This window comes from Balaenoptera physalus (assembly GCF_965194825.1).
Source record: "Balaenoptera physalus genome assembly, chromosome: 2".
Taxonomy (NCBI): domain Eukaryota; kingdom Metazoa; phylum Chordata; class Mammalia; order Artiodactyla; family Balaenopteridae; genus Balaenoptera; species Balaenoptera physalus.
Window position 1 is genome coordinate 58480517 of NC_138883.1, and position 72089 is coordinate 58552605.

Here is a 72089-nt window from a genome sequence, read left to right on the forward strand (position 1 = left end):
CTTTGATTCTGATGGGCTAAGACACAGATATTTTTTAAGTGGATTCTGAGGTATCTGCTACAACAATAAAACAATGAAAAAATAAATTATAAAAAGCCAATAGCAGAGACTTCCCTGGCGGTCCAGTGGTTAAGACTCCATGCTTCCAATGCAGGGGGCGTGGATTCTATCCCTGGTCTGGGAACTAAGATCCTGCCTGCCACATGACGCATGGTGTGGCCAAAAAAAAAGAAAAAAAAAAAGCCCACAGCTGAAGTATTTAAGTTAATGACTCCTTAAAACATGTTTTTTAAGAAGGAGTGTTCATTCTAGGTTATTTAAGTATACCTCAAAAAAGGAGGGTTAAAGATAGGTAAACAGGGAACAAAAGAGTATGAGTTTTATTAAGCATTAGAAAATAGAACACTGAAAATAGTAATAAGAATATTCTCAGATAAACAAATACAAATCAAATTTCCTTTAGGGTTTCACCCATTCCAATGTATTGGGTTGGCCAAAAAGTTCGTTTGGGTTTTTCCATAAGATGTGATGGAAAAATTGGAAGTTTTGCTCTACTGGCCTAGGGAAAGCAAAGCAATCTTTCTCAAGTCATAGGTTTCTAACTAAACTATCTCAAGACATCCTAGGTCTTTCAGTTGTCTGTTTCATTTTGCTGTCAGCTTACTCTGGAAGCACTTGCCCCCAGATTATCCTTTGCAATTTTAACAACTGAGTATTCCTCATACAGTTGTTTCAGGAGGCCAACCTTTGGCCTCGAGCTCATAGAAGGAGATTTCATGTAGATGAAGAGAACTGAATATCTCAGATTAATTTATGTCAGCATTTAAAAATCCAAACTGAGAACAGGGGAATCCCTTTGGAGTGTACTATGTAAATCCATATGCTTACGTGTAGGAAGTTTGTAAGAGTTAGTTAGATGATGATTACGGTGAGGAGTAGAATGAATTACAAATAATGACAGAGATTTTTCTGTAATTTTCAAGCTTCACCAACACCATACCTCAGATATTCTAGGAATGATCTGATATTTTGAGATGTAAAATCATTTTGACTTAAACCAAGGTTATTTATAAGACTGTTACACAGTTGTGTCCCATAAGCACAGGAAATTTGATAATTCTACTTTTGTATGATGCCCATCAAAAATATATATTACATACTACATGAGTGAGGGTATTTCAGTAGTAGCAAAGGGCTAAATCCTCAAATTTCACATGTATGATAATTAAAAGAATTTTCTATATACTAAATACTGATTTTGTATGCACATGGGGTGTTTTTTTTTTGTTTTTTTGTTACTTTTGTATTTTGTTTTTTGTTTTTTGCCAGGCACAATAAAACACACATCATGATACAATCACTGGACTTGTTATAATTTCATGAGCTGGGATCCATTCACCACACCTTATTCTACTCCCTAGAAATTAGCTATGGCTATTTGAATTTTTGAAGTAAATTAAAGAAAATAAAACTGTATCTTACATATAAAAACTCCAGCTGGATGTCATAGTAGCCAAGTCAATGGTTATCTCCCGCCAGACTCCAATAAGACCAAATCAGGATGAGAAAAACGAAAACATATTCCTCCATGAGAATACGTCAAGGCAATCTTGGACTTTCATTCTCCTCCAGCAATACACAACCAGCATCAATTTACACTGGTCACTCTGCCTTGGCAAAGGTATTTGTTTTGGAAGGACCCTTCTAGCTTCTTTCTGTGAGCTCTTCAATTCAGGTCACAGCATAAATTACTACTCAATGGTTCAGGCTTTACTGGTTATTTGGAGACTAAATGTAATAGTTGGGTCCCCAGCACATGTCCAGGAATATGTTTCAACTATGTATGCAAGAGGGAGGAGATATGGGGATATATGTATATGTATAGTTGATTCACTTTGTTATAAAGCAGAAACTAACACACCATTGTAAAGCAATTATACTCCAATAAAGATATTAAAAAAGAAAAAACTATGTAAAAGTTGAAGCATTATATCCCAAGACTAAGAGTGGCTCTGTTCAATATATTTGGAAATGAAAACTCCAGAGAATTAAGTAGGATGACCTTGGCCCTTGACCAGTATAATATAAGCAGAGAGTTGAGACTATCATATCAATTTCAATCATAGCCCTTCTAAAAAATGCATACAATGCTCACCACCCCTATGCTTATTGCAAGGAATATTTAATAAATAATTGTTTAATAAATTGTTATTTTACAGTTAATGACTGCTAATATTAATAAATGCCATTTATTTAGCATTTACTATGTGCCAGACACTGTTCAAGGCTGTACAGCTACATTATTTCTTATTAACTCTACTGTGATGGTTAATTTTATGTGTCAACTTGACTGAGCCATGAGGTGTCCAGATATTTGGTCAAACATTATTCCAGATGTTACTGTGAAATGTCTGGATGAAATTAACATTTAAAGTCTAAAGCTGATTAGGCTCCACAATGTGTGGGCCTCCTGCAATCAGCTGAATACCTGAATAGAGCAAATAAGCTGACCCTCCTATGAGTTAAGAAGGAATTCCTCCCGTCTGACTGCCTTCTGGCTGGGGCATCATTTTTTTCTTTTTCTCTGGCTTCTGACTCACACTGAAAAATTGGCTTTTCCTGGGTCTCAGGCAGCCAGCCTTCAGACTGGACCTACACCATCACCTCTCTGGGGCCTCCAGTTTGCCAACTGCATATTTTGGTACCTGTCAGCCTCCATAATAACATAAGCCAATTTCTTATATTAATCTCTTTATATATGTGCGTGTATACATATCCTCTTGGCTCTGTTTTACTGGAAAACCCAGACTAATACACCTACAAATCTTTAAATACTTTTGTTATTGTTGTTATGTTCTTTCTTTCTTTTAAATTTTTTTGTATTGTTTGTTTTCCACAAACAAAGGTACTGAGAATGAGAAGTTAAGTTACTTGCCCAAGTCCACACAATTAGTAAGTGAAGAAGCACAGCTACACAGCCAACTTTGTCAAACTCCACAAACCTAGTCTATCCATTACACAATACATCTGTATTCTCAAGAAGATTTTCTGCAGGCATTCCATTTGCATTAAAGCCCTTAGATATTCATAACTTGAAATAATAACCTGTAATAACTTTATAGATTTTTAAAATAATTTGTGGACTTTATCTAATTAAGTTTCAATTGTAGCTAATGTTTTCTCAGAAACTCATCATTAAAAAATAAGTTGAATTCTTACATTTCCTGGTGACTATAAAGTATTTAAGATTGCCTCAATGTCATATAAATCATATTAATGAATAATATAAAACAAAATTAATCCTGGGCATATAAATGTGAGTCAAAGTTGTGAATTTATTCATCTCTTTTCGCATTCAGTATGAAAAACTTTTCTGAAATATAAATGTCTTGTTTAAACACTTCCATGCTTTCATAGACATTGTCAAAGTGACACTGACAGATATTGAAAGTTATCATTTCATTTGTTCAGTAACCATTGACAGAAAAATTGCATATTGGGTTAAGTTAAAAATAATAATACAACAGGGTTCATCTTCCAGACTGTGAAATATTCATCTTAAATTAAAATTACCAAAATCTCAACATATCTACTGAATATAATTGGTTATTTCATAAATATTTTTCTCTATTGTTACAAATGTATCTCTTAATCAATATATTTTGTTTTACTAATCCCTGTTAATAGTCTTAATTGTTAATGTGCATTTTTTAAATATTAGAGCTAACATTTCCTCCCTTTATGAATCTAAAAATAATCTAAAATATGTTTTTTTGTTTACATTTGCTTTTATTATATAGTAGGCATCTGCCACTTTGGGGGAAGTTTTTATGAACATTACATCCTAATTTTAAAGACATATGTAATTCAATGAGCATTGAAGTGAATTTACTTTAATCTTATATAGTTAATTCTCCACCTAGCAGTCATAGACATCCTTTTAAAAACATGTTATCCTATCATTCACTTGTTAAATTCCTTTAGTGGCTTAAACAAGTGTGAATAAAATCCAAATTCCTAGCATGGTTTTCAAAGATAAAGATTATGTGTCCTCACTCAATCTCGATGACCACTTCTCTTACCATTCTGACTTCCCTCCAGCCACGTCAACCCGTATGCTGTTCTTCAATCAAAGGAGCCTATGCCACCCAGGAGCCTTAACATGCTTGACTTTTTGTTGTTTTCTATTGGCTATTTCTCCCATTTAGACATTAGTTCCATGAGGACATGAATCTTTGTGTCTAGAAACTAAATATTTGTTTAATACATGAATGAACAAATTTATTGAGTGTTTAACTCTGGGTCAGACACTCTATCAGAAGCTGAGGATACTGATATGAATAAAGCATATCCCTACTCTCAAGGCGTATGAGCAAATGATTTGCAGACAAAACAAGTGGTATAAAAATTCTTTAGGGCTGATACCATAGAATTGTGACATCGTGTTAAATTGAAGTGCTGCAGCTCCATCATATGCCATCTGCATGCTTTGGGGCAAGTTATTTCCCTCTTAATACTTTAGTGACACCTCTACAAATTGGAATTAATAATATCACCTACCATATGTTTATTTTGAGGACTAAATAAACCTAGAAAGCATTCAATAAATGTCTGTTATTTTATTATAATTATTACTTTTATATTTCTTTTCTACTTTTTCCAACTAAACCTCAATTTAAGCCCTTAGTCAAGGTGATTAAAAGAACTGTAATCTCCTCTGTCACACATGTAAGTCATCTGGTTCCTATCTCTAAAGATGATTTTCCCTGGTGACTCAAAAAATGCAGAAAAAACATAGAAAAAAATAAAAGTTTGATAAAAGGAGAATAAGGACGTAAAAGTAAATTGAAAAAGATGTTAACAGACACCTCACTAAAGAAGATATACAGATGAGAAATAAACATATGAAGATATGCTCCACATCACATGTCATCAGGGTAATGCAACTTAAAACAACCATAATATAATACTAGACACCTATTAGAATGAACAAAATCTCAGACACTGACAACATCAAATGTCTGTAAAGACATGGAGCAACGGGAATTCTCATACATTCCTGGTGGGAATGTGAAATGGTACAACCACTTTGGAAGATAGTTTGGTGGTTTCTTACAAAACCAAATATGCTCTTAACATGTGATCAGCAACTGCACTCCACGGTATTAACCCAAAGGACTTGAAAACTTATGTATAAATAAAAACTTGCATATAGATTTTACAGCTTTTTTATTAATAATTTCCAAAACTTGGAAGCAACCAAGATGTTTTTCAGAAGGTGAATAGATAAATAAACTGTGGTTCTATTTATTGTTGTGCATGAACAAACATCCAGTCTTGAACTATCAAGACATGAAAAGACATGAGGAAACTTAAATGCATATTACTAAGTGAAAGAAACCAATCTGAAAAGGCAACATACTGTATGATTCCAGTTATTTGACGTTCTGGAAAAGTCAAATCTATAGAGATAGTAAAAAAGATCAGTGGTTGTTGATGGGGGAGGGATTAACAGGCAGAGCACCGAGGATTTTTAGAGCAGTGAAAATACTCTGTATGAAATTTTAATTATAGATATATGTCATTATACATTTGTCCAAACTCACAGAATGTGCAACACCAAAGTGAAATCTAGGTAAACTGTGAACTTTGGGTGATTATGGTGTGTCAGTATGGATTCTAACCTGGTTAAAAAAAAAAAATGTACCATTCTGGTGAGGGATGTTGATAATGAAGGAGGCTCTGCATGTGTGGGGGCAAGGGGTATACGGGAAATCTCTGTACCTCCCTCTCAATTCTGTTGTAAACATAAAACCTCTCTAAAAAAAATAATCTTTAAAAAGAAAAACAAGTGGATCCATATATCATCTCTATAGAACAGATTAATTAGTTACATAGACCTTCTGGTGCATTGGAATTACTACCTCCACCTTACTGCCCACCTGTATTAAACACCATTGCATTGCATTGTGTTCTGTTACAGTAAAAGGTAAATAATGCATGTTTGCACAACATGGGATCCTGCACTATAAGCAAACTATTCTGATAACAGTACTGAAAATCTCCTGTGAACTTTATCCAATTGCCTGAGTAGAGAATAAAGATATTCTGCCAAGAGTTTAAAAGGCCTAAATAAAAGAGCATTTTTTATTAGAGAAGACCATTGTGAAATTAGAAACATATTTAGCCAAAAGAAAAAGATAGGAAAATGTGAATAATGCAAAAAAAGAGGAACTCTGAACTGGACAAGGAAAACTACATTCTATTTATGTCTTTGCCCAAGAATTTTCATCAGATACATGATGAAGAGAGTAGAAATCTATATCAAACCTATATATTATTTCTTTATAATTTATTGAAAATATTTACACACAATTGGCGGCAAATCATACATTTACTAATGTATACATGGTTTGCTCATTATTATTTGTAAAAATCCAGACAGACATTATTACAGTTAGGTTATCTGTAATCACTATTCCCTGCCCCTGCAAAATAGTTAAGTTTCTAGGGCCTACTTCGGCCACAACAATTAAAGAAGTACCCTATAGAAACTATTGCTTAAACAAGAATTATTTCTGCCTGGGTCTACCATATATTAAATAGTAAAGGTTATATGTATAAAAATTAGAGACAGTACCAAGGAGTTGATTACCATAATTGAATATTGGTCAGAAATGGATTCTAGCAGGAGGTGATATCTAACCTGGGTTTGGAAAAATAAAAAGAGGAAAAAAATTAACAATTTTAATTCCAGTCTCTGTTATATCAGCTGTGTGTTTTGGACTGGTTATTTAATCATTATGAGTTCTTAGATACAACATTCTCTAGATAAATGGAAATAATAAAGCATACTTCACAAAGCTATGGAAGGGCTAAATGAGGTAATTTGGAAATTATAACTGGTCAGCACATATCATAGATTTGCAAAAAAAAAAAAAGTTGAATTAAATTTCTATTTTCTCATAATAGTATTATCAATTAGGAATAGTTCATTATATCAAGGATTGAGCCTGCTTGAAATTAATTTTTTTTATAACTTGCAGAATGTTTTATAAATAATGAGCAATTTAAATGGAGAAATATTTTATGTTGTTTATTTATTTAACAAATATTTACTGAATGCCCACTACATGCCAGGCAATACTCTAGGCACTTGGGATACATCAGTCAAGATCCTTGTTCCTCTGGGGGGATATAAAACTAAAGACAGCAATGAAAACTTTAATGAGCCAAATTAAAGGAAGGACAGGGCAAGTGGGATGCTTGTAGTCATGATTTCCTGGGATTGTGTAGTTAAAATAGATGTGTTGCTTTTCCCATTTTTCTACCACTGTTCTAGGTCCAATCCCTGCTTTACTCTGCATCCTGGAAGGTTTACTTCTACAATGTGGCATTGCTCAGGCTTCCTTTCTAATTGTTTTATGAGTCAGTTAAGCCACTGGGAGTTAGTGACAAAAATCAGAAAAGAAAGAATGAGAATGATTCTTCACACACCAGCACTTTTGTTCTAGAAATCACTGCCTCCTTCCACTACTATGGGTATCAAGGAAAGATTAACCACCACACTCTTGAGGCAGCTGCAACTTTAAGGAGCTCAAAAAACACTATTTCCTCACCATTTCCCTTTACCCTCTTGGGAGTCTTAGATCTTAGCCATCGCTCTGTCATGTGTGTCATGCTGAAAATCATGAACGTCACTGAGCCTGAAATTTTTGCTCTATAAAAACAAATACATCTATCATATTGTGGTTTTGATTTGCATTTCTCTGATTAGAGATGCTGAACACCTTTCATGTACCTGTTGGCTGTTTGTATATATTCTTTAGCAAAATGTCTCATCAAGTCGTTTGCCCATTTTCTAATCAGGTTCTTTTTTTGCTACTGAGTTGCAGTTCCTACAGTTAACAATATGGTGTTGTGCCCTTAAAAACTTAAGAGGATAGCTCTCATACTCCACACAGAAGAAAAGAAAAAAAAGAAAGAAAAGACAAAATAGCAAAGGGACTCTTGTGGAGGTGATGTATATGTTTATTATCTTTTTTGTTGTGATGGTGTCACAGGTGTACACATATGTACAACCTCATAAAAATGTATATATTAAATATGTGTAACTTTTTGTATATTAAGTATACCTTAGTAAAGTTGGCTCATTCTTCCTTGACCCAAAGCTCTGTGTGAAATCCAGCAGATATCAAAACAAAGGTCCATATATATCTCAGCTCTACTTTTGTTTTTTTTTTTACATTTCAGTGGACTGAACCCCCACTAAAAGAAAAAATAGTATTACAACATCTTATTTACAATGTCTTTATAATAATGTTTCATAACGGGTAGGATAATTCCACCCTTCATATTCTTCTTTTTCTGAAAATAGTATGTGAACTTCTTTAGCCCTTTAATCTTCCATGTAAATTTGAAAATCAACCTAACAATTTTCATGTAAAACTTTGTTGGAATTTTTATTGGAATTACATTGAATGTATAGGTGAGTTAGTGGTGAATTCACATCTTAGAGAAATGATTGCATGACATAATTTTTCTGGTATTATGGTAATTATATTTACATATTTTCTAATATTCAGGCAGTCTTTAATAAAACCACTTTGTCATGGTGTAGTACATTGTTCAGTAGATGCTGCATTTGAATTGGCAATATTTGCTTTTAAATGGTCACATCTAGATCTATGAGAAAAATGCTCTTCTAGTTGCCTTCTCATCATGTATTTTGTCTTTTTTGATACCAATTCCTTTCTATTTTTGGTAGCTGGAATCATAAACAAGCTGGAAATATTTGCTGCTTTTGTTCTCTAGAAGACTTTGAAAAATATTTCAAAGATGTATTATTTGAAAGCCATTTTTAATTCATGTCATAGAAAAAAAGAAAAATAAAGCCTTAGACTTCTAATCCAGAATTTCCACTTTACTTTTCAAAAAACTCAATGCTGTATAAATCCTTTAAATTTTAATTCAAAGTATGTATTTGCATGTCAAATAATTTAGTCCTCTAGTGTAACAAGAGATTAAATCCCCTATTTGAGCTCTACCAAATCTATCAAAATAAATTAAGCTTGAATATTTATTCATTATCACAAATTGCCTTTGAGATTAACTATTTTATTTAGAATGCTATTCTAAGAGAACACTAAGTGTGGTTTGAAACTACAAATACGTATAGAATAAATCATTGAGACTTGATACTCAGGACTTCCTTTGAGGAATAACTTGCAATTTCAATTCCACACAGTACATTTTTGATCATCTTCAAGTAGTGCTCTTTGATCTAATCTAACAAAATGCAAAATTGTTCTTCAATTTGCTCAGATTAACTCATATATAGGATATAGGTTAAAGAAGAAAGGAGGGGACTTTCAATTAAAATGTAACAAGACTATGTCTTCATTTCTTACCACAGTTAGATTAGACTGTGATCAGTGACCCATTATTTGTTACAGAATAATCATAGAGATTGTTGTTCTGTTAACTGACTTCTAGGTTTTAAGACTGAATTTTAAATGGAAATTTTATTTATAAAAAATGGAGACAGCACTGAAATAAAGTCATTGACAGATGCTGAGATCACAAACTGTAATTAATATATTTTATTTTTATTTTGTTATTTAAGAAAACTTATAGTTTAAGAGCTTTTCTATGGCTACTCCTCCCAGATAGAGAATAAGGAGAGAAAATATATCTAAATTAATTCACATAAAATCTGGTGGTGCAGAACATTCATTTCTCTCGGCAGCTCCCTCAAACTAATGAGCTGTCATACTAAGGGACAGCCTTCTAAAGTTGTTCGACTCCCACAAAAAGAATTGAAGGGTGTTAGCAATATCTATTGATACATATTAGAAGACAAGTTTATATAAGTATTGATATTAGCTATCACTCTTTTAATATTTTATTGAACTGTTAGTAGAAAAACCAGTCTATTTTCCTCACCTTTTCTCAAAAGTATTATATCTGGCATTATTCTACTCCTAGCTTACCTTTTGTTTTTGTTGATTATATTGTTGGTTAATATACAATCATCTTAATGAGTTGATTAAATAGGGAGAAAAATTAATCATTTCTAATATCTTCAGAAGACCAAAGCAAATATTACTTTAAAGCTGTTAATTACTCAACTAGGACAAGTGTTAAAAATAAATGAAAAAACAAATCTTCACCATATTGGATACATTGATATACCAAAATGAGACAAACTCCAACAGATATTCTGAGATTAAGCAAAAATATCTAAGTACATTTATTAATTCAATTATTTATTCATTAATATATTCACAATTTAAATAGATATATTTAACAACTGTTTGATATTTAGTCCATACCACAGTAATAGTGACTATAGTTCATGGTCTCTGTCCTCAAACACTAATCATACCAATGGATAAGATATTTTTGTCCTCACATCAGTAAAAGATGCATAAGGTAAGTAAATTGCTAGGAACATACGTTCTGCCTTCAGCTTTTCTGCATCCCAAATTGCTGCTTATTTTTATCTAACTAAAACACAAGTCGCATCAGTCTAAACCTCAGTATACTTGTTCATAAGATCAGGCTAATAATAACTGCCACCTAGAGACCTTTTAAGCAAATGAATGATTTTATATAAACTTCTGTTTTAATTATCATGACTGTTAATAGAATTCACAAATCTGTTGTCTTAGCACAAATGCAGGTGTTTTAAGGGCTCCTATGCTCCATCAGTCTTATTTTGAAACATTTTGAAACATTTCAAAATATTAACTTGCCATACACAGTGAGAAGACTCCTTCAGTCCTTAAATAAGTCAGAAAAAAGTCAAAATAATTATGTAAATGTTTAGATCAGTTATGAATTATAAAATAAAGTCTAAGATCTGTAAAATCATAGGTTTCCATGTTGTCAGGAATACTGAAGTGACCTAGAAACTAATTAATTTTCACTCAATTCTCTTTCTCAGCCTTATTCTGAGTATATTTTCAGCCTTTGTTTTCTAGCCTTTGTTTTCCAATAGCTTTGAAAATAATCGCCAAGATTTTATGCGACATTTTCTCCTGCTCTCCTTTTAAAGACAAAACTAAGAGGTCACAGTGAAAATCTTACAAAACACAAACTAATTACGCTGTTATCTTATAGAGAGAGACTGATTATCATTAACCACAAAGATTCATCTGCCAGAGGAAAGAAAAAAGGTAATGTATTTTTCCCAAAAGGGAGTAGAAAGCATGGTGTTAAGAATGCAAATTTTAGAGTCAGAAAGACCTGCCTTAGAATGCATCCACAATTGGTTAGCTGTATGAGCCTAGAGAAGTTAGTTAATTTCTCTGTGCCTCAGTTTCTTCTCCCATGAAACAAACAGGTATAACAATTTTACTTATTTCATAGTGCATTTTTAATGGTTAAATGAAGGAATGCTAGTAAAGTGTTTAAAACATGCACTGAACTTTGTTAACTTAAGCATTTGTAACATACTACTAGATTCAGTTAATCACTTGGCCTCTTCTCCAGCTGATAAGTAAGCATACAGATTCTGTTTAGGTTACTTAAACCCAGTTATAACTACCAGGAAGTTGAATTCTGCAGACACTTGTAGGACATTTAGTTGGCTCAGACAGCAAGTAAAAAAAAAAAAAAAATCACTGTACTTTCCATAAGTCAAACCCTTTCTTGTTTTTCAAAATAAGCAATTTTCAGAGGTGTCACTCAGGAAGGTGACACCTGTATTGTGAACATGCACAGGGAGGTGGTATCAGGGACATGCTGTCAATTCTTATGACATTGAAAGAAAAGGTGACAAGGACAAAGGGCCTTGATGACTTGCACCTGACACAACTCCACTCATAGAGCAAAGGAGACAAGATCAAGTTGAGACTGCCAGGGACAAGGGGATAAATACATTAAAGAAATCTGTAAATAGAAAAAGACATTAAACATGAAGGTAAGAAATAAAAATTTAGGGACTTCCCTGGAGGCGCAGTGGTTAAGAATCCACCTGCCAATGCAGGGGACACGGGTTCGATCCCTGATCCAGGAAGATCCCACATGCTGCGGAGCAACTAAGCCCATGCACCACAACTACTGAGCCTGTGTGCCACAGCTACTGAAGCTCACACACCTAGAGCCCGTGCTCTGCAACAAGAGAAGCCACCGCAACTAGAAGCCCGCACACCACATCGAAGAGTATCTACCGCTCGCTGCAACTAGAGAAAGCCTGCTCACAGCAACAAAGACCTAATGCAGCCAAAAATAAGAAATTAATTAATTAATTAAAAAATAAAAATAAAAATTTAAGTATAGAACCTTTCCTTCACTAACAAGCATACGTTATCTAATAGTAGAAGTGAAACTAAAAGATTTTTCTTCTTTTTCATTAATCTCTTTATGTCTTTCCTGAAAACAAGAACTATGAATGACAGACAAGGAAAAAGACACTAATTACCTCAATATAAAGTGATTGGAAAGGGAAAACATAGGAAGAGAATGTGTTTGAATGTAATAAGCAATGTATGTGATGTACCTTAAACATATCAGGCATTTGATAAAGGGCAATAGCTTTCACCAGCATCATAAAAACCTATACAGAATCCCCAAATCATCATATTTTCCACTTTTCTTTAATCCTAACTCATTTCATTTCACTTAGCTTTGAGGAGGAGAAATCAGTATCTTCTGCGACTTCTTTATAATAAGTAGAGCATTACTGTATGCAAGAAATATACAGTGTAAGGGAATTAGCTATCACTTTTCAAAAATATAATATTTACTTCCCATCCCTTCTTTCCCCTTCCTCCCTCCCTCCTTTCTTCCTGAACAAGAATATGAATATTCTTAATATGTACATTTTGCATTCAGGTGAACCTGGAAATCTATATAAGGGTAAATTCACAATTATATCATTATATTTTCTTGGCCATAAGTAGAAGATGTAAGTCAATGGTGGTTGTTATTCAAAAAGAACCTCCACAATTTTATTTCAAAATGGCCACTGCCATCATAGTTGATTTACCATCACACTTCAGAGGAACAAGGTTCACACATCTGATGTTGGTGGAATCTTTTTATGAAAATGCAGTATGACTTTGTCAAATATCAGCTAATATCAATCATGTATACCTAAAACTTCATGAAAAGGAAATGATTCACATAACTAGAATCAAACAAAGAAATTCACAAAAGTAGAACTACCTAGATATAAAACATTGTTAATAGGCTTCCACATTTATTTTTTGAGAAACTGATGAATTATAAATGAAGTCAATGTTATTCCATTTGGATGCAGTTATTGAGCAATTTCATTTAAGAATATGTAATATTCTTTTGCTAAAAGGGAAAAAGCTCTTGAACATTAAAATTGTGGGTTCATATCTCAATATTACATAACAAAAAGAATATAAAACTGAAACCAAGAAACTTAGTTATGCCAAAAATCTATAGTCTGACTTTGCCTCTATCATATTCCTGCACTATAATTTTCATTATATATAATTAAAAGATTGTGTTTAGTCATACTTTGTTTCCTTCCTACTCTAGCATTTTGTATTTGTAAACACATAAAAGATAGTATAATGTTATTACAAATCACAAATGTAATGATAATATTGTAGCTAACGGAGGTTAGCAGGAAGTCCATTGTAAAGTATCACAAAGACTCTCTTTCTGACCGAACTTCAGCCAGTCTCCTCTACGCCATGTTCTCAACTAGGCTTCCACATTTGAACTTCCATGTCAATCTTTGCATTCCCAAGAGTCCTACTAAGTCGGTTTAGCCAGAACCCTCATCTTTGATATCTGACTACTCTCCATATCTGATCAAATTCCTCACCTCACCAACCCCAGGTAATATCTGAAAATCCTGACCTGCCTTCAGCAAGAAATCTGTTAGGTCTGTTTAGCCAGAATCTGGCTAGAAACATCTTCATGTTTCCCATTAGTTAGTGTCTATCCACTCATCCCCCCCTTGCTTTTGGCTCTAAATCCCCACTTTTTTTTTGCTGTGGTCAGAGTGGAGCCCAAATGCCTCTCCTCTACTGCAAAGCCTCAGTGGGGTAGTCCCTTCTTGAATGAAGTCTTCCTTACCATCTTTAACAACTATTGGACTCCTAATCATAACTTATTTTCAAATGTCAATCAGATGTTGTTTTAGAAATCTGTTAGTCACTTAAATAATCCAAGCCAGTTTCTTACCACTTACATTTGAATTACAGTAGTTATGTTTAGATACAAATTATAAGATTACACCTAATTAATCATTAGGTCATTTCCCATTGAGATCAGAGTGACCTGCCATTTTTTGGGGTGTCCAGGATGTCTGTTGACAGGTTTTTATTTCTTTTTAGTTTCTTGAATAAAGAGGTTTTTTAAAAAAAAAAAAACCCTCAATTTTTAGTTGTTTTAAATCCATTTGCTAAGATTCTGGCAGATTTTTTTTTTCTTTTTAAAGGTTCATTTCAGTTTTTCTCCTCAAAGATTTATCAACAAACCCATTTGCATGTATTCTCATAATTACAGCTTTATATGATCTTCTCTCAGTGAACTAAGCTGGTGAAGAGGAGAACAGAATCAGCCCATTACAACAAACATCTCATGCGGAGAGGAAGTGGGTGGTTGCACTAAACAGCTTCAAGGAGCTGAACACCAAAGGCTCTCCTGAGATGCAAAAGTGATGATATTCAACTTGTCAACACTGAGGTTTCAAACCTACTGAGTAGTGCACAGATATGGAAAATACAGAAGAGTGGAGAGTCACAGCTGGAGTTATTGGTTATAGGAGAAAAAATAAAACCTAAATAAATCCCTAGGTAAATGGAGGAGAACATTACTACCAGTAAATGAGCTGAGAAATCTTCAGTCCTGAAAGAGACCTGGACCACAGGGAATGGAAGCCAAGGTTGCAATACAGATACAGAGGTTTATTTGTAAGACCATGCATAGCTGAAAGAGTGTACAGTTTGAGACTGTGAGAACAGTGACAAACTCATGGCTTTGCCACTTGCCAGGAAAATTACTGAATGTCTTTGAGGCCATTATATCACCTATAAGATGGGAATAATACCTATTTGGGAACGTTGCAGCAAAGGTTGGGGAAAATCACCTACACAATATTCTATATGGTGGCTTATTGATATGAATTTAAACATAGATTTTTTTTTTCTGGTATAAAATTACCAAGTTAGGTGGACACTTTACTGATGATCTTAGGATTCTAGTTTTAAAGATTTGTAAATCATATTGTGTTATCCATATACATGTAGCCACAATATTCTTTTTGGTGCACTCATTTAATTACAATCACGTTTGTTACCTCATAAGAAAAATTTGTCCTTCAAAAGGTAGCTTTATAAGTAGTTCAGTTTCAAAGAATGTTGTTATATCAAAGCTAGCAGTGTTAGGTATTTTCCACTTGTGTGCAGAGAGGGTCTTTGTTGAACTAGCACTTCCTGAAGTTAAGGGTATGCTGTGTATTTTGCAGCATTTCTTCAAGAGCAAAAGAAAGATCTACAGATTCTAGTATTGACTTATCTTAGGTTTCTACAAATGCAAAACGTGTGCCAAGGACTTATAGAGTTGTAGTTTATTTGAAGATGCAGAAGAGGAAAAGCCAATTTAGGTTTACATTACCAAAATTGTTGCTCTGGGCAACAGTGCTTGATTCCATTAGGAATACCGGACAAGAGTCCAAATGCCTGCCATCATTCTCAACCTAAAGGATAGGAGGTGGGAGCATTTTACTCAGCTGTTCAGTCCACCACTCTTCCCAAAACTTGAGGGTTTTCCCTGGGGTGTTAAATACTCACACTTCTGAGTTGCATCTGTGTGCATCCTGAGGAACTCTGAGAGATGCAGAAGTGTCCCGAGGGAAAAAAACAAGAGTAGTTGAAGTGAGATGTTGTCAGCTCAAACATGTCTCTCTCATAGCTTCTAGTGGTTTGCTGGCAATCTTTGGTGCTCCTTGGTTTCTGCTGCATCACCCCAATCTGTGCCTTCATCTTCACATGACATTCTAATTATAAGGACACTAGTCATATTAGATTATGGGCCCATCTAACTCCAGTATAACCTCATCTTTATTAAATGCGTCCACAGCAATCCTATTTACAAATAAGGTCACTCCTGAGGAACTGGGGGTTAGGACTTCAATGCATGAATTTTGAGAGGACATAATTCAACTATATAAGTAGTAGCATGTGTTTGTATATCTACCAAAATAATGATTTTATAATTATAAATATTACTATATTGTTACATAAAATCATTATGTTACACATTTAAATTTAAATTAATGTAGGGATTTACTCACATACTTGAAATTGTTCTTGCTTTTAAATATCAATACTTCCTGTATCTCTGATCCTCTAGCGTAAATTATTCTTCTTCTGTCTGGCATATCGACAGAATTTCTTTTTGCTGCAGGTGTGCTGGTAGCAATTCCCTTATTTTTAATAAGTCTGAAAATGACAATTTAAATTTGATTCTTAATACATTTACTTACTATTGCTAGGTTTTGGTTCATTTTTTATAGTTATTTGAATTGTTTCTGTTGAGAAACAAAATGATCATTTCTAATCATGACTTCTTTGAATGTAAACTTTCTTTTTTCTTGTAGCTGTTTTGAGATTTTTTCTCTGTCTTTTTGTTAAACTATGATCTCCTATAATGTAGATGACTTTTTATTATTCCATCTTTCAATGTAAAGAGCTTTAAATCTGTAGCTTGATATATTTTATCAGATTTGGAGATTTTTTATTCATCAGCATTTCTAATATTACTTCTGCTCCATTATTCCTTACTAGTTTCTCGAGTGTTCCAGTTAAAGATATGTGAGGATTTCTTACTCATATTCTTTACTTCCTATTTGCACATCTGTCTTTTCTATCCTGTGATTTCTCCAAGTGTCACTTTGGCTATTTTACTCAACCTCTTACTAATTCTCTCATCATCTCTGTCTGTTATGTTGTTAAACCTATCAACTTACTTGTTAATATTACTTATTGTTTTTTTTTCAGGTCTACAATTTCTATTTTTTAAATCTGTCATGTTTCAGTTTCCATTTCTCCACTGAAATTCTAAACCTGACTTTTATTTTGTTGAGTATAGTGAGCAAAATTATTATTTTTAACAATTTTTATTTGAGATAATTATAGATTCACAAGAAATTGCAAGAAGTAGTACAGAGACACCCTGTGTACACTTTACCTAATATCCTTCTGGTAATCTCTTGCAAAATTATAGTATATCACAACCAGAATATGTGCATTGATATAGTCAAGATATAGAACAATTCTATTACTGCAAGAATCTCTCATGTCCTTTTATAACTACACCTACTGCTTGTATCCTTGTTCTTGTCCCCTGACAACCACTAATCTTCTCCATCTGTTACATAATAATAAAGTTGTGATAATGTAACATAAAAGGAGTCATAAAGCATGTAACATTTGGGGATTGGGTTTTTTTCACGCAACATGATATTCTGGAGATTCATTCAAGGTGTTATTATCATTGTTACTCCTTTTTATCATTGAGTAGTATTCCATGATAGGTATATACCACAGTTTGTTTAACCATTCACCCCTAAGTGACATTTGGGTTGTTTCCTGGTTTGGCTATTACAAACAAAGCTGCCTTGAACAAACATCCATCCCCAGGTGTTAGTGTGAACATAAATTTTCATTTCTCTGGGATAAATGCCCAGGAGTGCAATAGCTGGTTCAGATGGTAATTGCTTGTTTAGGTTTTTAAGAAATTGTCAATCTGCTTTACAGAGCCACTGAACCATTTTATATTCCTTCCAGCAACGTGTGAGCAATCCAGTTTCTCCACATCCTTGCCAGCCTTTAGTGTTGTAATTACTTTTGATTATAGGTATTCTAATAAACATGTATTTATAACTCATAACAGTTTAATTTGCATTTCCCTAATGGCTGAATATATTGAATGGTTTTTCATATGCTTATTTTCCTACTAGATTAGATTTTCCTACCTAACTAGCCTTTTCAGTGAAATGTCAGTTTATGTCTTTTGTCCTTTTTCTTATAAGATTGAGAGTTCTTTTATATATTTATATATTTTGGGTACTACTACTTTGTCTGATAAGTGGCTTGCAAATGTTCTTTCCCAGTCAGAACTTGTCTTTTCATCCTCTTAACTAAATCTTTCACAGGGCAAAATTTTTAATTTTTATTAAGTATGATTTATATATATATAGTTTCTTTTATGGATCCTGTTCTATTGTTAGGTCTAAGAATGCTTAACGTACCCTTCTTAGGTACTGACGATTATCACCTATTTTTTTCCCAAAAGCTTTATAGTTTTTGTTTTTATCGTATTGTATTTTGCATAGTACTGTGTTATGAGCTAATTTTTGTATCAAATGTGACATTTAGGTTAAGACTTTTGGAGGGCAGGGGGGACTATGGGAATCTTATTGCTCCAGCACAATTTGTTGAAGTCTATCCTTCCATCATTGAGTTGATTTTGCTCCTTCTCTATTCATTTGCAGATATTTGTGGGGGGTTATTTCTAGAGTCTCTATTCTGTTCCATTGATCGATTCTGGCAATATTCTGCCAATGGCAACTGATAACCGCAGTTATATAGTAAACCTTAATTCTAGGTATGCTGATCCATTCATTTTCTTCTTTTTAAACATTGTTTCAGCTATTTTAAGTTTCCATTTCCTTTGCCTTTCCACATAAATTTTAGGACATCATGCCTATCTCTATAATGAATCTTCTAGGATTTTTTATAGGAATTGAATTAAATCTATATATCAATTTGGATAGAATTGTATCTTTACTTTGTTGAATCTTTCAATCCATGAACACTGTATGTTCTATTTAAACACAGCATAATTTACTTAAATCTTTTATTTCTTTAGTTATGATTTTGTAGTTTTAAGCATACTAGTCCTTTACATGTTTTGTTAGATTTACATCTAAGTATTTTATTTTTAGAACAACTGTAAATGGTGTTGTAACCTTTTTATTTTTTGTCCAAAAGTTTACTGCTCCTATGTAGAAATACAATAGATTTTGTTTGTTTATTTTGTATCTTGTGACCATACTGAACTCACTTAGTTCTAGAAGTTCTTTTTGCTGTTGTTGTTGTTGTTGTTGTTCTTGTTTCTTAGTTTTCTTGGTATTTTCTCCATGGAAAATTATGTTGTCTGTAAATAAGTTTCTTTTCTTCCTTTCTAATCTGCTTACCTTTTATTTCATTCACTCAGTCATTCCTTTTTGCCTTATTCCATTGGCTAGAAATTGCAGTACTATGCTGAAAAGGAATGTGGAGAACAGAAATTCTTTTGCCATGTTCCCAACCTCAAGGGGAAAACTAGTAATTTTTAGGTATGATACTTGCTGTACTGTTTTAATACAGGCATAGCTTGGAGATATTTGATAACATTTTACCCATAGTTGAACTTCTTTCAAAATCAGTCAATCCTCTCAAATTCTGCTGCTGCTTTATCAACTAAGTTTATGTAATATTCTAAATCCTTTGTTGTCATTTCAACAATCTGCACAGCATCTTCACCACGAGTAGATTCCTGCTCAAGAAACCACTTTCTTTGTTCATCCCTAAGAAGAAACTCCTTATCCGTTAAAGTTTTATCATGAGATTGCAGCAATTCAGTCACAACTTCAGGCTCCACGTCTAATTCTTCAAGAATTACCAAAATGTGACACAGAGACATGAAAATGTTGGGGAAATGGCACCAATAACTTGCTGGATGCAAGGTTGCCACAAACCTTCAGTTTGTAAAAAATGCAATATCGTGAAGCACAATAAAATGAGGTTTGCTTGTATAAGCCTTTTATCAAATCAGAATCCTCCCTCTAAATCTGCTCAGTTATTATCATGAGTGGGTATTGAATTTTCTGAATAAAATTATATGCTCTTGTGACTTTTCTTTTTTAGCCTAGTAATATGGTGGAGTTTAGTGACTGATCGTCAAATAACGAACCAGCCTAGTATCCATGGAATAAATAAATTTGGTCATGGTATATATTTCTTTTAATATATTGCTGAATTATATTTGCAAATATTTTGCTAATTTTTGCATCTATATTCATGAGGGATATTGGTCTATAGTTTCCTTTTTTTTGTAATATCTCTTATTTTGGTATCAGGGTAATGATGGCCTCATAAAATGAGTTGAAATGTTTCCCTCCTATTTTGTGGAAGAAATTGTCTAGAATCAATATTCATTCTTCTTTATAAATTTGGTAGAATTCTTCAGTGAAAACACATGGGCCTAGAGATTTATTTGGGAGAGTTTTAAATGAATGAATTCAATTTCCGTAATAGTTATAAAGCTACAAAAATTATTATTTCATATTAGATGAGTTGTGGAAGATTGTGCTTTCCAAGGAATTGGTCTACTACACCAAAAGCTAAAGTTATGAGTATCAAGTTGTTTCTAGTGTTCCCTTATTATCCTTTTGACATCTACAAGCTCTTTAGTGATATCCCATTTGGTTCCATTCCTGACACTGGTAATTTGTGTCTTTTCTCTACTTCTTTGTCAATATTTGAGGTTTATTAATTTTATTGATCTTTTCAAAAAGTAGCTTTTTAATTTTCCTTGTTGTTTTTCTGCATCTGTTTCATTTATTTCTGCACTTACATTTTTATTGCCATCTTGCTGCTTGTTTTGGTTTATTTTGCTTTATAATATAATTTTTTTTTTTTTAAGAAAGAGGTAAAAGTACCTGTAATTTTGATAATTTCTAGACATGGTAAAATAATTTTACGTTACAATCCAAAGGTGGTAGGGTGAGGAGGAGGGGCAGTGGAACAATCCAACAAACAAAAAAGAAATTGAGAGACACATGGTAGGAGGAGGGAAGGGTTTTAGCTGGAAGGGGTCTGGAGAGTGGGTAGGGGCACAACTAAAATGCAATTGCTTTGTTACTGAGTACTCTTCATGGGAAAACAGCATCCTAACTCTTTATCTACATCATACTGGGAGTAAAAAAATGATGCATCCAGGTGGAAATATAATTGGGGGTTGGAAGACGAGACAAGGAAAGAATAAAAGTCAGAAATAGACACTGAGATAGTCACCAGCAGATTAACAGCAGATATTGACTCTCCAGTAGTGGTAGAATAAAAAACTGGGGGTGTTATGGGTTAGTACAAAAGCTGTAACAAGGGATATCTCCGGAAGATTTGAGATATAGAGGCAACTTTTCTATGGTTTTGACTTGCCTGACAGATTTCTATATACACACAATATGTACATGCCCGTGTGGGCATTTACACATATGCACACAAGTGACTGCTTTCCCTAGAAGTAAAATTCCAAAAAGAAAGCCCAGAAGGAGCAGCAACAATGGCAGCAGCTGACCTTCACAGCTGCAGACACCCCCGACTCCAATTTACCAGGGCAGGGGGGTGCAGGTGACAGGTAACAGAGTAGGAAGGCATGTGCGTGCATGACTATGTGTAGGTGTATTACGGATATATGTGTATGTAAAAATCCTAGTTATAAAAACATCTGCAGGAGCTAGGGATTTGGCTGAAGGTCCAAGGTGATTTTTGTCATGATCAGGTTCAGGTTCAAAGTGGAATGTATGTAGATGCGAAACCCTAAGTCATCATCAGGGCAACTGTGGCAGGCAGGATCCAACGTCCCACAGCGGCAAGAGACGCTAATCTTTCCTCAGGAAGAGAGGAGTTGATCCATTTGACTCCAATTCCTAAAAAATACCTAGCCTTTTCTTCTAGTTCCCTCAGTTCCTAACCAACTAACCATCGAAAGGAAGAAAACACGAAGCCCAAGATATTAGCTTGTCTCCCCCAAAGGAAGGAAAAGTGGAAGAGAGAAAGCATATGTATTCTTGTTCTAACATATTGGGCACACAAACCTGGAGTTCTCCAGAAATTAGGACAGGTTTATTGATTTTACTTTATTATGAGGTATTAGGGAAGGAAATAAAAGACCTGTAAAAAAGAGGTAAATCTGTCACAGAACTACGTGACAGTTTCATTAAACTCTAACTAAAAACACAGAGAAGTGTGATTACTATTTCCAGCCAGTTTCCCCATCACCGTAGTCATGTAACAAACTAAGGTGATGTGGGTCTTGAGCCAGACTCACAGAGTCCCCTGGCCTTGGCCTCTGTACAGCGTTTCTGCATTTGATCTTTTTGATATTTTTCAGGATCATGTCATGTAGAATGACATTTTGATTCTTTAGCTCTGATATGATGACCTAAAAGCTGTTATGTTCTTTCTCATCAATACCTGTCAGGGTGCAGGACAGTCCTTCACATGGGGATATTTAGCTACTTTAGAAATCGATTTGGCTCTTGTAACATAATATCTAGAAATCTGATCCAGATGAGATGCAGCTCTCAACATTCTTAGTTCTGCAATTGTCTTCTCCTACATGCACACCCCAAAGTTGTTCCCATCTTCTAACATAGGAATTAGGAGTTGTACCCACATTTTTATGGTGCTTCATTTCAGGATCAGCAGCCAGATCTCAGGTTTCACTGTCTCAAAACTCTCCACTAACTCCTGGTTGCTTTTTAGCATCACATTGGGCATCACAAATACCGTGGTTCCTTGGAAGGCCTCTTCACACTCACCCAATCTTCGCTTCTTGGAAGTGGGATCTTGCAGTCCATTGTGGCTATTGGTGAGAAGAATAGTCAGGGGCCAGCAGACTCATGTCTGAGTGGATCTGAGTTAGGTTATATATGTTTAGGATTGGTCCTTTCAAAAAACTGTCAAGTTCTGGGCTTCCCTGGTGGCGCAGTGGTTGGGAGTCTGCCTGCCAATGCAGGGGACACGGGTTCGAGCCCTGGTCTGGGAAGATCCCACGTGCCACGGAGCAACTGGGCCCGTGAGCCACAACTACTGAGCCTGTGCGTCTGGAGCTTGTGCTCCGCAACAAGAGAGGCCACGATAGTGAGAGGCCCGTGCACCATGATGAAGAGTGGCCTCCGCTCTCCGCAACTAGAGAAAGCCCTAGCACAGAAACGAAGACCCAACACAGCCAAAAAGAAAGAAAGAAAGAAAGAAAGAAAATTAAAAAAAAAAAAAACTGTCAAGTTCTAACAACTTTTTGAGAAAATGTTTTCCACCAAGTCTTCTGCCTCAGTTGTGATCTGCTCTCCGAAAGAATCAACCTTTGAATGGTGGGTAGCGTCAGAGGAACTAGAGGAATCTCAGCGCTCCCTGGAGGTGGCTGCCCTTGTTGGCTCACACACAGCTTGCTGATTCCCACCCCCAGTTCCTTCCTCCCACTTGCTCTCCTGCTGCCTGCTGCCTGATCACACTCTATAATTATCTTAATTACTCCCTTTACATGTATCAGTGTTCCAATTTTTACTTCAACCATCAAATAGAAAACTTGAGAAGGAAATTGAATTTGCCCACATATTTGCCATTTCCATGTTCTTTCTTCCTTCCTGATGTTCCAAGTTTCCTTCTTTTAGAGAACCTCTTTTAGCTATTCATTTAGGGCAGGTGTGCTGACAATAAATTCTCTCTTTTCCATCATTTCAGAATGTCATTATACTCCCTGTCACTCTTAACATTTTTAAGCAATGGCTTTTTTTCTTCATTTCTGATGTTCCAAATTTCTGTTATCATTTCCCCTTTGTATTAGTTTCCTAGGACTGCCATAACAAAGTACCATAAACTTGGTGGTTGGCCTACAAAAACAGAAATTTACTGTTTCACAGTTCTAGTTGCTAGATGTCCAAGATCAAGTTGTTGGTAGGGTTTGTTCCTTCTGAGGTCTATAAGGAAACATCTGTTCCATGCCTCTCTGGGTCTTCACATTGTCTTCCCTCTATCCTTGTCTTTGGGTCCAAAATTCTTCTTTGTATAAGGACACCAGTCACATTGGATTACAGCCCACCCCAATGACCACATTTTCACTTGATTCTCTCTGTAAGAAATCTGGGGGCTTCTATATACCGCTTTTTGGGAGGGGGGGACACATCAACCCATAACATCCTCTTTTTGAAGAAATTCCTTTAAGTAATTTTTTTAGAGCAGTTCTGCTGCAATGAGTTATTTTAGTTTTGCTTCAGCTGAGAAAGCTCTTATTTTACCTTTCCTTAAATAATATTTGCCCTGAATACTGAAACTGTGTTTAAAGCTTTTTTCTTTCGGCACTTAGCACTGTGGTACCCTTACTCTCTGGAGTCCATGGTATCTAGTGAGAAATCTGCAGTCATTGAAATTATTGTTCCCTACAGTGTTGTTGTTTTCTGTTTGTTTGTTTTCTTTAAGAATTTTTTAAAGACTTTTTTCTTTATCTTTCATTTTCAGTAGTGTCTTGTCATGGAGTCCTTTGTATTTACCCTATTTGGGATTCACTAAGTTTCTTCAACTGGTAAGTTTATATCTTGGCACCAAGTTTGGGAAGTTTCTGTTTGTGATTTTTTTCAAAAATTTTTCCACACTTTGCTCTATCTCCTCTCCTGATACTCCAAATACACAAATAATATAAATATTTTGTTACATGACATAAGGCTCCTGTCATTAATTTTTTTTCCCCTCTTTTGTTCAGATTAGATAATGTATCTTTATCTTCAATTTCACTGACTATTTCCTCTGTTATCTCTATTCTACCAATTATAGTCCCTGTATATAGTGAGGTTTTTTTTTTTTTTTTTCCCAAGTAATGTGTATCTTATATTTCTTTGCTGAAACAAATTTTCCTTTTGGTTTCAAATATCTTTTAAATTGTTTTCTGGAGCTTTGTGAAATTAATAGTTTCTTTCAAGTCTTTGACAAATAATTCCAATATATGTGTCATCTCATCACGGGTGTGTCTTGATTTTTTTTCCATATGAAATGAGATTTTCCTGGTTTTTCAAATTCCAAGGATTTCTGAATTTTACCCTAGACATATTAAATGTTATACAATGAGACTCTGGGTCTTGATTAAATCCTGTGGCGAACGTTGATAGCCTTCCATGGGCTACTGTTTTAAAGTCAATTCTGATTCCAACCCTTTTTGCACTATTCAGAACTGTTCCATGTGTGCACCAGTCAACATCCAGACCTGGGTGATGGTCTCTCTGTTCAATTCTCAAAGTGTTTGGTGCACTGAATGGGATCAGATGCACACATGTGGAGTTTGAGGATGAGCTCAGAAAGTCATAAATAGCTTAGTGTATCTCCTTCCTCAGCACTTTCCTCTCCACAATGTCCCTTGTACTTCCTGGTTTCTTTGGGTTCGTCTCTGGAACTCTATTCAGAAATCTGGTGTGTTATATACTCTGCCTTGCTGGGCACTCCCAAAGCTGCTCCTGCATGCAGAGCCAAGCAAAACAAGGACAGAGAAAAAAACCAACCAAACAAACAAACAAATGGATTTCCACCCATTCTTTTGGAAATACAGTCCCATAGAAGGAAAAAGAAGGCTCCTCTCCATTAGAATTTTGGCTCCTTCAGGCTTTTATTGCTGCCAGCTGCTGCTCTCACAATGGGATTGCTTAAGGGCTAGAGCGAAGGAGAATGGAAGAAAGAAAACAAAAGAGATAAAATTATATACTCTCTCTGAGTGTTAGGGGTTCCTTTTCACACTCCTTGAGCCAAACTAGAGGCTTTCTCTTTGAGCTCTCTCTGTTTGTGCCCCAGTGGCATATTCTGGTGCTTAAGTTTCAAACCATGAGATATCAGAAGAGAAAAAAATAGTAGATTCACTGCAGCTTTGATAGTATTTTGGATTCTAATCTTCTCCTCTATACTGCCTGTTCTATTTGCTTATGAGGGTTCTCAGTATTCATTAGGACACATAGTGTGTATATACATCTTATCCAGAACCTGAACCCCAAATATATATTTTTAGTGTAGTTTTATTTTACTAACACCAAAAAGGGAAATACATGGACAGAATAGTACTGACCAATTTCACTTCTTCAACACTGATATATAAAATCCTACATAAGATAGCTTCTTGAGTCCATTGCTTTGTAACATTTCAAGAAGAAAAGCAAAGCAAAGCAATTCTGTATGTCATGTGTATATTATATATTAAACATACACAATAAAAGAATAGTAAGAAATATGGAAATGATATTCACCAGTTTCAGGAATTTGATTAACTCTGGGGAATGAGAAAGAGGAAAAGAATAGTATGTGGACTTATAGTCTATGTCTGCAAGTTTTTTTTTTCTAAAAGAAAAATAAAATCATCTACAGGTAATATAATGTGTGTTTAATCATAATAATGAACTGATAGGTATATGTAATATCTATTTCTGCTGTTTTTTCTATGTTTGAAACATCACAATGAAAAATTAAAATATTAGAAAGCTTATAAAAACAATTATTTTAATCAGCACACAAAGTGACGCTTATGAGCAGAAGCATTTTGGAAATAATATTCTTATACTGTTAACTGTAGTAACAATAATTCTGCAGGGGGATAATAGCAATATGGACAAAGTGATTAAAATTAAACCCTTGCTAACAGTTTTAAGTCATATTTGTAATATTATGTGATGATAGAATTTCGTATAAAAGACATCATTTGTAACACAAAAGTGACAACAACATATATCTCCAAATACAAATGAAAAACCATTTGGGGCACATATATTTGAGCTGAAACTAGTGGGCTGGTGGATTAGATAAGAGAAGCAACACAGTGAATTAATACATTTCAAATCTAAGTGTATGTGTACTTATTAAAGGAAAATGTACATTTGCTATTAGCATAGCAACAAGTTTGAGTACATCTAATTGATTTAGGAATTATTATTCTTATAAGACTCAAGATACTTCAGGGGGGCCTCGGGAAGATGGCGGAAGAGTAAGACACGGAGATCACCTTCCTTCCCACAGATACAGTAGAAATACATCTACACGTGGAACTGCTCCTACAGAACACCCACTGAACGCTGGCAGAAAACGTCCGACCTCCAAAAAGGCAAGAAACTCCCCCCGTACTTGGGTAGGGCAAAAGAAAAAAGAAATAACAGAGACAAAAGAATAGGGACGGCACCTGCACCAGTGGGAGGGAGCCGTGAAGGAGGAAAGATTTCCACGCACTAGGAAGCCCCTTCCCGGGCAGAGACTGCGGGTGGCAGAGGGGGGAAGCTTCGGAGCCACGGAGGAGAGCGCAGCCACAGGGGTGCGGAGGGCAAAGCGGAGAGGTTCCCGCACGGAGGCTCGGCGCCGAGCAGCACTCTCCAGCCCGAGAGGCTTGTCTGCTCCCCCGCCGGGGCGGGCGGGGCTGGGAGCTGAGGCTCGGCTTCGGTCGGATCGCAGGGAGAGGACTGAGGCTGGCAGCGTGAACACAGCCTGAAGGGATTAGTGCACAACAGCTGGCTGGGAGGGAGACCGGGAAAAAGTCTGCAGCTGCCGAAGAGGCAAGAGACTTTTTCTTGCCTCTTTGTTTCGCGGCGGCGCAAGGAGAGGGGATTCAGAGCGCCGCCTAAACGAACTCCAGAGAAGGGCGCGAGCCGCGGCGATCAGCGCAAACCCCACAGCAACAGGGGCACAGAGGGAAAAACGGAGAGACTCCCGCACAGAGGCTCGGCGCCGAGCAGCGCTCACCAGCCCGAGAGGCTTGTCTGCTCACCCGCCGGGGCGGGCGGGGCTGGGAGCTGAGGCTCCAGCTTCGGTCGGATCGCAGGGAGAGGACTGGGGCTGGCGGCGTGAACACAGCCTGAAGGGGTTAGCGCACCACAGCTGGCTGGTAGGGAGTCCGGGAAAAGGTCTGCAGCTGCCGAAGAGGCAAGAGACTTTTTCTTGCCTCTTTGTTTCGCTGCGCGCAAGGAGAGGGGATTCAGAGTGCCGCCTAAACGAACTCCAGAGAAAGGCGCGAGCCGCGGCGATCAGCACGGACCCCAGAGACGGGCATGAGACGCTGGGGCTGCTGCTGCCGCCTCCAAAAAGCCTGTGTGTGAGCACAGGTCACTCTCCACATCGCCCCTCCCGGGAGCCTGTGCAGCCCGCCACTGCCAGGGTCCCGTGATCCGGGGACAAGTTCCCCGGGAGAACGCACTGCCCGCCTCAGGCTGGTGCAACGTCACGCCGGCCTCGGCCGCCGCAGGCTCACCCCGCCTCCTCTGTACACCTCCCTCCCCGCGGCCTGAGGGAGCCAGAGCCCCCGAAGCAGCTGCTCCTTTAACCCCGTCCTGTCTGGGCGGGGAATAGATGCCCTCAGGCGACCTACACGCAGAGGCGGGTCCAAATCCAAAGCTGAACCCCAGGAGCTGTTCGAACAGGGAAGATAAGGGGAAATCTCTCCCAGCAGCCTTAGAAGCAGCGGATTAAAACTCCACAAACAACTTGATGTGCCTGCATCTGTTGAATACCTGAATAGACAACGAATCATCCCAAATTCAGGAGGTGGACTTTGGGAGCAGGATATATTAATTTTTCCCCTTTTCCTTTTATTTGTGAGTGTATATGTATATGCTTCTGGGTGCGATTTTGTCTGTATAGCTTTGCTTTACAATAGCTTTATTTTACTTCACTATATTATAGCCTCTTTCTTTCTTTCTTTCTATTTTTTCTCCCTTTTACTCTGAGCCGTGTGGACGAAAGGCTCTTGGTGCTCCAGCCAGGCATCAGGGCCGTGCCTCTGAGGTGGGAGAGCCAACTTCAGGACACTGGTCCACAAGAGACCTCCCAGCTCCACGTAATACCAAACGGCAAAAATCTCTCAGAGATCTCCATCTCAACATCAAGACCCAGCTTCACTCAACGACCAGCAAGCTACAGTGCTGGACACCCTATGCCAAACAACTAGCAAGACAGGAACACAGCCCCATCCATTAGAAGAGAGGTTGCCTAAAATCATAATAAGGCCACAGACACCCTAAAATACACCACCAGACGTGGACGTGCCCACCAGAAAGACAAGATCCAACCTCATCCACCAGAGTTCAGGCACTAGTTCCCTCCACCAGGAAGCCTACACAACCCACTGAACCAACCTTAGCCACTGGGGACAGATGCCAAAAACAACAGGAACTACGAACCTGCAGCCTGTGAAAAGGAGACCCCAAACACAGTAAGATAAGCAAAATGAGACGACAGAAAAACACACAGCAGATGAAGGAGCAGCGTCAGAACATACCAGACTTAACAAATGAAGAGGAAATAGGTAGTCTACCTGAAAAAGAATTCAGAATAATGATAGTAAGTATGATCCAAAATCTTGGAAATAGAATAGACAAAATGCAAGAAACATTTAACAAGGACGTAGAAGAACTAAAGAGGAACCAAGCAATGATGAAAACCACAATAAATGAAATTAAAAATACTCTAGATGGAATCAATAGCAGAATAACTGAGGCAGAAGAAAGGATAAGTGACCTGGAAGATAAAATGGTGGAAATAACTACTGCAGAGCAGGATAAAGAAAAAAGAATGAAAAGAACTGAGGACAGTCTCAGAGACCTCTGGGACAACATTAAACGCACCAACATTCGAATTATAGGGGTCCCAGAAGAAGAAGAGAAAAAGAAAGGGACTGAGAAGATATTTGAAGAGATTATAGTTGAAAACTTCCCTAATATGGGAAAGGAAATAGTTAATCAAGTCCTGGAAGCACAGAGAGTCCCATACAGGATAAACCCAAGGAGAAACACACCAAGACACATATTAATCAAACTGTCAAAAATTAAATATAAGGAAAACATATTAAAGGCAGCAAGAGAAAAAAAACAAATAACACACAAGGGAATCCCCATAAGGTTAACATCTGATCTTTCAGCAGAAACTCTGCAAGCCAGAAGGGAGTGGCAGGATATACTTAAAGTGATGAAGGAGAAAAACCTACAACCAAGATTACACTACCCAGCAAGGATCTCATTCAGATTCGATGGAGAAATTAAAACCTTTACAGACAAGCAAAAGCTGAGAGAGTTCAGCACCACCAAACCAGCTTTACAACAAATGCTAAAGGAACTTCTCTAGGCAAGAAACACAAGAGAAGGAAAACACCTACAATAACAAACCCAAAACATTTAAGAAAATGGGAATAGGAACATACATATTGATAACTACCTTGAATGTAAATGGATTAAATGCTCCCTCCAAAAGACACAGGCTGGCTGAATGGATACAAAAACAAGACCCATATATATGCTGTCTACAAGAGACCCACTTCAGACCTAGGGACACATACAGACTGAAAGTGAGGGGATGGAAAAAGATATTCCACGCAAATGGAAATCAAAAGAAAGCTGGAGTAGCAATTCTCATATCAGACAAAATAGACTTTAAAATAAAGACTATTACAAGAGACAAAGAAGGACACTATATAATGATCAAGGGATCGATCCAAGAGGAAGGTATAACAATTGTAAATATTTATGCACCCAACATAGGAGCACCTCAATACATAAGGCAAATACTAACAGCCATAAAAGGGGAAATCGACAGCAACACAATCATAGTAGGGGACTTTAACACCCCACTTTCACCAATGGACAGATCATCCAAAATGAAAATAAATAAGGAAACACAAGCTTTAAATGATACATTAAACAAGATGGACTTAATTGACATTTATAGGACATTCCACCCAAAAACAACAGAATACACATTTTTCTCAAGTGCTCATGGAACATTCTCCAGGATAGATCATATCTTGGGTCACAAATCAAGCCTTGGTAAATTTAAGAAAATTGAAATCGTATCAAGTATCTTTTCCGACCACAACGCTATGAGACTAGATATCAATTACAGGAAAAGATCTGTCAAAAATACAAACACATGGAGGCTACACAATACATTACTTAATAACGAAGTGATCACTGAAGAAATCAAAGGGGAAATCAAAAAATACCTAGAAACAAATGACAATGGAGATACGACGACCCAAAACCTATGGGACGCAGCAAAAGCAGTGCTAAGAGGGAAGTTTATAGCAATACAAGCCTACCTCAAGAAACAGGAAACATCTCGAATAAACAACCTAACCTTGCACCTAAAGCAATTAGAGAAAGAAGAACAAAAAAACCCCAAAGCCAGCAGAAGGAAAGAAATTATAAAGATCAGGTCAGAAATAAATGAAAAAGAAATGAAGGAAACAATAGCAAAAATCAATGAAACTAAAAGCTGGCTCTTTGAGAAGATAAACAAAATTGATAAACCATTAGCCAGACTCATCAAGAGAAAAAGGGAAAAGACTCAAATCAATAGAATTAGAAATGAAAAAGGAGAAGTAACCACTGACACTGCAGAAATACAAAAGATCATGAGAGATTACTACAAGCAACTCTATGCCAATAAAATGGACAACCTGGAAGAAATGGACAGATTCTTAGAAATGCACAAACTGCCGAGACTGAACCAGGAAGAAATAGAAAATATGAACAGACCAATCACAAGCACTGAAATTGAAACTGTGATTAAAAACCTTCCAACAAACAAAAGCCCAGGACCAGATGGCTTCACAGGTGAATTCTATCAAACATTTAGAGAAGAGCTAACACCTATCCTTCTCAAACTCTTCCAAAATATTGCAGAGGGAGGAACACTCCCAAACTCATTCTACGAGGCCACCATCACCCTGATACCAAAACCAGACAAAGATGTCACAAAGAAAGAAAACTACAGGCCAATATCACTGATGAACATAGATGCAAAAATCCTCAACAAAATACTAGCAAAGAGAATCCAACAGCACATTAAAAGGATCATACACCATGATCAAGTGGGGTTTATCCCAGGAATGCAAGGATTCTTCAATATACGCAAATCAATCAATGTGATACATCATATTAACAAATTGAAGGAGAAAAACCATATGATCATCTCAATAGATGCAGAGAAAGCTTTCGACAAAATTCAACACCCATTTATGATAAAAGCCCTGCAGAAAGTAGGCATAGAGGGAACTTTCCTCAACATAATAAAGGCCATAGATGACAAACCCACAGCCAACATTGTCCTCAATGGTGAAAAACTGAAACCATTTCCACTAAGATCAGGAACAAGACAAGGTTGCCCACTCTCACCACTATTATTCAACATAGTTTTGGAAGTGTTAGCCACAGCAATCAGAGAAGACAAAGAAATAAAAGGAATCCAAATCGGAAAAGAAGAAGTAAAGCTGTCACTATTTGCAGATGACATGATACTATACATAGAGAATCCTAAAGATGCTACCAGAAAACTCCTAGAGCTAATCAATGAATTTGGTAAAGTAGCAGGATACAAAATTAATGCACAGAAATCTCTTGCATTTCTATACACTAATGACGAAAAATCTGAAAGTGAAATTAAGAAAACACTCCCATTTACCATTGCAACAAAAAGAATAAAATATCTAGGAATAAACCCACATAAGGAGACAAAAGACCTGTATGCAGAAAATTATAAGACACTGATGAAAGAAATGAAAGATGATACAAATAGATGGAGAGATATACCATGTTCCTGGATTGGAAGAATCAACATTGTGAAAATGACTCTACTACCCAAAGCAATCTACAGATTCAATGCAATCCCTATCAAACTACCACTGGCATTTTTCACAGAACTAGAACAAAAAATTTCACAATTTGTATGGAAACACAAAAGACCCCGAATAGCCAAAGCAATCTTGAGAACGAAAAATGGAGCTGGGGGAATCAGGCTCCCTGACTTCAGACTATATTACAAAGCTTCAGTAATCAAGACAGTTTGGTACTGGCACAAAAATAGAAATATAGATCAATGGAACAGGATAGAAAGCCCAGAGATAAACCCACACACATATGGGCACCTTATTTTTGATAAAGGAGGCAAGCATATACAGTGGAGAAAAGACAGCCTCTTCAATAAGTGGTGCTGGATAAATTGGACAGGTACATGTAAAAGTATGAAATTAGAACACTCCCTGACACCATGCACAAAAATAAACTCAAAATGGATTAAAGACCTAAGTGTAAGGGCAGACACTATCAAACTCTTAGAGGAAAACATAGGCAGAACACTCTATGACATACATCACAGCAAGATTCTTTTTGACCCAGCTCCCAGAGAAATGGAAATAAGAACACAAATAAACAAATGGGACCTAATGAAACTTAAAAGCTTTTGCACAGCAAAGGAAACCATAAACAAGACCAAAAGACAACCCTCAGAATGGGAGAAAATATTTGCAAATGAAGCAACTGACAAAGGATTAATCTCCAAAATTTACAAGCAGCTCATGCAGCTCAATATCAAAAAAACGAACAACCCAATCCAAAAATGGGCCGAAGACCTAAATAGACATTTCTCCAAAGAAGATATACAGATGGCCTACAGACACATGAAAGAATGCTCAACATCATTAATCATTAGAGAAATGCAAATCAAAACTACAATGAGATATCATCTCACACCGGTCAGGATGGCCATCATCAAAAAATCTAGAAACAATAAATGCTGGAGAGGGTGTGGAGGAAAGGGAACACTCTTGCACTGTTGGTGGGAATGTAAATTGATACAGCCACTATGGAGAACAGTATGGAGGTTCCTTAAAAAACTACAAATAGAACTACCATACGACCCAGCAATCCCACTACTGGGCATATACCCTGAGAAAACCATAGTTCAAAAAGAGTCATGTACCAAAATGTTCATTGCAGCTCTATTTACAATAGCCAGGACATGGAAGCAACCTAAATGTCCATCGACAGATGAATGGATAAAGAAGATGTGGCACATATATACAATGGAATATTACTCAGCCATAAAAAGAAATGAAATGGAGGTATTTTAATGAGGTGGATGGAGTTAGAGTCTGTCATACAGAGTGAAGTAAGTCAGAAAGAGAAAAACAAATACCGTATGCTAACACATATATACGGAATCTAAGGGAAAAAAAAAAAAAAAAAAGGCCATGAAGAACCTAGTGGCAAGACGGGAATAAAGACACAGACCTACTAGAGAATGGACTTGAGGATATGGGGAGGGGGTGGGGTGAGATGTGACAGGATAAGAGAGTGTCATGGACATATATACACTACCAAATGTAAAATAGATAACTAGTGGGAAGCAGCCGCATAGCACAGGGAGATCAGCTCAGTGCTTTGTGACCACCTAGAGGGATGGGATGGGGAGGGTGGGAGGGAAGGAGATGCAAGAGGGAAGAGAAATGGGAACATATTGTATATGTATAACTGATTCACTTTGTTATAAAGCAGAAGCTATCACACCATTGTAAGGCAATTATACTTCAATAAAGATGTTAAAAAAAAAAAAAAAAAGACTCAAAAAGTCAAGTTATTTGGTAAAGTGGAAGTGATATTGTCATTTGAAAAGTGATATTGTCATTTAAAATTTCAATAATAAACATATATTATAAAAGGAATATAGATTCTACAAAATACACTCCAGTGTGGTATATTTATTTGCCAATTATTTTCATTTGTTTGATTTTGTCCTACTCTAAACTTACACATCCAAAACTGAAAAAGAGAGTTAATCATTCCCATTGTTATGACGTTTTGCAACCTTGTTTTACTGAGGACAGCACAGTAATTTCTTAAGGCCTGACTTATCTGGTATACACTGAATCATCTAAATCCTTTTCAATCTTTCCTTTTAAGAAACAAAAAAGTAAGGAAAAAAAGCTATTACTAATTTGGTCCTTTATTTATCTAAACTATGTTATTATTATTTCGCTAATATTATTTTTCTCCTATTTCACAGCATTCGGGTAGCAGAGTCATCTGAACATAATTAATACACAATACGATGTGTAGACTAAATAAATTAATAAAGAATTATAAATACTTGGAAATTATTATTATTCTCATACTTTTTAGACTAATTTATATAAATCAGTAATCGTATAAAACTACTTTAGTTTAAAATAATTGAGACTATTTCAAAGTACAGTATATGAGTTGTCTCCCTCATTTTCCAAAATGGACATTTGTAAAGTGAGTCTATGCCCTGGATTTAATTTTTCTTTTTTTAGTTATCAACAATCTAGCTGAGATTAAAAGTTATCAGCATACTGAAAACCATGTAATTGAAGGAATATTATCTCTTGGCTTTACTCTGAGTCTGAGAGAAGAACATAGCTACTAGAATAATGCGATAGTAAAGAGTCTTGATAAGGTCTAGTAACCCAACCATTGAAATGCACCATGGACAGGTATTGTGTGCTTTACTTCCCTCTAGTGGATAAGTAAATGAATAAATACAAGGAAAAAAGTCAGTTGTGCTTTGATGTGCTTGCTTAAAAGCCATTTATAATATTGAGATGTCTCACGTAGAGTACTTAGAGAACTGCACTGTAAAATTTGCAAACAGAAAATACATATGTGCTTATTATCAAATAAGTGTGCTGAATCAGTAAAATGAATCGCTAGAAAATCTGCAATCATTATCATTTTTCTGTATTAAAGTCAGTGCTCTTGAGGCAGAAACAATGAGATAAAGTGATGCTTTTCCTCTTTCAAGTTAATATAGGAAAGTTACAGAACAAACATTAAGAAAAGGAAAATTTAAATGTCATTTTTATTTGCTTTTGAGAGAATTAATTTTTGTAGATAATTAGTGTTTACATCGCTAGCAATTATTTTTGATAAGACCAACTCTAAAATCATTTGCATCACCTGAACAGATGGTCCTAATGGTCCTGGGCAGAAAAATCATTTAAAAAGTAACATATATACTTTTTAAAAGACAGATCATATGCTAAACATTTAGATAAAATATTTAATTCCCAGGCCAATATCATAAGTGATGTACCATTTTCACTTTCACCATTTTACGGATAGTACCTGAAGGAGACTGGTAAAATGTTGCTCCTAAGGTGACAGGAAATGGTAGAGCAAGGATTTAAACCCAAGTAGGCTGGCTCCAGAATTTATAGTCTGTTAAGAAAGCCTCAAGGCATGTTATCTGGTAGAAGAATCTGGTATAATTTTAAATACTTACCATACCAAATGGATACTTGAATAATCTGGATTTATTTTTAGCATAAAATGCTAACAGAAATTGTTATTGAATTAGGGTTTCATAGTACACTATTTTATTCAACTGTATAATAAGATACAAAATAGAAGAAAAATGTGTTTTTAAAATTTATAATAAAATAATTGCTTAATATACATTTTCTCAGCAATTTTAGGATATCAGTGATATAATTTGTAAAGAGTACTTTCATAAATTTTAGGCTAAGTTACATGCTTTATTGTTTGAAACATTCTGGAGAAAGTTGACACAAAACGATGAAATAGAGAAGAAAAGTGAGAGCTATTCTCAAAGATAAAATTACTTTTAACATTTGAATTAAGTATAGAAAATCAAGAGAACTAAATATCCTAATTTTTCAATAGTCAGTATAAAATACCTTGTAAAATCAACTGGTGAAAACATATATTGAAATTGTTTTTTAGGATATTTTTCTATAAATGGGTTAAATATGAATCAATTACTTTAATTTTAACAGTCCCATTATCTCAAGGACAATGTTTTCCATTTATTGAAGATACATTTAATTTTTTAGAAAATTAAATTAACAATGAGGAAAAATAATTTTCTCCACAAGAGATATGAAAATACCAGTAAGTTCCCGTGCTTTATTCATATATTTGGGTAACATTTTTTGAGGAGAGATTACCAAAAATATTTAAGCAATTGAAGCTTCATTGGATAAAAATTTATTATTTGTGGAAGACAACAAATGGTGGTCAATTTAATCGGTTTCCTATAATTTGTAATTTCAAAGAACACTTTCATAGGTTAAATATTTCTATTATAATCACTTCTCTGCACACTGGAAACCAACCCTCATCCAGAAATTCCATAAAATGAAATTCAACAGAAGATAAATTTGTTTTGGCTGACAACCACAAACTTTTAGTTGCTGAAATGAAAGCAGTAAAAGGCAAAACTGAAGCAAACCAAGTAAAAAGTCTTCACCTGATCACAAGTTTTATCTGATACATTTAGAAAAACAATTGCACCTTTCCTTTTGGCTTGCACTGTCATCATACATTATCCTATTAGTTTTAATTGGAAAATGAAAGGAATTAAGACAATTATTTTAGGCTTTCTTTCTAATCACTGCTTATATTCATGACTTGCTTCATTACTAATGTTGAGGTAAACATAGAAATGACTAGAAAAATAGTGTTTGTGCCAGAAAAATAGACTTTATATATGAAAAGGATTGCTTTTGTTATCAATATAATTCTTAATACTTGTATTTATTGATATATGACCTTACTTTTGAGGACCATGTATATCTTATACAGTAGACTAGAATTCAGGTGCCTCATTTAGTTGTCTCAGCCAAAAGGTAGCCCTAAACCAACAATTTATCTGTCAATTGATAGTGATGGCCAACATCTGTGCTGAGATAGATTTCTAATGTCTGTACATATTGGAAGATTTGTGTATGTTTCATTTTACTATATTCACAATATTCATTGGAATTTTTCTGACTATGGTTAGGAATAATTATCAAAATATATTTATGTATCTGGAAAACTATCAGAAACTGCCACTAACTTAATATAAATAGACAAAGAAAAACACTTTTATAAACAATTCCATATTTTCCTCATTTATTTTCAAAGAAAAGTCCAAGAAATGCCTAAGAAAGAGATATTATGTTGTAACAAACTGATATTCTCTATCTCTTTAAAATATAACCAAAAAATGAACTTCTAAAAATATTCTAATTTAAATATAATTTAGAATAGAGCAATTTGAAATTAAAAGGTATAGAAGTAAAAAAATAAAGTCAAAAGGAAGAGAAGTAAAAAATCATTGTCAATAGTTTGGTTAATTATGCTGTAGTTTGATAAAGATTTTTATAATTTTTAGGAGTAATTAAATACATTGTTTATTCAGCATAATAAAAATTATCATACTTGCATGAAGACATGTCCTAGATTTATGTAAAGTGGTAAATATAAGCCAGCAATTATAAATATTTGTGAATAAATTTAGCAGAACAACTGAAACATTAAAACTTACTTCATCAATGTTGAACTTAAGCATCTAAAATTGCTCGAATAATATAAGTGTGGAAACATGAGCTTTTAACATTTTTCACTGAAGGCTAAAGAGCTTATTTTGTCAGAAATATTGTGGGTAGATCATAAAGGGGCCAAGTGTGGAAGTTTGGATTTTCCAAAGATGGCAACCACCACATTTCCAGAATTTTACCACTCCTGAGTCATTAGGGGTTGATAACATCTTCTTCCCTTGAAACTGGGCAGAATTTTCTAACTAGGTCAACCAAGAAAGTGCAGCAGAAATGATTCCATGTGATTCTGAAGCAATGTCACAAAAATGATATGTCCTTCAGCCTTCCTGTGATTGTAACCAAGCCACCCGATTTTGCAGAAACCCAAGTAGCCTGCAGAGACACCCTGGAGAACAGTGGAAGTGCCCTGCTGAACATCGTGCCCATAGCAGGCAGCACATGGCGGCCATGCCAATGATCAATCCTGAAAGTGAGTTCTCTGGTACCCAGGTGAGGCATACAGTTGAACTTTTGAGAGAGATGAGCAGTTTCCACCAGACCCATGTTTAAATTAATGAATAAGTTTTTCAGAACTAACTTATTAAAGTAGTTTATTTTTTTAAGGAATATTTCTGACTTGTGTAATGAAACCTCCCAAGTGGCCCTGTTAATGTTTCTTTACTAAATGAATGGTTGTCTCTTATTTTTTAATGTAAAAATTTTCATTTGAGTTTCTTAAGACTTAGGCCATGTGTGATAGACTTTTATTGTTTTGTTTCTGTCCCCTGGACCCCCCACAAAGGTTTTGGTAAAGATCCAGTGAGATGGTTGAGCTCCCATGATGTTTCCTCCATTTCTTAACTTATTAAAATTTGTCTTACATAAAAGTGAAAACTAGGGCTTCCCTGGTGGCACAGTGGTTGAGAATCTGACTGCCAGTGCAGGGAACACGGGTTCAAGCCCTGGTCTGGGGAGATCCCACGTGCCGCGGAGCAGCTAAGCCTGTGCGCCACAACTACTGAGCCTGAGCTCTAGAGCCCATGAGCCACAACTACTGAAGCCTGCGCGCCTATAGCCCGTGCTCCGCAACAAGAGAGGCCACTGCAAGGAGAAGCCTGCACACCGCAATGAAGAGTAGCCCTCGCTCACTGCAACTAGAGAAAGCCCACCCACAGCAATGAAGACCCAACACAGCCAAAAATAAATAAATTAATTAATTTTTTAAAAAAGTGAAAACTAGTCATTTCAGGGAACTGCTTAATATATGATTGGTTGTAGGAATAATCCATTTCTCTTGGGTCATTCTCATTCTCTTATCTATTCTAATTTTTCCAGATACCCAGAAGCTACAGCTGGTGGCTTGACTGCACACCTTGTAATAGTTTAGTCATAAGTGTTCTTGCACTGTGGTAATCTGTTGGAACATGGAAATAAATATTGGAAACCATTTTCACTCAAACTCTCTGTCTCTGTCTCTGTGTCTCTCTGTCTCTCTCTCTGACTTCTCTCTCTCTCTCCAATCAAGACCTTAGCAAACCCAGAGGTAATCTTAAGGCTTGCTTGTCCACATAAACAGATAAGGCTAGTCTGAAGTAATTAAAGCACTGTTTTAACTTCATCTAGTACTATCTATCTACTTATATTTTAAGACAAATAACGTGACAGATACCTTGAAAAGTACTTTATATACTTATACTATTTAATGTAAAACATATGCATCAATTCCAAATATCAGAATAATAAAACCAGTAATTATGAATATGCACAAAATCACTAACTTCAAGTAACCCTCCTACCCAACTTCTTAAGATACTCCTGCAATTGAATTTTTGCTTCTGGGACCACATGTTAGAATATCAAAATGTTATAACAAGGGTCCCTCAAGAACTGTGTAGCTCAATTGAATAAGCTTAAGAAATTAATACAGCATTTGTACCAGCATAAAGCATCTGGAACCCTTGCTAATCCGAGTTCTACCAGACTCCACTGAGGGTCACTCAACTCTACTCAGGCTTTTCTTGATAAGATTTAAAATGATAACTTGAGCTGCCAACCATCCAGAAATCATATTACAATTCAAAAATTAAGAATATATGATTATAATAATAGGAAGCTTCAGAAAACATGCAATTGAATTTAGCACTCAGGTGAAGAATATAAATGATTGTCCTTTATTATCTTAAATGGGTATATTTGGCTCACATTAGATTATTAATTCTACCTTAATAGATAAAAATTACATTAAATCTGGAACTTATTCATTTATCCAACCAATAGTTGTTAAGAAGCTAATGTGTGTCAGGTATTCAGGGAATCTAAGATTGAAATTAGTTTAAAAATGTATAAATAAATACATTAAAACAGAAAAAGATCCTTGCTTTCACATGTTACATTCCAGTGGAGGGTTAGAATAGCGATAAAATTTAAAGTAAAAACTGTAGAATGTATGTTGGATGGTGTGAAATGACATTTTTGGTTTCTGCATTCTCCCCCTTTTTTTTTTTCTTCTCTTTCTATGTTTTAAGTTTTTTAGAATTTTTTTTAAAATTTAGAAGTCACTTTGCAGTTATATTTTGGTGGTCACCCTAGTGGTTGTTCAGCATGTATATCTCCATTTTCCCAGCCAGATATTTTTAAATTTAAATATTATAATTTTCAGTTCTAAAATTTGCATTCAGGTCTCTTTTGTTTTTTGTATTCCTCTGCTGAAATTTCTTGTCTTTTCATTCTTCATTGTGTATTTTCTTTTTTTACCTCATTAAGCATAAGTATAGTAGCTGCTTTCTGATAATTTCAACATCAAATCATCTTGCATTGGCCTCTGTTGATATTATTTTTCCTTCAGAATGGGTCATTTTTTTTTTCTTGTATGTCTATTGATTTTAGGTTGTAACACTGACATTGTCAATATTATGTCATGGAGAATCAACATTCTGATATATTCTTGTGAAGATTGTCGCATTTTTATTTAAGCAAGCCATTAACCTGGTTATATTCAAACTGTTTTCAAGGCAAAATCTGTTTTACGTTGGTGGTGATGGTGCAGGGGCAACTCATTAATCCTTTTATACTCAGTGCTTTGAGTCTGTCTGCACATGCTTGGCTTGTGGTCAGCCAGAGACAGGTAAAGTTAATATACAGAATTTGGGATTACCATAGTTTAGGTTTTTTGTTTGTTGTTTGTTTTTGATCAGTAACCCCTCTCACTCTGCACGGGCCAAGGAGTCCCCAAAATTTTCTCCCACTCTTTTCAGGCCAGAAAGATGATGGACTTTTTCCCTCTTGGGTCATTAGCCACCATTAGTCACTCAGCAAACCTTTCCCCTGAGATTCAACTGCCGTCCAAAATGTGTCTACTTTGTTTTGTTCTCCAAATCCCTCCAGTAGTTTTTGCTTGTGTGTGTCCAGGGTTTATATTTATGAGAAAATAATTTTGTTAAAATTTTACAAAGCCATCCTAGCAGCAGAAACAGTACTTGACATTTGGCAGACTTTTTCTTTTAAGAAAGAGTAAAATGAAAAGCCCTGGAATAATCCTGGTCATTTCCATGTTACTGCAGTATCACTGAACCTCTGACAGTACATGGAAAATTATTTTGTGCACAAAGAGAAAAAACATCTCTCGAGCAGACATAATTCTACAACTTGTTCTTTTGAAGTTTTAATGAGGAAATTATCCTGCACTTATAAGAGAAAGTGACTTTCCGATCCAGGTATACATAGAGACCTGTTTTGGGGCTTTTAGTTAATCCTGGAGAGTAAATCAATGTGAATACAGTCTTGATCTCATTATGTAGAGGGGAGTCAGAAAATTGATTTAACTTTTTTCTTTGCCTACTTTGACTATCATAGCCATTTCAATGATTACTAACTATGCTAATAAAAAAAACATACTATAAAAATCACTCCTCAATTTCTTCCCCCCAAAGGAAAATACGTATTGCATGTTCTAAGACAAATTATTCCCTATTTCAACAAAACTCAGTAAACATTATTACAATAGTGTCATTTCAACTGTGAATTCTTAGTCCTACTTCCCTGCTAGCTATTGTATCTGCTCAGTAAGAATTCTGTTATGAAACAAAACTGTTGCGTACTGTGCAAGATGGAAATATGCAAAGGGTAAATGAAAATTACTGTTCTGTTTAATGCATTTTTAATACTCTGTTACTAATTCCAGTGTTCTAACTAGAAAAGCAAATTGCAACAAATCCTTAACAACTACAATCTGGGGTGCAGTTAGTAGGGAGGAAAAACTGACTGGTGAAAAACTCTGATGAAAAGAAATAATCGATTTATACCTGAAACCATCAGACAGGTTTCATAATTGAGCTGCCACTGTAATTTGTTTTGCAACACCAGATAACTAATGCATATAGCATCTCGCCCATACAGATGCAATAGACACAAATAACCTTAAGAACATAGAAGATAATTATGTGGAAAAATTAACATAATTAAGAAGTGATGAATTTTGAGTGTTTATTGCCTTTGTTCATTGTATAATATATTTAATTGCAGGTTTATATAATTTTTTTGTAAATAATGACTGTATTTAAGAAGCAACTCATAAAATTTCTTTGATTTAACAATTGGCTCTTGCAAGGTGGTATGAGCTGGCTCCAGCAAACCACTCCATCCCTCTCAAACCACGCCATTCCCTACTCAGCAGTGCTTCCTCCCTTTCTGGCTGGCCATCTCGGTAGTTCCTTGTGAAGGTGACATTGTGTTTTCATGAACCTTCTGCATCAGAATCACCTGGTGAGCATAGCCACATTCAACCAATACTGGTTGAACAGACTGGTTTTGACATTTGACAGAATAGTTTCCTAATTCCAGATCTACATGTTTCTGGAAAATGCTCAATGACTTCATCTGAAAATGAGGGACACAATGACCATTCTATGAAATAATGCCTGTAAAGGGGTGGGCACAAGAGAAGTGCTTAATAAACAGAACTTTTCTGTGCCCCTTCACTCCTTGCTGGGACAAACTCTCTGATCATGGTACCCTTTTACTGGCCACGGCAGTACCTCATCCAGGCATTCCTGCTTCAGAATCTTTCCTCCTACCTTCTGAAGTCCAAATGCCAATGCCTGTCATTCCTTGTTAGGACAGAGAAATTATCTTAGCCAGCGTCCACTTAACCATCTCTTCGCCAGCACTCGGAAGAGTACTGATGCCTATGGACCTGGCCTATTCCTGTTCAGTGCTGTGGCTCACATTTATCTCCTCACTGGGTTGTGGGCACACCAAGAGTTAATCAGGTGTGTCACCAAAACATTCATGCCACTGTTACTCGTAGCTGTGTGATTCATTAAAAACTAGGTTAACTGATAGTTCAAGAGAAGAAAAAAAGGCCAAATGCTTTGGAAACACTTGAGTTTTAAAAGTGGAATTAGGTATGGATGAGAAAACAGGGAAGAACTGAGGAAAACATACAAATCTCTAAAGATCCTGCTCTCGGATTTGTTCAAAAACCTGTCACTTCACTTTAAAGAAACTGAAATTAGTAGTGGTAGAAAGTGCATTATGGTGAAAAGGCCTAGTTCCTACAAACAACAACCAACAACCAACCAATGGACGAGTATATGTTTATGTTTTAAGTTTAAATAAATTATTAAAATTGTGCTTGTATACTTCATTTTTTATAATTCTCTTCTTTAACTGATTTTTTTCCATTAACCAACCCACTACATGTTCCAGTTGAATAGTTAAGAGAGTAGATATGTACCAGAGCAGACAATTAACAAACAATAATAACAATAAATGAATAAATAAATAAACAAATAAATAAAATTAAAAAATTAACTTGCCTAGTTGAAGTAGCCACATATTAAGTGCTTAATATTCACATGTGGCCACTGGTGGAAATGTCTTTGACAGTGCAGGTTTCAGTCCTAAGAGAGGCCTATATGTATAACTTGTGAGTTTTTTCTTATTGAACTTGGGAAAAACATGTTTTCACTAAAGGCATATGAATTAACTTATTTTTACTGTGGCAAAACACATATAACATTCACCAGTAAAGAGTGAAAATTCACCATTTTAGCCAATTTAAAAATGCCATTCAGTGGCATTTGGTACATTCTTTTTTTTTTTTTTTTTTTTAATGCTAGAAAAGTAACCAAAATTTTTCATGATAGAGAATTATAAGAATAAATTATTAAACATCTGTTCCCTGCTTCCCTCTTTAGATGCTGGGTATTCAGTAACTGTTTGTGCAGCTAACTCTTAATCAAAAAAGTAATGAAAAATATATATCAACAAAAAAATTCCTTCAAACATACTCTGCTCTATCAGCAAATTGCTCAGGTCAGAAAAATATTTTATTTTTACTTCAGAGGGTAAAATGCAATGTATAATATCATTTTTGATACTACTTGATATTTAGGGTTTTTTAGACATGTCAATTTTAGTTTCAGCGTTGTTGGCTGACATCCTCACTACCTGCTGCTGGTTCTGTTCTTGAATTGGTATCTCTGGGAGTTGTCTGTGTGTTCCCTCTGGATGGAAAATATGTCCATGCTTTGCAAAAAAATCAATTACCTCTTTTTTTTTTTTTTTATTCTCTCATTTATGTTGGCAGCTAGAATCTTATTTAAAAGTCTACAGTAAAATAGCTTAAAACTATCTTAACAAATAGTTATTGAGAACTTCTAAAATATATTTTATGGTTTTGGGAATGTAATCATTTTGCTTTGACCTGACATTAGACTGAGACTATTTTAAAATTCATATAGCACTATTTGTTTTATTTATAATCACTGTCTTGATGAAATAGATATCCTACAAATTGGAGTGAAGCCTGAAGGTATAGTATACCATAAAATATATTCCAGAATAGAAGTGTCAACTGCACTAATCAACAAGATAAATGAGCAAGCCTACAGGGGATGATTAAAATAAATTGTATTGAAATCCACTTGGGAAAAAGAGACTACACTTGTGTTCTATCTCTTCAGTTTTTGTCAGCTATGGGGAAGCCAAATCTTGAGAGCATTTTCCAGAAATTACATTTTAGAGACAAAGATGTTTTACTTATTGGACGATAAAACATTCCATAGAGCAGTGAATGATTGATGGAAAATGTAATCAACAAATGCTATTGAAGAAGCAAAGAAAACTGATCTTTTCAAAGGGGTTTTCTCCATCTATCCTCTGAGCAAAAGAGAATAACACTTGGGATTGAAAATTCAGCCATATTGCCATGTAAGAGTGGCAAAGTCATAAAGTGTGTATAAGTGCCTTAGTTTTTACTATTTATTTTCAAATCAAATAATTTCTATGGGAAGTAATATTTTTATTACTTAAAATTCTTTCCTTAAAGGGCTAGTTCTTGTGCATATGAAGTCTTTCATTGTATCAAGATTATGTTTTAACCACCTGTTTTACAATACAATTGTATCCACTCATTCTGTTTATACTTATGGAAACATTAGGACAATGAAAGTTATTAAACTGACAAATACCAGTTATCAGAGTGAATATTAAGAATATCAAAGAAACACATTTTTATTATCAGTGCTGAACCAATGAAGAATAAATTTTGAAGAGCTACTTTTAAAAAATTCCCTAGAAATGTGAACCTGTGGGACCCAACTGTCCAGAGTGCAGCAGGTTTTCCTTTTGCTTTTACCAGGCAAAACCAAGTTTCATCATAAGGCACAGGTTCAGCTTTCCCTTTAGTTTATCTTACCATTAGGTAGTTTTAGTGACTATACTGCTAGAGGGTTATAAGTAAATTGAACAAGAAAGTATAGAAAATTTCACATTTTTCATATCTCTTGAGTCATTCCCCCTTTTTACCCAGTTTTAATTGATCAGTTTTATCCTACTTTTCAAGACAAGACTTATGATGAATTTGTAGGCTGAGCAATAACATTACTGACATTTTATTTACCTCATCACTTATAAGAATTTTTCCTACATTAAAAAATATTCTGCAATACTGTAGCCACCTGACATTAAGAAACTGTTAAAAAGTCTATCATGACATTTTGGAAATAATTTTAAATTAGTAGTTAAGAGTCAAAAAAGCAACCGCATAATTCAGTTTAATGAATTAAGGATATTCATAAAGAATATCCTGGGATAATACATGAAATACTTTATTGCCTTGCTCAATATTGGGATTAACAGGCAAATCTATTTGATTAACCATATGAAACTGCCATTTCTGTAAGTAAAAGCTGATTTATTATCAGTGTATTAGTTTTCTTTGCTGCATAAAAAATTACCACAAACTAATCAACTTAAAACCATACCCAATTATTATTCCATTATATATTCATTATTTATTATTCTGTTGATCAGCAGTTTGAGTTGGCTGAGCTGGATTCTGTGCTGAGGATCTTACAAGGTCAAATTCAAGGTTTCAGCCAGGCTAACTTCTCATCTTTTCAATATCATGCTGAAACTCCCAGCTAATGCTATATGACAAGAAAAAGCAATAAAAGATACACAGATTGGAAAAGAAGAGATAAAACTGTCTTTTTTTGCAGATAACATGATCATATATGCAGAAAATATGAGAAACAAAAATAATCCTGGAACTAATAAGAGATTAAAGCAAGGTTTCAGAATAAAAAATTAATATACAAAAGTCAATTGCTTTTCTATAGACCAAAAATGAATGAGGAATTTGAAATTAAAAACACAAAACCATTTACCTTAGCACCCCAAAAAAGAAATACTTATGCATAAATCTAACAAAATATACACAAAATCTTTATGAAGAAAACTACAAAACTCTGATGAATGAAATTAAAGAAGTAATAAATATAGTGATATTCTATATTCATGGATAGGAAGACTCAATATTGTTAAGACGTCAGTTCTTCCCAACTCTGTAAATTATATGTGATCCTAATCAAAATCCCAGTAATTACTTTACGGGTATCAGGAAACTGATTCTAATGCTTATATGGCAGGACAAAAGATGCAGAATAGCCAACACAGTATTGAAAGAGAAGAACAAAGCGGGAGGTCCGACTTTGCCCAATTTCTAGGCTCACTACAAAGCTACAGTAATCAAAACAGTGTAGTATTGGCAAAAGAATAGATAAATAGATCAGTGTAATAGAATAAAGAGCCCATAAATATCCCCCTATAAATACCAGTCAACTAATCTTTGACAAAGGATCAAAGGCAATACAATAGAGCAAAGATAGTCCTTTCAACAAATGCTGCTAGAACAACTAGACATCCACATGCAAAAAAATGAGTGTAGACACACACTTCCTCAAAAGTAACTCAAAATGGATCAAAGCTCTAAATGTAAAATGCAAAACTATAAAAATCCTAGAATATAGCATAAGAGAAAAACTATATGACCTTGGATATGGTGATGCCTTTTTAGATACAACATCAAAGGTATGATCCATGAAAGGAATAAGTGATGATCTAGACTTAATCAAAATTAAAAACTTCTGCTTTGTGAAAGGTAATGTCAAAAGAAGGAGAAGATAAGCCATAGACTGGAAGAAAATATTTGAAAAAGACACATCTGATAAAGGACTCTTACCCAAAATATACCAAAAAACTCTTAAAACTGAAGAATAAGAAAACAAATGCCTAGATGATAAATGGGCCAAAGACCTTCACAAACACCTCACCAAAGAAGATATATAGATGGCAAATAAGCATATGCAAAGATGCTCCACATTATATGTATCAGGGAAATAAAAATTAAACCAACTACCACTACACACTTATTGGATACCACTACAGATCTATTAGAATGGCCGAAATCCAAAGCACTGAAAACACCAAATGCTGGTAAGAATGTGGAGCAACAGAAACTCTCATTCATTTCTGGTAGGAGTGCTGAACAACATAGCAACTTTGGAAGACCATTTGGCAGTTTCTTACAAAACTAAACATACTTTTACCATACTGTCCAGCAATCACCCTTCTTGGTATTTACCCAAAGGAGCTGGAAACATATGTCCACACAAAAACCTGCACAAAGATATTCACAGCAGCCTTATTCAAAATTGCCAAAACTGAAAACACCAAGATGTCCTTCAGTAGGTGAATGGAGAAACTATGGTATGTCCAGAAAATGGCATATTTTTCAGTGTTAAAAAGAAATGAGCTATCAAGCCATGAAAAGACATAGTAGAACCTTAGATGCATATTACTAAGTGATAGACGCCAGTGTGAAAAGACTATATATTGTATGATTCCAACTGTTTTGACATGATCAAAAGACAAAACTATGGAGACAATAAAAGATCAGTTGTTGCCAGGGTTGTAGTGGGAGAGAGATGAACAGGCAGAACACAACTGATTTTTAGGGAATTCAAAATACTCTCTGTGGTAGTCTAATGATGTATATGCTATTATTCAATTGTCCAAATCTATAAAATGTACAACACCAAGAGTGAATTGTTAGGTAAACTATAGACTTTGGGTGATTATGATGTGTCAGTGTAGGTTCATCCTTGTTAAAAAATGTACCACTCTGATAAGTGATGTTGCTAATGGAGGGGGCTATGCATGTGTGGGGGCAAGAGGTATATGGGAAATCTTTGTAACTTCCTCTCAATTTTGTTGTAAACCTAAAACCACTCTAAAAAAATAAAGTCTTTTAAAAATCAATTTACTTAAATCATCTTTTCATATTGGATGGGTTGTGATATTTTCCTATTTATAAGAAAATAGTTAATTTTATCTAAGTTGCCAAATTCATGTGTGTAGAGTTGTATATAGTATCCCGTCACTTCTTCTGTCACAAGGCTGCTTTCAAGGAGGATGTAACACTTCACATTTCTTCCAGTAATGTGAAAATTTTATCTGGGTTGGCCGAAAAGTTCATTCGGGTTTTTCTGTAAGAGCTTACCGAAAAATCTAAAAGAACTTTTTGGCCAACCCAATATAATTCAACACAATTCTCCTTCTAAATTTTTCTCACTTTGATGAATTTATATTTCAATTCCTTTCTGTTCTTGTTTGGAGTCATTGTTTGATGAGCATTCTGTCTTGGAAAACTTGTGGTGTACTCTAAATTCTTGCATATTCAGAAATATCTATCTTGCACACTAACAATGAAAAGATGTCTTCATTGGGTGTAGGATTGTTGAGTTATACTCATCAAATTTCTCTTAATAGGGTGTAGATAATATTCTAATGTCTTCTGCTTCAAGTGTTTCAGAATGTCTGGTGATGATACTTTAATATCTTCTTCCTTCTTATTTACCTATTTCAGTTTTGGAAACATGATGTTTTCTTTTTACCTTAGAATTGCTTTTTTTCCAGGAACTCCATGAAACTTTTAAGCTTAGACATGAATCTTTCTCCAGATGAAAAGAATATTTTTCTATTAACTAAATTCCTTTTCTCATATATTACATTTTCATTTCTTAAACTTTTTCATTTCCATGTTAGTTCTCTTGTATTTTTCAGATAAGTTGCTAAGATTTTCTCACATATATTCCTTCTCTTTCAATTTTTTTTCTTATTTCAGCAAAATTCTCCCATTTGATATTCTAGTCTACTACTTCAGATCATTAACTGTAGTACAGTATTTAATGTACTAAATATTACTACTATTAAGTACTACTTAAAGGTAGCATCAATTTACTCATTAAATTGTTTTCCTAAGAAATCATGTTACCATCTGCTTCTGTACTGTAGCTCTACTTTACAGATTTTTGTGGCTGTTTTTGTCCATCTGATATCCCTTTATTGTGCTGCAAGTCCCTGTGAGAGGGCAGTTATTTATTTGTATGTTTGTTTAATTATTCATGTATTTATTTATACATTAAGGCTCGGGTCTTTATTATGGATCACTCTAGGTATCTTCAGTCCCTCAAGTGGAGAAAGGAAATCAGTCTCTCCCCACCGTGAGCCAACTGTGTAGAGTAAAAAGGCCTCCAGTCTCTGGCTGAAGTCTCTTGCAGTAAACTTCATTCTTCTCTAATCACTGTGCTCTCCAACACTCAGGTACAAGAGTGATTTAGCACATCCAATCTGCAAGTCTTGTCATGTGTGGTTCCAAGGGGAGCAAAGACAGTTATTTGTGATGGTCAAAGCAAAAATCATACCAGATATTGTCAGGAAGACCTTATTCAAGGCTACGGAAATAAGGATGAGAAACTAGAACACAGGATGAACTCAACTTCCCTGAAACAAAAGGTAGGGGAGTCTATAAGAGCTGGGGTGGAGATACTAAGCCATCTGTTTTCTCATTGGCTTTACCCAAAGGAAAAGTAAACTTTCTCATCTCTTCATGACAGGATGTAGTTTTACAAGTTTGAGAGAGGTGCCCACCTAAGACAGGTTCCTACCTTTCTACTGAGAACAGGAGATACAGACACTTTCTTATTTGATGATTACATTTCAAAGGGATGGTTCTGAGGTCCTTGAGAAAGTCCCAGGTCCTGGGTTGTAAAATGACAAGAAGATTTTAAAAATGATTTAGTTATATATTTAAATATATATAATATAATATATATTATATATATATATGGAGAGAGAGAGAGAGAAAATTTACAAGTTTTCTAAGTAAATACTCTAAGAAAAGGGAGGGGAGGGGCCCCTGTGGTTAGGCCATCTGAATTTTGTAAAGCCCTGGCAAGCGGAAGGTCAGGGGTCTAAAGGCAAGAAGAAGTCTGTCTAAAGTTCAGTCAAGCTGTGGGAAATGTTAAGGCTGTCTTTATCAGCACTGAATTCCCATCTAATATCAAACAAGCATCTGAGAAGAGGATAACGTTTGGAGCTAGTAAAAGAAGAGGTGGAAGACAGACTCACAGTGCCATTTGCTAAAACTCTTGAGCATTAACCCTCATTATCTTTGTTTTTTTTTTTTTAAGAAACCAAAGGAAATCTTTAGATTTTTATTAGGTGCTAAATATAAAAGATTCTTGAACTAAGACAAACATTTGTATTACCAGAGGACATAGATCTAAACTTAATGAAAGAGTAATCTTGCATGGTAAATTATTATACTAATTTACAATACTAACTATAAAATGTCACTATAGTCAACAAAGTATTTTAAATAATATATGCTATTCACCTGTATGCTTAGATGATAGAATTCTCACTTCCTATGACTGATTTAACATTTTGATTACAAACCAGTGGCTTAATTAAGGCCATATTTCAGTCCTGTTAATTTTCTAATAAAACAAATTGATTATATATGCTTACTAATATCCTGTTCTTTATTCTCTTATAAGTGACCACCCTACTATGCACATAATTTTAATATTTAATCCAAGAAAAATGACATTCTTAGATCTATGCTATACTGTGCAATGATTAAATTATGCAAATATAACAAGACAGGAATCTTGTTACATGAAAAATGCTGACTCATTCAAAAATGCTAATGTCCAACTGTTAAGAACTTCCTCGGAGAAAAACTTTCATGTAAAATTAACTGTTCTAACAAGATTTGACATAAATGAAATCTGCAAATGAATGAATAATTTATAGGTACTATATTAATGTCAGAAGTTTCCTGGTTAGATTTGCTTATTCTAAATTGCCAAGATACGATCTTAAAGGAAAATTAATCTTCAATCCCCAAAGTTTCTGTTACCTCATCTATTTAATGATTGAATTTAACATATTTATTTGTTCACCCCCTTTTCACTTTATACTCTTAGTCAGACAATTTAATGAGGACACAATTCATTATTTTTGAAATCACTGGATTATTATTCTGTTGGACTAACTGAAATATTGGATAAAAATAGATGAAGAGTCATGAATGAGCAGGCTTGCTGAAAGTCAAATGGCTTTAACAGTGTATGAAGGGGTTACCTTTTATGATAAAATCTTTAGTGATTCCACTAAAGAAGAAAATATGCATCCGTCTGTCACTTTGCTCTCTTAACATCTGTACCAAGAGAACAGACAATAGATGTCAATTAATAAAACATCCCATTCTTAAATCGTTTTAAATTGAAAGTTAATTTGCTCATTAAAGAACTTTTAGAACATATAGAAATGAAAAGGTAAATGATGACAATGTAACATTTTAGCAGTAAACTTGATAAAAATCAAGATGTAAAAAGGAGAGGGGGTAAATGTGAATTATAAGTTTATAGTTAATGTGAGGTCTTATTTTATGTAGTCTAGTTCTAAGTTGAAAAATGTGTATTATGTGTTTCTAAATGAAGACCAATCAACTGTCTTCGTGAAGAGAAATTTTTTAAATTGACGTAAAGAAATGTAATTGACAGAGAGTTGGTACAACTTGCCACATTCCATGGGTATTTCTTTTTTTTTTTTCCCATGGGTATTTCTAATGGGGTATGGTTGTAGCCATTTCACAGGAGTGGAAAGTCTGGCAGCACCTCCTCATCAACTATGGTGGTAAAGGAGAGCAGTTCTATTAGGAGTGATGCATCAAAGTCGTTGGCAATTTTCATCCACATTATGAAATATAATTTCTAGTATTTTCCTAGTATTTACTTTTCAAGGAAAGTTCTATTCAAATAAACTTTGGATTTCTTTTCAAAATATATTCTTGGGAGATAAAATATTTTATGTATAAGATGGCCATCGGAGACAACAATACTTATTTCAAAATTACCTGGTACTGCACATTAATTAATGGCATTACATATTTATGAACCAATTACAATATTTACACAGGCCAAGCAGATCCCTGTTCATTTAATTATAATTTGATAACTCTTTTGAATAAACTTAGCAACAGTGGCAAAACCCAATAGATTATATTAACATTTTACAAATGAATTACACGTTATGAGATAGAAAATTATTTTTGTGACTTTAGGGGTCATAATCAAAATCCAATGTGCCTGAAGACAGGAACAATTGGGATGTCTTACCGGTTGTCATGTACATGGGTACAGGAAATTATTTTACAAGCCATGTCTCATATTATTATTATGCTATGACACAATTATGTTACCATCACATTGTTTATTTATATGTATTTTAAATATCTAGTGCATAGGAAAGCATTAATTCATTTGAGACTTGGTAAATTTGAATATTTATTTACATTATGATCTTCAAGTAATTACCTTTTCTGAAAATTTATAGGAGTTAATAGTCCATTAAAGTCAAGTAATTATGGAGTAAGCAAACACAGGATATGATCACATAGTAATTTAAACATATCATTTTATATTCTGCAGATTTAAATAAAACTATTAAGGCCTTATAAGAAAGTTCTGACTGGAGAAAATCTTGGGATGTAGTTATTTTGTCCTGTTTGACTTTTGTCTAATTTATCCCTGCAACAACATTTTTTTTTTTTACTATTTATTGCCTTAAAAAAAAAAAGTTAACATTCTCATCTTTCTGTATTCCTTTGCTTTTAACCTGTGTCTTTATATATAAAGTGGTTCTTATAGACAATAGATCATATCTGGAAAATAGTTACTTCCCCCACCCTCTCCTGCCAGAAACAATAGGGTATTTTCACTCTTCACTGGGAGAACCCCCAAATGTGTTAGGGACCCCTAAGACCGCACTCCCCTGAGAGTTTCTCAAGATTAAGACAGTCCACATTCAGCATCCAGAAATTTGTCATTATCACTTCAGTGTTCTACCGGATTATGACTCCAGCAGCTTCTCTTCCAGGTAAGCTGATCTCGGCCGTGACTCCCTGGATGTACCTATCTCCCCAGATTTCAAGGTGACAGTTTGCTCTATGTTCTCAATGGTTTGATGGGTCCAATAAAAGTCATTACCTTTGAGTTTGTTCAGGTTTTTCTTATTGTAAGGAAGAAAAATGTTACTGACTGGAATGACCACTTCCAAGCTCTTGACATGTCAGAGATGAAACCAGAATTCTTAAGTACATTTAAGAGTAAATAAAAGTACATTTTTAAGAACATTGGTTTGTATCAGAAAGGTACCCAATCTATTCAAGCCTTGAAATAGATAAGAATTTTGCTTTCTGAACAAAGAAAACATATAATTAATCATTTGAAAGAGTAAATAGACATGTCAAATTTAGTGCTTAAATATTTTCAACTCAAAGCGTGAATGGTAAATATATAAATGATAAAGAATAGGAGATGTGTGTGTGTGTTATGCACTGACCACACAAAGAAAACTTCCAGGTAATCTCTAAAAGGATATGTTATATTGTGATTTATAGTAAGAAATATATATTTTGTTTTCATCCTGTTTCTGGCACAGAGCTCCTAAAACCCTTGGAATTCCCCGTGAGGAGAGCAATGAAGGTGTGTTTTCTTCTGTTGATGAGATTTAGTTTAGAAAGCCCCTAGGTCACCTAAGCATGGAGGCTAGTCACCAGAAGAGACAACCACGTGACTAGAGCCTTGGAACTTTCTTTCCCCAGCCCTCCAACCCACCTACTGAGTGGGGAGAGGGAGAAGAAATTGAGTTCAGTCACCTATGGCCTATGATTTAAACAATAGTGCTTATGTAATGAAGCCTCATAAAATCCCCAAAGGAGAGGGTTCAGAGAACTTCTGGGTGGGTGAACATGTGGAGATTCAGGGAGAGTGGTGCACTGGGAGAGGGCATGGACACTCTGAGCTCCTTCCCACATGTCTCGCCTATGCGTCTCTTCCATCTGGCTGTATCTGAGTTATATCCTTTTATAATACACCAGTCATCTGGTAAGTAAAATATTTCTCTGAGTTCTGTGAACTGCTCTAGCGGGGGTCATTGGAAACCCTTATTTATAGCCAGTTAGTCAGAAGCACAGGTGATAACCTGGACTTGCAACTGGCTGGCTGAAGGGGGGTGGGGGGGCATTCTTTTAGGACCGAGTTCTTAACCTGTGGGATCTGATGCTACCTCCAGGTAAATAATACCAGAATTGCATTAAATTTTAGGACACCCAGATGCTGTCAAAAATTACTTGTTGTGGGAACTCCCCTCCCCCTGGAAATGGGTGTAGAATCAGAGAATACAAAGAGGAATGATAAATTATCCATAATCTCAGTAGCTGGAGATGATGATTGTTAAGAGTTTACATAATTTCATGCTGTTGTCTCTTTCTTTTAATCAGAAACTACACTTATTTGCACAACTATATCATATACACATTTTCTGTTTCAAAAACCTCTACATTTCAGGTAATGCAACAACACCTCCCCAAATACATGACTCATTCGATAGCTTCAGAGAATACAACTATTAACATTATGCTCTGTATGCGTCCATTCTTTTTCTATACATAGACACATAAACATACATATTCATAAATCATTGTGCTGTATGATTTTATTAAAATTGTATGATATTGTGCTTAATGAAGCATAATAAACTCCTTCAACTTAGCAGTGTTTTTTTATGCTTTTGTCATATTGGTTCAAATGAATCCTTTCCTTATGGTTGGCCTCTGAGTAGGATTTTATACCATGAGTCTTCTTTATTCTGTTTAACCACATTGCTATTGATGACAGTTAAGACTGCTCCAGTATTTTTTTTTCTGATGGTATAGACAATCAAAAAGTTTATCCATGCTATAGATTCTATTTTTTTCCACTTAAAAATTAACCTGTTATTCAATTTCTTAAAATGCCTTACTTTCTTAATAACTAGGCTAGTAGCAGACACACCTCAGTGCAAGATTTTCCATTAAATATTGAAATGAAGCACACAGCTAATATTAACAATTTGAAGGGTCTTTATATTACTCACCCCAAGTCTAACAAAACACTTAGCATCAGAACATTCCAGCATTCATGGGAGGAGGAGGAACAAGTTAAGTCTAGGTTTGCAGAGCAGGTGCCCACTTTGCTTCTTCAACCTGTGGGAGCTGCAGAGGAGTTGGAAGAGAAAGAGGTACTGGTTGAGCATCCCTAAGAATTGCTGGCCCCGCCTGTATTTCAGGCAGGACATATGTATGAGCAAGAAGTGCTGATCTTTAAGGCACAGTAACTTCACCCACTTTAAAAACAACCATAGAAGCTTTCCAACTTTTAAGAATCCATTCTCCCAGAGTCATTATTTTTACACTTTGAGAGGATTTCATATACTAAATATATATGTCCTATATGCATATATATTATATAAACACTACCTATTTTTTTCTGGATTTCTCTTGAAATTTGCTTTTTTTAACACTCATAAAGGCAATCAGCTTGCCAATAATTCTGTGCCATCACAGGAGAATTCAATATTAAGCCAAGTGAATGACCAACATAAATATTTTTAAGTAATCTCAAATAAACACTGGGACAAATTTCACATGGTTCAATTCATACAAAAACCCACTAAAGAAGATTCTAGCACATTTCCACATCTACATAATGAGATTATCTGCTGTTTCTGCCCCGGTTTGGTTAGGAAAATAAAAGCAAGGACATGTATTCCAGAAATAAAGAGTTTAATATGGGAATTACGAGCTCACACAACTGGGAACAGCTGAGGAGTGATGAACATAGAAGCATCTAATAAATATCTCCACCTCAAGTCCTGAAGAGTGTGGTTCTCAAGAGCTCAAAATAAAGTTACTGCAATTTTTAAGAATCTTTGCTAAGCTCTCACCATCTACCTCAGTCTGTGGCAGCTGTCTCTTCTCAAAAGCCTGCCAGGAAGCCACTTCAATTCAACTGTCCCTGGGGAATAGTTTTGTCTTTCACTTTGTAAATCACTCATGAATGTCGTGCAATGTCAAACTCTAGCCTGAAACCATATGTGGAAGGGAACGTAGCAAAATTAAGCTCTGTGCTATTTTCTGTGAGGCAGAGGAGACCTGAGTAGGGAATAAATTGGCGACAGACAACCCAGCATAGTCTACACCATCTCAACTCTGTATTTATATGCGACCCATTGACACACAGTTTGCTTCTGAATGAAGATGATACCAGCACCATGCCTGCCTGATGTGATGTATTCGTTCTTTGTACAACCACACACATGCTTACATTCTTCCTAAAAGGGGTAACTTCTTTCCTTCTTTGCCTAGTCACAATAGTTTATGTACTATAACTTAAATGCTGAATTATAGAGCTGAATGTTATTTACACAACTTATATCTATTATCAGATAGTGGGGAATGGAAAAAGAAAATATTTCATATAGTTAAATATCAAGGCAAGGAAGAAAAATACGTATAGTTACTATAGTCCTCCTGCCTGCAACTGGTTATGTGGCTGGAGTTAGGAGTCATAACTTCCTTTCTCCAATTCCAACTCAATGTTTGCTTTGCCCTCATCCAGCACTTAAGCTGGACATATTTATTTGGCAGACAGACCTAAACATGCACTCTTAAGAAGGCTGTGTCATTAATGGTTATTCTTATTTTGGTTTGTTATAGTTTTCTTTTTACTTCTAATTCTGGATGAAGTGCAGAAAATCCACTAAGTCCAGACATCCTCTTCCCTGTCCATTGTGTAGTAGCCATATTATTGCCCGTAAATAGTTAGAATCAATTATCTAGTTTTTTTTCCCTTTGAGTGGTATCAACACAGTAACTGTAACTATCTGAAAACAAGGCCCAAGTGCTTCTTATCTAGATGCCTCTCTACTCCTCTGAAGAAGTGTCTCTCAATGAGCACTCTGCTCACAGAGTGCCTTCTTCCTTCCCACTGTTGCCATGATTTCCTGCTGCGGCAGAAGACCTTGATAAAGCTCACAGCTGACTATGCAGAAATGGAAAAGGAGGAATAAAGCTATGCTGTGGGTAAATATTCACATTTTCTAGATTTGCTTGATTTACAGTTTTTTGGTTGTTTATTTCTTAGCTCTTCTGGCTGACCACAACACTTCTTAGTTCCTTTTGTAGGTTTTTGAAAAAGTCACACTTATTTAAATCTTTATTTAAAACCACTTATTAGACAAATTCTCTTCCATTCATGAAGAACAATGGGTCCCTCTAGTATGAATCAACCAGAGCTTTCCATTCCTTTATTTCTGCACCGACACACATCTACACCCATGCCATGTTCCCTTACCCTCAAGGTGTCAAGATGTGGTGCCCCTCATCTGGACATATATAAGCCCTGTAATTCTTATCCTTATTGCATTCTTTTCACCACCTTGATCTGCTATATCATCATTCTTATTAGCTTTCAACATCCTTTTTACAAAGATAGAAGGAGCACACACAGTCTATAAGACTATCCTCACTTCTGACAACAACTGTAAGTTCAGGGATGGAGGGTTCCCAAAACCACCCTCAGGTTTCAAAATTCACTAGAAGGACTCATAGAACTTACTGAGAGCTGTTATATTCAAAGTTATGAATTATTACTGGGAAAGGATACAATCAAAATCAGCCAAGGGAGGAAGCACAAATGGCAGAGTCCAGGAAAGTGTCAAACACAGAGCTTCCATTGTCCTCCGTCTGTGGAAGAGTATTCCTTTCCTGACATCTACGTGTGACAAAACATGTGGAATATTGCCAACCAGGGAAGCCTATCTGAGCTTTGATGTTCAAAGATTCTTATTGGGGCTACCTGGTCAACTACCTATATGGCAACCTCACTCTACAATACGTCTGGAGGTCAAAGTGATAATGTGTGACTCAAAGCCCTATCCTAAATCACATTGTTAGACTATAACAATGCCCCAGGCCAACAAAGACAATCCTGTAAGACAGGAGATTTCAAGAGTTTAGAGAGTAACACTCAGAAGCTTAGGGCAAAAGCCAGCCTTCTCTTTGGATACGATTAAATTATTTACTACACACTTTTCTAATTTTTAATTTTCTCTCAGTCAATAAATATGTTCAAATTTGCCCATCCTAAAAATATTTTTTCCAACATCTCCCTCTAACAAATCTGTCTTCGCTTTTTTATTCAAAATTCTTCAAGTCTCCTCTTATTCATCTGCCACTCACTTCTCAGAGCACTCAGTTCTTGCTCTGTTCCTTTCCTGTCATTACCCTATCCCTCCAATACTGTTTTCAGTGAACCTTTAAAACTCCAGATCTCAGGAAGTCTCTTCAGACTTAATCTTGTTTATATTCTGCCATTAACAATCACTTGGGCATCTTGAAAATGACACTGTTTCACAACCATACATCTCTTTTGTCTCTAAAATATCTTTCAAAACCAAAAATGGCATTATATTTATTCTGAATATTTTCCAACCTCCGTCATTTATACTTGAACCACTAAGGATTTATCATTTTCTCCTTCAACTTACATCGGCATATTACAAATACGTATTGGTTTAGATCATAAGTATGTTTCTAATGGGCTTGTCTACCCCATTATGCTTGAAATACATTGTCGTATTTATCAACTTTTTTTTTTTACCCAATGTTTAGTACAGTGCAGGAGACATATAATGCTCAATAAATATTTGCTGACTCCACTGCTCAGGGAAACTTCAAAGAGAAATTGAATTCGGAGCAGTGTCTCTAAGAATGAGCTGAAGACAGAGCAGATATTTAGTTCAATGTATCTAGGTGGTGCTATTTTCTGATTACAAGGTATGAAGTGACAGATCACAATACAGTTAGGTCATATGAAAAAAAGAGAGTGCTAATTGAAGCTAAATGGGTGTATCCTACCTGGATATAGGATCTTATTATGCAAAATATTATATATAAACTACAAAATATATTATATACCAGGAAACTTAGCTGTCATTCAAAGATAACTGGAAATCAAAGATAATCAAAACCTGGTCCTCTAAAAGTATACTGTAGAGTAGGAGATATTGAGCTTTGAGGAGTCTAAAATTCACACTCTTTTATTTTCCCTCTAGCCAATTTCAAAATGAAGAGATTAGCTGATATTGGAACAAGTGACTTAGGTGACACACTGGCAACACTGAGATTTTAGGAATGATTCAAAAAATTAGACAGATTCACTGATCTAATAAATACTGACTAATTTGTCTAGTCATTAGGCAGTTCTGAAAAATTGCAGGCTTTGCTTAGAGTGGCCTTCTCTCAAAAAAATTTGCAGAATAGAGTAACAGAGTATGATACCTGCTTCTTGAAGGCATCCAGATTCCATGTGAGAAAACAAGGCAGGAGTTTTGTTTTTCATGACTAGCTCTTGCTCTTAAACTCCCCAATCAACTCACTCCTGCTCTCTGGAGGAGTGCGTGAGTAGGTTTAGAAGGGTCAAGAGCTTTACTCTATGGGTGTTTCTCCACCTGGTAGGAAAATCAGGCATCAGAACTTAGCATTTGCATCTAACAGTAGGCATAAGACAGATAGTAATAATAGCTAATGCTTACTGAGAACTATTTTTAAAAGTACGTTTATTGTTATAAGTACTGTCATTATGCCTATTTATAATGATGAGAAAAATCAATGATCAGAGAATTTCAGCAACTAGAAGATGGCAGAGTTAAGATTCTAACCCAGTCACACTACATACATCCTTAAACTTTATACTATATTGTTTCTAAAATTATTGGACTATAAGGTTGGCCTTGATACTTTCCATAAAAATTGACAAGCATCCTGACTACAGTCCCATCTGTAAGGCATCATGCTGGTACCACATGGCTGTGCTGTCATTGTTTTAAGAGTCATCACCTGACCCAATTGCAGCTAAACTATAAACAAGCCAGCAGTCTCTGAGGGGAAAGCTCTGAACATAGAAGATAAGTCATTACAGTTGAACAAATATGATAATATGATACTGTGACATGGAGTGTTTGGATATGATGCAATGGGTCTCTTAGCTGTTTTGTAGAAAGAAGTTGAAAGTCTGCAACAAAAACAGAAAGAGCAGACACTTCACAGCATTAGATGGAAATTTTAAAAATCCTCTGCTGTTTCTGAAAAGCAAGAGAATCTGATCACCAGAGAACTCTAGTAATTTGAATAACTTCAATGTTTCTTTCCATTGTTAGCAGCTGTCCTAGAGTCCATTTGCTTAGGAAAACAATGGTATTTGTTTTGGTCCTGGCATCCTGTGGGAAAAAAATCAAATATCCATGAACTGGTTGCCTTATTTTCATGTGTTGTTCTTTAAATAAACTCCCCAATTGCTTTAGAAAGCACAGAAAGAAGTCTGACACAATATCATGGGAGTTCAGGAAAGAAGCAGGAAAAGAGAATTTCCATCTAAAAATTAACTGCTGCTTATTTTCAGTACCATAATAAATAATCCACCAATAACTAATGGGCTTTGACAAGCAGGCCTTTTCTATTTCTACATATGCTTAATAACACTAAAGAAACAGAAGACTCTAAGAGTATTAAATAAAAATAGCTAGCATTCACTGAGAACTTTTTCTGTGTCGGGAATTGTACTGTCTTTAAATACATTATTTACCCTCAAAGCAACCCTATAAGGTGGTTACTATAATAATTTACCTTATAAATAGTAAAAAAAAAAAAAAAAATACAGAAAAAAGTAGTAAGGCAGAATTTACAACTAGCAAGTGTTGAAGCTGGAATTCAAATCCAGGCAACCTAATTCCAGCACAAACTTAGAATTTATATTTTATATTATTTCTCATGTAGAGGAATTGATAATGTTTGTCCCATTAAGATATTTGTAGGAAAATACCTTATGATGAATTGCTATGTTACTTTGTTTAGTTCTCTCCAAAAGAAAAGTTAGAAGTTACAGGAAGAAAGAAGGAAAAAGAGAAGGAGGGGGAGGGGAAGTAAAAAGTAAGAGAAGGGAGGGGGAGGAGGGGACTAAGAATTAACGATAAAAACAGAGTGTGGTATTTGTGGAAGAATAGGAAAATTGATCATGGAATCTAGAAGGAAATATGAATACGATCAATTGATTTTCAACAAAGTGGCAACAGAATTGAGAGTTTCAATGATAATTAATACAATGTCAGGTTTTTAAAAAACTGTTGCTCACAAAAAGAAACTGCTAAGAAAATAAAATGGCAACGTACAAGTTAGAAACATTTTTTGGACAGACAAGAGTCATGGACAATTCAGAGGAGGTACAACTTTAACTCTAAAAAAGCATTTAAGGATTTCAATAAGTGATGAAAGGGTGTGGTAGGATTATATTACATGACCACTTAGTATTTAATGCAAGACTTCTTTCTGAAGAAAACTATATATGGAGCTTTTTTATGAATTAGATAGCTGTGAAACCATGGGTTATACAGTCCCACAGATGAGGAGTTGTGTCCAGTACAGAATGAGACTGAAGAAAAGAGCAAAAATCAGATAGAGCCAGATTTAGCAGCATCAACACTTAATCAAATACAAATATAGAAAAAGATGAAAACTCCTTCAGCCTTAACACGCCAATAAGGGGCTTCTTTTTTCTGATATTGAGTTATTTACTAAATGTTTCTATTGATAAGTTTGACCCAATAAGTCTAGCTTAGTCATTTTACAAAACCTTGGCATAGAGTGATATCATACTGGAGATGCAGTTTCAATAAGAAAAAAATCCACATAATCAAAAGTGATTTAACACTAATATATTCTAAAAATGATTTTGCCATTGAATAATGATAATAACAACAGTTGGGGTGTATTGGGGATACATCAAGGGACATATAAGTATTATATATTTAATATAAAAGTTACATTGTTAAATTTAAAAACAATTTTAATACCTCTAGCAAAAAAGAGGTATGTGCAAAATGATTAATTGGGATTTATTTATTTAGAATTTTATTTCTGAACATAATAATCCCCTCATTCCCTTTTACTATTGTGAATTTATATGTTGATTAAAGTTGTTAACATCTTAATTATCCAAAAGTAAATTTAGATTTCTTTCTCCTAGTAGCCAACATATTGTAGGACTAACACATAATGTACACATGCCATCTTAAAGTTTTAAAAACAAGGAGACACATAGTAACTCATGTCATGTTTTTATTTCTTATTGAGACTAATATATTGCAGCTAAATTTACAGGTGTTTTCTCAGAAGTTTCTAGGTCATGTAGTATGATTTTTCTATTAAGCAATATTACAAAATATTAGGCAACTCTCCTTATTATAAACTTTGACTTAAAGCAGAAAAAAGACTGCAGTTTTAACTTAATTTACCATACACTGTTTAGGAAACATTTCAAATTGTTAAAAAACATCTTGTAATGATACAACCAGACTTTTGTTAATAATATCAACACATAGTATTAACAGTAAGCCTTAATGGCTCAATAATTAAATCCATCCCAGGATGGTTACAGGACATTACCATAAATGTGTATTTGCAAAATACATTGTCAAATGAATACTCCTCACAACACACACCTTTTCAAATAGGCTTTTAATATGGTGACAACTCTTTCACTATTTATGACACTGTAAGGTCTATAAACCAATCATTCTTACCAATATCTTACCTTGTTTTAATTTACTTAATTGTGGTTGTATCTTAATTTTACAGTTAATGTGTAATTCCTTACAGTTTTCCCTCTTCCCTAAAGAAATGAAGAAAATAAATGACCAACTCTTAAGCATAATCTATCTTACATTTGGATCTTTTTTGTTAAAAGGGTCTTAAATTGTCCTAATTTACTGTTTTCAAGCTGATTTATCTCCTGTTTCCATACCCTTATGCATTTTTCTTTATATAAAATTAATATATCCTAAATAAGAACATATATCATAATCAAACATAGCATATTAATAATACATTTACATAATTGAAATGTATCTCTTAAATAATAAAGGTAGATCACCTAGAAATTATTTAATATTATAATTTAAAAACAATGATTAGTTTGATCGCTATATCCCAAATGAGAGGGTAGGCCCCAAAGCGCCACTAAGATGCCTTTATTTTATAAGAAAAGAGACGCCTCTCCGATGAAGTTTGTCTCTGTGTGCCTACAGAACTAGGAGTTACTCAATAAATGAACCACTTTCATGGAATTTCCTTTGAAAAGGCTTTCATTTTTTAAAACTTATATGTATTGATTTCTTATCTTTATTTTTACAGTGTAACTACTTTGAATATTATTCTTCAAAGTAGTAAGTAGAGATAGTAAGCACCAATACAAAGACAAAAGTCACAATTCGGAATTATCCTTATCTCCCTCAATCGAACTAAAAGCTTCCTTCTCTTCTTTCTGTAGTTACATCAGATATAGTTTTCTAAAACTAAAAACTAAATTGAGTAGTTTAGAACATATGGTTTAGAGACATTAATGGTGTAAATTGGGCCAAGTGTTTAATATCTAGGAATCTAAATATGTTTAACTCTATAACAGGGATATAATATTATTTACCTATTTGACAGAATATTGTGAGTCTGCAATGAAATAATTATAATTCACAATAGACTATTTTGTGAACTATGAGTTTCCATAAATATATTTAATGTGTTCACTTCTAAAATCAGAAGATTAATTATATGCTCTCTCTTTTGGCCCTAAATGTATCCTATTTTGTTCCTATTAGAATTATGCAATCACTTATTTTGAATATTTTAATATTCATCTCCTCCTGCTGATAACCTACTCATCTTTGAGCAGATGTGTGCTCACCTTTCAGGAACCTTTATGCTACCACCTTATTTTTGGAGCCACCCATACCAGGAAGCCAAATATCAATACTCTCAAATTACTTTCAGTTACCCTTGCCAAGTTCTCATTCTCTTGGAGCTCTTCTCTCAGCTAGCCTGGTGCTCTTCATCATATCTTATGATATTAATATTAGATCTAAATGTAATGTGTTTCTATATCCACAAATACTGACAGTTTTCCAATATTACTGCTAAAGACGAAAATATTTTAAGTATAAGGGGTTAATATCTAATAGTAGACCTCTGTCAGTTCATGTAGGGCCAAATATTGATAGGGTAATCTACTCGGATACTCTTAAAATTATAAACACATGAGAATATCTATTCTGAATAATTATGATGTATCATATCTGTCACCCATGAGTTTAGTCCAAGAGATCCTTGGGGCAATAGGCTTAGTGGACCAATGTCCTAAATTGTCTATTATTTTGATAGAACTCATTCTAGTTTTGAGCCTCAGAACTTTATCATAATTAAACTTATAAGATATTATTATATACAATTAATCCTTATCTCTCAGTGGTACTCGCTGTTAGCATCTGAAAGCATGTAATTTCTTATAATATCTTATAAAGCTCAGAAAATAAATCCAGTAGCATAGAGTGGCTCATCAAAAATTATAAATAGTGGGAGATTTCTTTTGGTACCTTTCAGTGTTTCAGTTTCACTTTTTAACTCCTCTGTGTCTTAATGATCATCTTATTTTGACTTTCTGCATAATTCACTTAACTCATATTTTTAGCATTAACTGTATGTCTGGAACCATTAAGTTTGCTGATACTGCAAGGGAAACAACACAGACAAGATCCATGCTCCAATGAAGACTGCAATTTATTGTAAGAGAAACATATAGTAAATATATAATCAAATAAGTGATGAAGATAATTTCAGTTAGGAATAAGTTAGAAGTAGAAAATAAAAGATGGTAATGAAGTGTCTGAGGAGGCAAATTAATTTGTAGGAAATCCTCTCTGTAGGAATTCATCTCTGAGGAAATAATATTTGAATTGAGGCATTCACCACAGAAAGATCTATGGAGCAAAAGGTCCTGATTAGAAATACACATAGTATGCTGAAGAAACATAAAGTCTGGTATAGTTGGACCATAGTGAGCAAGACGACAGTGACTTGAGGATGAAGGATGAGGCAGGCATTATGACTTGTAGTGCCTGGGAGCTGGCAGTTTGGACTTAATCCAAATTCTACATCAACCCATGGAGGATTTCAGATAATATATAAAAAGCTATGATTGGCATTTTTAAAAGTAGATGAGCTATGCACCAAAGGGAAATATCCAAATGGTACCGTTACAAATCATTAAATGAGTTCATTTTGTGAGTTGCTAATTTTATATAATCACTTTGTCATCTATAATTCACAGTGAATAGGTTGTGTCATTTGAAAGTATAAGAAAAGAGAAAACACTTTGCTCAAGATTCAAATGACAGATGAGGGTGTGAGTGAACAGAGGAATGATAAGAAAGAAAAACATTCTTACTGTTGATGTGGAGAAAGTTTTAGTGGTCTGGATAGAAGATCAAAGCAACCACAACATTCCCTTAAGCCAAAGTCTAATCCAGAGCAAAACCCTAATTCTCTCTCAATTTTGTGAAGGCTGAAAGAGGTAAGGAAGCTGCAGATGATGAAAAGTGTGAAGGTAGCAGATGTTGGTTCATAAAGTTTATGGAAAGAAGCATCTCCATAACATAAAAATGCATGGTGAAGCAGCAACTGCTGATATGGAAGCTGCAGTAAGTTGTCCAGAAGATCTAGCTAAGATCATTAATGAAGGTGGCTAAACTAAACAACAGATTTTTCAACGTAGACAAAACAACTTTCTATTTGAAGAAGATGCTATGGAGGACATTCATAGAAGACATCATTCTTGTTCTGGAAAATGAAAGCCATGATTTAGGGGACAGAACACCTCTGCTCTTTCCCTTACCCTCAAATACTCCAATTTTACCCAGCTCTAAGCCCATTTACAGATAATCAAAGAAAAATTACCCTCCTAATTTTGTTCTCCTTGCCAATGCCATGATTCCATAGATCCTGACATCATTTTGTTGCCATTTCCTTAGCGACAAGGGCAATTTATTTAAAAGTGCCCTAGTTTGATGCACCTTGCTAGAGTGAGTGGGTTGTTCCCTCTTTGCCAGAAGGATCATATTGGTTCTTAAAAATTGCACTGAAGTTAGCTTTTATTCTTATTCAGTTGAGTTGTTTTCTTTATGAAGACTCTGAATTATTTGTTCAAAATAAAAATCCAATTGTCAGAACATGTTAGGAGCATTGAGTCTGGGGGAAAAATGAAACATGATGTTTTCATCATATCTCATTGATTTCTTCCCTCTGGTTAGATGATCACTTCAGTGTAAGTTTTCACATTATTTTTATAAAAGCTTTTTTTTGAGATAGCATATTGGGATTCTTTACAAAAATAACGAAAGCCTAAGTTGTGATTATGCTTAATCTTGCTGTTCTATAAGATGCATGACTTAATAACACATAAAATTTGCAGATTTTAGAGTAGTACAACTGTAGGAAGTAATATACTTTCAGGAAGCAAAGGCTGCATATCAGTCCAACATGCTGTGTAGGAAAACAATATTGTTTTCAGTTTTGGAGAAGAGCCATTTTGTATGAAGAAAAGTGAAAATAAGAGAAATCCTCTGTGAAATTTACTCATAGGGTGACATTCAACAAATGTAGTTCAATAAAATCTGCTTAAATTTTTTAAAAATTCGGATTTATTTACACTAAAATTTTCATAAAAGTCTCATTTTTGCATTTTTTGTATAGGTAATCATCTTCAATAGATTTTCTGCTTTTTAAGATGCAATAACTGTATTTGACCATAATAAAATGAGTTTATTTTATATGGGAAACCTAAAACACTTCACAGATACTAAAAATTTCAATTAGTTTTATTGTCACAAGCTAAGTAGGGATTACCCTTCACCCTCAATTTCCAAAATTTTGTGGACTATTTTTTAATGTTATTGTCCTAATTAAGTCTGATTATACTTAACACAAATTTAAAATAATTGGGCATCCCCAGTTGTGCTGACTTTTATTGTGATTTTTCCTCCTTTCTATCTTCAAAATCTTTAAGGATATTTTTTAACTCACTATTTTATAAGCAGAGATATATAGTATAAGCTGATTCCCTTGACTAATTTTCTCATTTTTCATTAAAAATATCTTCAAAGTTCATCTTGATAAGAAATAAACCTTGAGTTTAGGCCTCATTCATACACTCACAAAATATGATACAATTAATATTTTAATCTAATTTAGAATCAACTACTGGATCAATTATCTCCTTCTGCAAAACAAACTGCTCAAAAGTTAGTAGCTTAAACCAACCATTTTACTGCTCATGATTCTGTGGGTCAGGAGCAAAGCAGGCTTCCTCTGAGTTGCCTTGTCTCTCCTTGTGGTGTTAGCTAGGGCAGCTTAACTGGGACTAGGAATCCAAGATGGCCTTCCTCACATGCATGGTTGTTGGTAAGAGGTGACAAAAAGTCTGGACACTGACTAGTCCTCTATTTCTTTGTAATCTCACATCTTCTAAGACATGTCCATGTGTCTTCTCTCTCTAGTAGGTGTGTGGTGGGGAGTGGGGTGTGAGACTTTTTTCCATGGTGATTTGGGGTTCCCAGGGGACACAGACATTCTATTACTAAAAGCTTAAAGCAAGTCACAAGACGAGCAAAGGAAGTCAGGGGAGAAGGTAACAGAATCACCTCTCTATAGTGGATCTAGAGAAGGAAGGAATTATTGGTAGCTGTCTTTGTAGACAATCTATCACAACCACTATCTCCTATACTCTATTCCACACAAACTGTTCATTATTTCCTGTCCCTTTGCTTTTGTTCCACACTAACTCTATCTGCTAAAATCTTACTTGTCTCTCAAGGGGTGTTTCAAATACTCTCTCACACATTAAATTTTATATGATGGCTCCCATAAGTATCTTAGAAATGATGGCTTCCCCATGTATCTTAGATTTTATTCTCACATTGAAAAGAGTAAAATTAAGTATCTTATTTATTTTTTAATTATCTTTGCATTTTATGTAATCCTCTTGGCAACTCTGAAAACAAACTAAAACCCTAAATCCAGTGGTCACTAAGTCATTATCTCACCTGAGTTAGCGGCATCATTTGACATAGTGTATTACCCCGTTTCTTGAAACCTTTCTTCGCTTGGCTTCAGAGTCGACACACTCTGGTTTTCTGCTACCTCATTGGTCTCCTGCTTTTCACTGTCTTTTGCTCGATTTATCCCATCTTTGATATCAAATTATTGAAACGTCCCAGAGGTCAGTTTTATGACCTCTTCTCTTCCCTACTTATAATAATTTCCTTGCTTTCATCTATACCCATGGCCTCACTGCCATCTATAATCAGGAATTCAAAGTTATATTTCTTTAATTCTAGAAGCATACCTCCCACTGACTAGTTAACATCTCTATTTGTATGTCAAATGAACACCCAACATTTCCAAAATCAATGTCTTTATTTTTGAACTCCACTTCTATCTGCTGCTCTGCCAGCTTCGTTATGTAAGTAAACTGTACCAGTTGCTTGAGCTAAAAATCTTATAATCATCCTTAAATTCTTTCTTTTTATCACATCTCAACCATCATCAAGAATTATCCTTTGGCTTTAATCCCAAAATATATCCTGGATCATGTATCACCGCATTCACTGCTAATGACTTTGTCACCATCATCTCTCAATGCGACCACCACAGGAGCCTCCAAACTCCCCTTCCTGCTTCCACTCTTGGTTCCTCTATATCTTATTCTTCACAATCAGTTGGAATAATCAAGTCGTTATTTTTCTTCTCAGCACAACAACCTCCCCTCCAAATATTTCATTACACTGAGAATATTACCCAAATTTTTAACCACAACATACGTGTGGTTCTTACCACAACACTGTTCCCATGAGGTTTCAGTTCTAACTCTTACAAATTCTCATTTGCTGTGTCCAGCCACACTGACTGCTCTGCTTTTTCTAAATAATGCTGAGCATATTCTTGACCCCAGGCTTCAGAACCTGCTAAGTACTCTTTCTGGAATGCTCTTTTAGATTTTCGTTAGAGGTTGCTCCATCACCACCTTCAGGTGTTGGCTCAAATCACATCATAGAAAGGTCTTTCTTGAACACCTTACCTCAAATCGCAAACCATTCCCGTTACTCTTTTTCACATTATCTAGTTTTATTTTCTGTGCAACATTTATAACAAATCATTTTATATGTGCTAAATTTTCAGGGAGATATATAACCTCGAAACCCTGAATTCAGGGGATAGTTCTGGCTTGAGAGATGAATTTTAATTTAGTGATTAGCTACTTCCTAATTTTTCACTCTTAAAAAATCATTTTAAAATTAAACCATTCTATTGAAAGTGTATATAACAAAAGTCTTAACCCCAGCCTTCCTCTCCCTATATATAATTTATAATTTTAATTTTTAATATTTTTATAATTTTAAAATTTAATTTTTATATTTTTATGTATTTTTTTTTAAATTTAGCGATTATGAAACTTAAAAATCACTGAAATAGTTGTCAGAATACTAATGCAACATCATTTACTGGAGATGCCTCATAGGACAAAATATCAAAACTTTTCTAAATGTCAGTTTATTGACATTTGAAGTGGGGATAAAAAAGCAACTGTTCTGCGTTGTTTTGTTTTGCGTTTTTAAACAGGGTGTTGTGAAGACTGAGGTAATGTTTTGAGCACAGTGCACATATTATTATCACATATGACTACAAATCTATTTTATTCACCACATTTGGATGTTGTCTTCACAGTTCTGGGGTTCCTTCTTATGGGTGTAATAACAATAAGAGAGTTTGTGAGGATACTTAGGGTAAAAAAGCAGGTCTCTTTCTCTCAATTTAGTTCACTTTTTAAAAATATTCTTCATTTACGTCTTTTGGGAGGAATAATAAAACTCAATTTCAAAAAAAGCAAAGGAAAATCTGTTTAAAGGAACACAACTGTAAAGCAACTATACTCCAATAAAAAACAAAATGAAAACAAAACAAAACAAAAAACCCAGAAAATGATAACTATAGTCCTATGATAGACATATGAATAAAATTCAAATTTCTAAACAGACTGCTATCTTTGCTGGTCCTTGGAAACTTGGAAGCATCTGCAAATCTTGCCCATTTTTTTATTGCTTCTGAAGTAGATGGAGCAAGGCCCAGTGACCACATAAGGCACAAAAGCCAGGACCACAGAGGAAGAGAGGACCCCAGGCTCGGAACCCCCGCATCAGGACCCTGCTACGTCTATATGCAAAGCCACCAGTGTCTGCGATCACGCACCCAGGAATGATTTGATTACATGGCAGGGCAGAGTTTGTGGAGACAAGGGAAGCTCTCATGTAAAATTTATATCAAAAGCAGCATTTGCCCATATAAGAAACACCTTTACATGATTCATTTCCTTGTCAAAACAAATATAAACCTTTAAGTTTTTTGTATTATTACTTGTCTTATCATGCTAAAAAAGTACATAAATAAACATTAAGAATGCAATCTGTGTATGAAAAAATCATTCATAGGAGAAGATTGAACAAATGACGAGTTTTTAAAGCCAAATCAAGTACATATTAGCTTGAAAAACATGCAATTACACAAATAATTGTAAAATCAAGTAGCAAATACAAAAACTATAGTTTGATATATACTTTGGCCTCTCTCTTGGGAGAGTCACTTACTTCATCTTATAATTGAAGAATAAAAAGATATATTTACTTAAAAAGAAATAAAGGAACACAACTGTAATTTCCACATTTCAATGCTCATTGAATCAATTAATATCTTAACTGTTAAAATTTTACCACATGAAAATGTCATAAAGCAGATTAACAGATGTGTTGAATATCAGTAAACAAATTGGTAGAATAATAAATTTAAAACCCCTACTCCTGCTTTCCCACATCAGTCTCCTCTAGAGACACTTTTTCTTCTTAGGTTAAAATACAGTCAGAGCAAGCAGTAATCCTCACTTAGCATCTGACTCATTCATGTGGCTTGTTATTTAAACTTGAAATACATTTCCATAGGCATCGTAGCGATAGAATTATAAATGGACAAAACCATTTCAAATGTTCCAAAACTCTTTTGAGATTTGGGCCTTTCACTTTCCATGGAAAGGAAATAAAATGGTTGGCATTAAGCTCGGTTTTAAAAATAATTATGCATTTCAAAGCATTCTTTGGAGACTGAGCAATAAAATGTCATCATTGAAAGTAAAGTATTTTTTTAATTTATACAAAATTTTATTCTCTTTATAGGAAGAGGTAAAACACTGCATGTTGGCATCTAACATCTCAGATTGATGGAATTTAGCTACATTATTTTTGTAAAGAAGTTCAATTCAAAATTCACTTTTTTCATTCTTATTTATCACTTTAAGCAGACATACGTGAATTTTCAAACATATTAATTCAAATAGTAAGATTTCTTTCATAAAAATCATCTATCACACACAAAACCCTGGAAGGTGATCCAGTGTAACTTAATAAATGGGCCAACTGATAAACTTTCTGATAAACTTCAATCAACTCCACAGACTGCAGTTTTCAGTGTCATCAGTTTGCTTTTAAAGAAACTCACCTCCAAAGCCTTTCAATTAAATAAGAGTAGGTCCAATTATCTCTTGTGGCAGTTCATCAGTAATAAAAGGACTCCTGTGTTTTCAGCATTTCAGTTTTATTCCACTGAAATAGCTAAAATTTCACCTTTACTTCCACAGCTTCCCACCACAGTTGAGTTTAATGGATTTTGAGTTTAATGAGTATTTGGCATTGCATATGGGGTG

At 34.9% G+C, this 72089-nt stretch overlaps 1 pseudogene across 1 annotated transcript; it reads right to left on the reverse strand.

The window, feature by feature from the left end:
* Positions 1 to 19373: 19373 nt before the first annotated feature.
* Positions 19374 to 22661, reverse strand: LOC309655078 (proteasome activator complex subunit 3 pseudogene; annotated as a pseudogene). The gene has a single exon. The product of its transcript is annotated as a proteasome activator complex subunit 3 pseudogene (transcript).
* Between the last annotated feature and the right edge of the window lie 49428 nt (positions 22662 to 72089).